Source organism: Haematobia irritans, chromosome 1 (assembly GCF_050003625.1).
Source record: "Haematobia irritans isolate KBUSLIRL chromosome 1, ASM5000362v1, whole genome shotgun sequence".
In the NCBI taxonomy this organism is placed as follows: Eukaryota; Metazoa; Arthropoda; class Insecta; order Diptera; family Muscidae; genus Haematobia; species Haematobia irritans.
The window spans coordinates 175,279,360-175,351,448 of record NC_134397.1 but is presented as its reverse complement, the minus strand read 5'-3'; the positions used below and the strand labels follow the sequence as shown (position 1 = coordinate 175,351,448).

General features: G+C 34.0%; 1 protein-coding gene across 1 annotated transcript; it reads left to right on the top strand.

Annotated features, from left to right (window-relative positions):
* Positions 1-11,859: 11,859 nt before the first annotated feature.
* LOC142233278 (uncharacterized) lies at positions 11,860-58,153 on the top strand. Its single transcript, XM_075304138.1, has 5 exons — positions 11,860-12,894; positions 13,252-14,668; positions 54,306-54,360; positions 54,590-54,710; positions 57,935-58,153. The coding sequence occupies exons 1-5, from the start codon at positions 11,860-11,862 to the stop codon at positions 58,151-58,153; spliced, it is 2,847 nt and encodes a 948-aa protein (XP_075160253.1).
* Positions 58,154-72,089: the final 13,936 nt, after the last annotated feature.

Sequence of the window (72,089 nt, the reverse complement as noted above, 5' to 3'; positions counted from 1 at the left end):
TATGTTTTCAATTTAAAAATGTAAAAATGTTCAATCATTATTATACCCTTCACCACTACTGTGGTACAGGGTATAATAAGTTTGTGCATTTGTATGTAACGCCAAGAAGGAAAAGTCTGAGACCCATCGTTTAGTATACCGATCGTCTTAGAATTAAATTCTGAGTCGATTTAGCGATGTCCGTCTGTCTGTCTGTCTGTCCGTCTGTCTCTCTGTTGGTGTATTTTTGTGTGCAAAGTACAGCTCGCAGTTTTAGTCTGATTGTCCTAAAATTTGGTATAGGGCCCTGTTTCGGCTCAAAGACGATCCCTATCGGTTCAGATTTAGATATAGCTGCCATATATATTTTTCACCGATCTGGTCATAATTGGCGTGTATATCAACCGATCTTCCTCAAATTCCGTACATCCGAATATTTTATGAGTCTCGAAAAACTTGCCAAATATCAGCCAAATCGGTTCAGATTTAGATATAGCTCCCATATATAGCTTTCGCCCGATTTACACTTATTTTCCCACAGAGGCCAATTTTTTGCTCCGATTTAGTTGAAATTTTGCATAGGGAGTAGAATTAGCATTGTAACTATGCGTGCCAAATTTGGTTGAAATCGGTTCAGATTTAGATATAGCTCCCATATATAGCTTTCGCCCGATATGAACTTATATGGCCCCAGAAGCCAGAGTTTTACCCCACTTTGCTTAACATTTTGCACAAGAAGAACGTGAATTTCATCGTGAGCGTGAATTTTTCGTGAACGTGAATTTTTTCGTGAACGTGAATGTCATCGTGAGTGTGATGTTTTCGTGAATGTGAATTTCTTCGTGAACGTGAATTTCTTCGTGAGCGTGAATTTTGTCGTGAGCGTGAATTGTTCGTGAATGTGAATTTTTTCGTGAACGTGAATTTTGTCGTGAGCGTGATTTTGAAAAAAATTTACTCACGCACATTCACGAACAGAATTTGATGTTCACGCACGATCACGCACGACACATTTTTGTTCAGTCCCATTCACGCACATTCACGTGATTTGGTCAAAATTTCATTCACGAATCACGTGACTCACGCGTGAATCACGCGTGTCACGAAAATTTCGTGTCACGCGCACACCTCTAGTTCCCTTCAAGAGAGATACAACGATTATAACGACCTTCCAATTTTTATACCCACCACCATAGAATGGTGACGGGGGTATAATAAGTTTGTCATTCCGTTTGTAACACATCGAAATATCGATTTCCGACTATATAAAGTATTTTTGATCAGGGAGAAATTCTAAGACGATATAACGATGTCCGTCTGTCTGTCTGTCTGTCTGGCTGTCTGTCTGTTGTAATCACGCTACAGTCTTCAATAATGAAGCAATCGTGCTGAAATTTTGCACAAACTCGTCTTTTGTCTGCAGGCAGGTCAAGTTCGAAGATGGGCTATATCGGTCCAGGTTTTGATATAGCCCCCATATAAACCGACCTCCCGATTTGGGGTCTTGGGCTTATAGAAATCGTAGTTTTTATCCAATTTGCCTGCAATTGGAAATCTAGAGGTATTGTAGGACCACAAATACGTGTGCCAAAAATTGTGAGTATCGATCCATATTTTGGTATAGCCCCCATATAGACCGATCTCCCGATTTTACTTCTTGGGCTTATAGAAACTGCAGTTTTTATCCAATTTGCCTGAAATTTGAAATCTAGAGGTATTTTATGACCGTAAAGAGGTGTGCTAAAAATTGTGAGTATCGGTCCATGTTTTGGTATAGCCCCCATATAGACCGATCTCCCGATTTTACTTCTTGGGCTTATAGAAACCGCAGTTTTTATTCAATTTATTTGAAATTGGAAATCTAGAGGTATTGTAGGACCACAAATACGTGTGCCAAAAATTGTGAGTATCGATCCATATTTTGGTATAGCCCCCATATAGACCGATCTACCGATTTTACTTCTTGGGCTTATAGAAATCGTAGTTTTTATCCAATTCGCCTGAAATTTGAAATCTAGAGGTATTTTATGACCATAAAGAGGTGTGCCAAAAATGGTGAGTATCGGTCCATGTTTTGGTATGGTGCCCATATAAACCGACCTCCCGATTTGGGGTCTTGGGCTTATAGAAACCGTACTTTTTATCCAATTTGCCTGAAATTGGAAATCTAGATGTATTTTAGGACCATAAATAGGTGCGCCGAAAATGATGAGTATCGGTCCATATTTTGGTATAGCCCCCACATAGACCGATTTCCCGATTTTACTTCTTGGGCTTCTAGAATCCAAAGTTTTTATCCAATTTGCCTGAAATTGGAAATTTAGAGGTATTTTCGGGCCATAAAGAGGTGTGCCGAAAACGGTGAGTATCGGTTTATATATTTGTATAGCTCCCATAAGAACGATTTCCAGATTTAACTCCTTGGGTTTCGAGAAACCGAAGTTTTTATCTGATTTGCCTGAAATTGTAAATATTCTGGTATTTTAGGCTCACAAAAACGTGTATCGGATTAAGTTTTTATCGGTCCATTTGGTAATGCCTCCATATAGACCGACTTCACTTCTTGAGGGTGTAGAAGGCCAATTGATCATGAAAATTGCTTGAAACTCAATGTAAAATTTCCAAATTTTACTTCTCTGGTGAAAATCTACAGATTTAAGATTTCAAATCAAGACGTTATTTTATAATTTTCTTGCACACTTACAAGAGATGTTAATAATTCCTCTAAAACTCAAACAAAAATGGTTTTTATAAATGCAGAATCTGATATAGTCCTCATAGGTGAAATCTTTAAATTTATCTTCCGGAAGTGTCCTCAAGCCCTCCTGAAATTTCAAAGGAAACCCTAATATTTGGTTCATGGTGGTGGGTATTTAAGATTCGGCCCGGCCGAACTTACTGCTGTATATACTTGTTTGATACCATTTTGGTAGTACTTCTTCGGTTTTGCCTCAAAATAGCCCTCAGTTTCGGCGATCACCTCTTCATTGCAGTCAAATTTTTTTCCCTGCGAGCATCCTTTTGAAGTCTGAGAAAAAGAAAAAGTAGCTGGGGACCAGATCTGGGGAATACGGTGGGTGGGGAAGCAATTCGAAGCCCAATTCATGAATTTTTGCCATCGTTCTCAATGACTTGTGGCACGGTGCATTGTTTTGGTGGAAGAACACTTTTTTCTTCTTCATATGGGGCCGTTTTGCCGCAATTTCGACCTTCAAACGCTCCAATAACGCCATATACTAGTCACTGTTGATAGTTTTTCCATTCTCAAGCTAATCGATAAAAAATTATTCCATGCGCATCCCAAAAAACAGAGGCCATTACTTTGCCAGCGGACATTTGAGTCTTTCCACGCTTCGGAGACGGTTCACCGGTCGATGTCCACTCAGCCGACTGTTGATTGGACTCAGGAGTGTAGTGATGGAGCCATATTTCATCCATTGTCACATATCGACGGAAAAACTCGGGTGTATTACGAGTTAACAGCTGCAAACACCGCTCAGAATCATCAACACGTTGTTGTTTTTGGTCAAATGTGAGCTCGCGCGGCACCCATTTTGCACAGAGCTTCCGCATATCCAAATATTGATTAATGATATGACCAACACGTTCCTTTGATATCTTTAAGGCCACTGCTATTTCGATCAACTTCATTTGACGGCCATTCAAAATCATTTTGTGGATTTTTTTATGTTTTCGTCGGTAACCACCTCTTTCGGGCGTCCACTGCGTACACCGTCCTCCGTGCTCATTTCACCACGCTTGAATTTTGCATACCAATCAAGTATTTTTGATTTCCCTGGGGCAGAGTCCGGAAACTCATTATCAAGTCAAGTTTTTGCTTCCACTGTATTTTTTCCCTTCAGAAAACAGAATTTTATCAAAACACGAAATTCCTTTTTTCCATTTTTTTCACAATAACAAAAGTTGCTTCACAAAAACCGCTCTATCTCACAAACTAATTGACTCATAGACATCAAATTTTGACACGAATCATTTAAAGGTTAGTACTATATAAAAATAATATGCATTTAATACTAGCGACGCCATCTATGTGTCAGACCGTGGACTTATCAGCCAACCTGTTACTTATAGTTTTCCACCACACTCCTCCATTTATTTGAGATTTTCGTGTTCTCATATTATAACCCTTTTAAAGTTAAAGTGTAATGTTATTTTAATGCAGTATCGTTATTGGCATTGGATTTCATGTCACATCACACAACACGCCGGTTGATGGAAATTGAAAACCGCAATAGCAAATATTAATTTCCATAAATAAACGTCAAATTAACGCTTTTGACATATTTTGGGGATGGTTATAAATAATTGCGGTATAATATCTCAAAGCTAATGTATTCAATACAATGCAATGTGCGAATAGTAAATGGAGAATGTGTATCTTTGAATACAAAAAAAGGTATAGGTAATGCTAGATTATTCTCTATTGTTATTATATTTACTACTAGTGAGTAAAGTAGAAAGTCGGGCGGGGCCGACTATATCATACGCTAAACCACCCCTACTGAATTAGTAAACATAAGCACCTGTGCCAAATTTCAGAACGATAGCTATATTATTGAAGGCTTTTATGTGATTACCAGAGACTAACAGTGGGATATCGTTAGATCACCGTAGATATTCTCCCTGATCTACAGTATATATATATACTTCATATTGTCGAAAATCATTATCTCCATTTGTTATAAATCGAATGGCAAACTTATAATATCTTCATCGCCATCCTATGATGGTTGATAAAAAAAAACTTAGAATACCTTTAGAAGAAGGACACTCTACTCTTCTCTATGCACAAAATGAATTCCTTTACTACTGCTTGAATGTAACCCATAACCCTTAAGTTGTGGTTAAAATGCAGTCATATTGCCTCTGGTTTGCTTGGTTGATTGTAAGGAAACCCTGAGTTGATTGGATGGTGGTTAAGACCATTTATCATCGGATTTGTTTCATGGGTGACTTGTAATAAGAGTAGGAAGCCTAAAATTACCAAAACGAAGAAGTGGTCATATTATGTGTATCACACTTTAGTTGCCTCCAGAAAACTAAAGAACATTTTAGATTCTTTGTTGCAGCATTGTGGGTAGTTAAAAATACAATGTAGTTCGTTTTTAAATCGTAACAAATGTGAATAATATTCGATTGGGTGTAACCAAAACCATGGAGACGGTGAGATGAAATGAAAATGTTATGATTGTATAGTAGAATGTTAACTATATATCTTTAATCAAATCTAAGTATTTATTTCGATTTATATATGTGTAATTGAATTTAGAGTCTGGAAGATGTTGCTGCTTAGCTGTTAGATAAATTATTGTAGGTTTGTATAGATTTGCCTGATAGTTTAATTTACTGAAGTAACAGAAACACTTGTAAAAGCTTTGAACTGAACTCATATTTATGCCACTACTCATAATGAACTAATATGTCTAGAAGTGGGAAATAGTCTGGCAGATCCATTGGGTTCGCCGAGTTGTATTGATGACTTTTGAAAGGGGTATTGATGACAAAAAAATTGGAGACGAGTTTTAAGAACGTAGAATAAACAAGTATGTTTTTAATATGTACCAACGTAAAATTTATGTGTTTCGGGGAAAATTTGTTCGAATTGGCCATCTTTAGCACGAATTTTGACTTTCAAAAGCCATCACACATTGGTATTGTTCAATACCAATCGTACTCTCCAAAATGATCCAAGCGCAAAATTACCAACGTATGGAGATCATGGTAGTCACAGTTGATAGAACTCTAACAAAAATGGTAGATTTTTTAATGTTTGGTAGATTGATAGAAATCTTGAAGTTTTAGTAGATTTTGCAGAGTACCCCTCCCCAACTAAGAGGTACTATTCAAATTGTCTCTAGAAATAATATTTTGTCAAAATTTTCTATAGAGAATTTATGACAAAAATTTCTATAACAACAAAATTTTGACAAAATTTTCTTTACAAATAAAATTTTGCCAAAATTTTCTAAAGCAATAAAAAAATATCTGTTGAAATAAAATTTTAACAAAATTTTCTATAGCAAAAAAAAAAATTAATTTTCTATAGCAATAAAATATTGACAAAATTGTATATAGCATTAAAATTTTGACAAGTTTCTATACAAAAAAAAAATGACAAAATTTTATATAGAAATAAAAATTTGACAAAATTTTCTATAGAAATAAAATTTTGAAAAACATTTTCTATACAAATACAATTTAGACAACATTTTCTATAAAAATAAAATTTTGATAAAACATAAAAAAATTGACAAGATTTTCTATAGAAATAAAAATTTGTCAAAGTTTTCTATAAAAATAAAATTTTGACAAAATATTCTATAAAAATAAAATTTTGATAAAACATAAAAAAATTAACAAGATTTTCAATAGAAATAAAATTTTGACAACATTTTTTATAGAAATAAAAAGTAAGCAAAATTTTCCATGCAAATAAAATTTCGAAAAAAAAATCTATAAAAACAAAATGTTGACAAAATTTTCTATAGAAATAAATTTTTGAGAAAATTTTCTATAAATATAAAATTTTGAGAAAAAAAAATCTATAGAAGTAAAATTTTTAAAAAATTTTCTATAGAAATAAAAATTTGGTAAAATTTTCTATACAAATAAAATTTCGAAAAAAAAATCTATAAAAACAAAATTTTGACACAATTTTCTAGAGAAATAAATTTTCGACAAAATTTTCTATAAAAATAAAATTTTTATTGATGTTTTTGATCTCAGCTTAAAGCCATGCATTGACTAAACTACAAGTGTAGCTTAACCAACAGAGGAAAAGTATGCTTGTCAAATTTATTTGGGCAAAGCCCTATAGACTGCAAGATGGTTGGATGTACAGCTGTTTCGGAATTACCACATTCCTCATCAGCATCCTCTACTTGCAGCAAAACTATCAACCAATTATCAGAATAAATTCGGGTAATTCACTCAACCCAAAGTGAACTACACTTGAACCTCCCGAAAAAGGGTTTGATAGTCGGCTACTGCCTAAACAAATTTGCCAGCATATCTCTTTTCCTTTGCCAAACTCAAATCATCAATTTGAATGTATTTGGCTGGGATTGTTTTTGAGCGTGATTCCTCTATCTTCATTCGTTTTGTTTGTTATTGTTGGCTTCTCTTCAATCGTTATTGTTGTTTTTGATCTCAGCTTAAAGCCATGCATTGACTAAACTACAAGTGTAGCTTAACCAAGAGAGGAAAAGTATGCTTGTCAAATTTATTTGGGCAAAGCCCTATAGACTGCAAGTTGGTTGGATGTACAGCTGTTTCGGAATTACCACATTCCTCATCAGCATTCTCTACTTGCAGCAAAACTATCAACCAATTATCAGAATAAATTCGGGTAATTCACTCAACCCAAAGTGAACTACACTTGAACCTCCCGAAAAAGGGTTTGATAGTCGGCTACTGCCTAAACAAAAAATATTCTGATAATTGGTTGATAGTTTTGCTGCAAGTAGAGGATGCTGATGAGGAATGTGGTAATTCCGAAACAGCTGTACATCCAACCATCTTGCAGTCTATAGGGCTTTGCCCAAATAAATTTGACAAGCATACTTTTCCTCTGTTGGTTAAGCTACACTTGTAGTTTAGTCAATGCACGGCTTTAAGCTGAGATCAAAAACAACAATAACGATTAAAGAGAAGCCAACAATAACAAACAAAACGAATAAAATTTTGGAAAAAAAATTTATAAAAATAAAATTTTGACAAAATTTTCTATAGAAATAAACTTTTTAACAAAGTTTTGTATGAAGTAAAAACTTAACAAAAATTATGACAAAATTCCCTATAGAAATAAAATGTTGAGAAATTTTGCTATAGGAATAGCATTTTAAAACATTTTCTATTGAACTAAATTTTTTTTTTTAAAAATTCTATAGAAATAAAATTTTGATATTTTCTGTAAACATAAATTTTGACAAAATTTTCTGTAGAAAAGAAAATGTTCTAAAAAATATTTTTTTTTTGAAAATTTAAAATTTTTGTTTTAGTCCATACTATCAAATTATCCCTTACTGCCTTTTGTGTGGTAGTAATTTTCTCTTGTTGATGAAAACTATAAATATTTAAAACTTCTACACATTTACAATTTAAGGGATGATCAAAAAATAATAAATAAACATCTAAAATAATAAAACATTTATTTTAACGACACCTTTTTTATGCCCACCACCATAGAATGGTGACAAGGGTGTAATAAGTTTGTCATACCGTTTGTAACACATCGAAATATCGATTTCTGACTATGTAAAGTATATATATTCTTGAACAGGGAGAAATTCTAAGACGATATAACCATATCCGTCTGTCTGTCTGTTGTAATCACGCTACAGTCCTCAATAATAAAGCAATAGTCCTGAAATTTTGCACAAACTCGTCTTTTGTCTGCAAGCAGGTCAGGTTCGAAGCTGAGCTATATCGGTCCAGGTTTTGATATAGTCCCCATATAAACCGACCTCCCGATTTGGGGTCTTGGGCCTATAGAACCCGTACAATTTGCCTGAAATTTGAAATTTAGAGGTATTTTAGGACCATTATGAGGTGTGCCAAAAATGGTTAGTACCGGTCCATGTTTTGATATAGCCCCAATATGGACCGATATCCCGATTTTACTTCCACGGCTTCTAGAAGCCGTAGCTTTTATCAAATTTGCCTAAAATTGGAAATCTAGAGGTGTTTTTGGATCATAAAGAGGTGTGCCAAAAATGGTGAGTATCGGTCCACCTTTTGGTATAGCCCCCATAAAGACCGGTCTCCGGATTTGACTTCGTGGGCTTCTAGAATCCGTAGTTTTTATCCAATTTGCCTGAAATTGGAAATCTAGAGGCATTTTAGGACTATAAAGAGGTGTGCCAAAAGTGGTGAGTATCGATGCATGTTTTGGTATAGCCTCCATATAGACCGATCTCCCAATTTTATTTCTTGGGCTTCCAGAATCCGTAGTTTTTATCCAATTTGCCTGAAATTGGAAATCGAGAGGTATTTCAGAACCATAAGGTGGAGTGCCAAAAATGGTGAATATCGGTCCATGTTTTAATATATCCCCCATATACTCACAAAAACGTGTATCGTATTTAATTTTTATCGGTACATTTGATAAGGCCTACATACAGATCGATTTAACTTCTTGAGGGTACAAAAGGCGCACTGATCATGAAAATTGCTTGAAAATGAATGTAAAATTTCAAAAAAAAAAAAAAATGGTGAATATCGGTCCATGTTTTAATATAGCCCCCATATACTCACAAAAACGTGTATCGTATTTAATTTTTATCGGTACATTTGATAAGGCCTACATATAGATCGATTTAACTTCTTGAGGGTACAAAAGGCGCACTGATCATGAAAATTGCTTGAAAACGAATGTAAAATTTCCAGATGTTACTTCTCGTAATCATTTAAATAATGGGGGTGAAAATTTATAGATTCTAGATTTCAAATCAAGGCGTTATTTCATCATTTTCTTGCACACTTACAAGAGATGTTAATGATTCCTATAAAACTCAAACAAAAATGATTCTTATAAATAAGAATCTGATATAGTCTTCATAGTTAAAATCTTTAAATTTGTCTTGGAGAAGTGTACTAATTGAACTGCTCTGCTTGAGAAAATATCTATCAGCAAACCCCTCTGACATTTCAAAGGAAATTATAATATTTGATTCATGGTGGTGGGTATTTAAGATTCGGCGCGGCCGAACTTACTGCTGTATATACTTGTTCATGTTCAAGTTGCATCCGTTCTCGTGATACCTTCAATTCACGAATACGTGTTTGTCGTTTGGGTGCAGGATATATATTGTCTTATAGAATCTTGTTTCTCCTGAAAATACGATAAACACTATTCCTGACCGACAATTGCAGTAAGCTAAAAATTAAGTACTTTGTAAACTTCATACCACGAGACGAGAGTATTACGCTTATTTTCAATGTATCGGTTTAATATGCTGGTATCATAAAGAATACATATATGCATAATATTGTCAGATGTTTAGGTTATTTTACCTTTGAATTAAAATCTCTTCAGGGTCGTAAAAAATAATCCAAAAATAAAACAAAAGATTTCTTAATAGCCATTTGAAGTAATTAATATCTGCTGCAACTGCTAAAGACCAATCTCAAAATAAATCGTTTTCTTCCAATTCACGGTTAAAGTTCAATGATTCTTTGGCAAGCTGCACCTTATTTATTCTCATTATTATTTCTTGTGCAATTGATTATAGCTGAAATAGGGTATGCCTTTTTCACATCAAGGCCTTTACATGCAGAGAAGAAACATGATTGTCACAATCATATTCGAAGAGCAAAATAATATGATAGGAGCTATTTTTGCGGCGACCATGTAACATTTTAACCTGCAACCATGTTGGCTCACTGAACATGGTTCTAAGAAAAATGTAATTGTCCTCATCTAAAAAGTTATTATATTGATAAAAAGAATTTTGTTGGAATGAAAAGACAATGGTCACGATTTAAAATGTTATAGTATAGTAAAAATGTTTTTCTCCTAGTTAAAAGAACATAGTCACAATCTAAAATGTTTTGATCTTTATGAAAAAACTTTTTTCATCGTCGAAAAAAGGACGCCACTTGAGAAAAGAAAACACAAAATTAACTTTATTTATTTGTTTTTATTTATTTATAAACGAATTCATTGTTTATTTGTATTTATAATGCCGTTCAAGCAAACATCATATATTTTACACGGAAAATCCGTATTCTCCGTCCATTCCAAGAAACAATCAACACACGACGCGCAAAATGAAAATCATGTGTACGTGCTCAATGTTTTTATAAAATTCTTTTCGCTGCAAAATGGTTAAAAAATTAAATGGTCACGAAAAGAATGTAAATGGTCTTTATGGCCATGCAATGGTTCTAGACCTGTCTATACTTAACCTGTTAAAATACTTTTTTCCCTGTAAAAAAGTAAAAAAATTGAATGGTCATGTACATGATTTTCCCGACCATTTAATGGTCTCAAATTCTATCATTTAAATGATAGAACATGTTTGAGGTATTTGAGAACCATTCAAATGCTTATAGCCACCATGCATTTTTCTCCGCTCGAAAACTATTTTTACAAAGATAAAATACATGGTTTTCGCGGAAATTACATGCTCTAGATAAGCATTAAATGGATGCGGCAACCATGTCCAAACATGGTTTTTCTGTGCGTGTATGATGTGGTTGGTGCCAAAGAATTGCGCAATGTAAAATTAGAACAAGAAGATGGAAGATCTTTGTACTGAACCTATATCAGATTAAATATCTTTAAACATAATTTTTCATTTTTCACGAAAGCATAATTAATACTTTATGACGCTTAAAATTCTACAGTGGAACATTAGGGGATACTATAACAATTACTCTAATTTACAATTACTACTATCAAGACAAGATCCTGATATTATTTGCCTACAGGAGACAAAGTGCAAACGGAGTATTACTCCGTTTGTACCGAAATCGTATGCTGGGTATTTTTCGAATACTCACGATGCCGCTAAGAGCGGGGTTGCAATTCTGATTAAGAGGAACATACCTCACACAACCATTAGCTCCCGATCGGGTGCATGTTCACTTGGTCTTCAAATAGACTTAAATATGAAATTTAGTATTTTTTTTCTTTATTTACCACCTAATGAGTCTATCATTATTTCGGATCTTATCGACCTCACATCAGATATTAATACTCCTCTAATCATCCTTGGAGATCTGAACGCATGGAGCCCTTTGTGGGGGTCTTCCAAATCCAACAAAAGGGGGGAAATAATTGAGTCCTTCATAAACTGCACTGATCTATCAGTCTTGAACGACGGATCTCCCACTCATATTAGTACACATGGCACAATGACTCATATTGATGTCTCCTTGGTATCAATAGCCCTCTTTCCAAAGTGCCGTTGGTCCATAATAAAGGACCTACACAATAGTGATCATTTTCCCATTCTCACCACAGTCGACTACGGTTGTAAGGATTCCTGGGGCTTCCGACCCAAATTCTTAACTGACAAGGCTGATTGGGAAAGATTTTCCCTTAATATCATAAGATACTCCAAGAATTTACCTGCCACGGACAATGTTAATAGAGAAAGTGCCCAAATCAGGAGAATAATACGAATGTCCGCTAATGAGAGTATTCCACAGACAAAGAGAAAAGTCCTAAACAAAAATGTCCCATGGTGGTCTAGGGAGATGGAGATATTAAGGGAAAATAAGCAAAAGGCCTGGAGAAATTTTCGTCGCGATATGAATACATATAATCTTATTGAATATAGAAGACGAAACGCAGTGTTTAACAGGGCTAAAAAGGTTGCAAAATTAGAGGCGTTTAGAAAATTTACAGAGTCGATAAATCCTTCTTTATCAACTAGCTTTATGTGGCATAAAATTCGTTGTCTAACTGGTAATTTTTCCCCTCAAACTATACGATCCATAGATATAAACAGTACCTCCCTATCAGATTCTTTTGATATCTCTTCAGCATTCGCACATTATTGGTCCTCAAATTCTAGTGACTCGAATTTTTCCACTTTATTCTGCAATACAAAGGATCAAATATTGCTGCTTCCCCAATATAGAGGCACTTGCTCCTCTAAGACCAAACGCTTGGAAGAGCCGTTTTCTTTTCAGGAACTCTCGAGTTGCCTTAATTCTGTAAAGGGAAAAAGCGCAGGGTTAGACAGAATATCATATCCGATTATCAAGATGACCCCATTCTCTTTTAAGAGTCGCATTCTGGATCATTTCAATGATATTTTCAAGTGCGGAGTCATACCCCAATTTTTTAAGACGGCTACCGTGGTTCCCATTGTGAAACCCAACAAGCCAATCAATCAACTAGACTCATACAGACCAATATCTCTATTACCTTGTATCAGTAAGGTATTAGAAAGAATCGTGTCCAAGAGATTAATGTGGTTCATCAAGAGGTATAACCTACTATCCCCATATCAGGTGGGTTTTCAACCAGGATTAGGTACGACTGATGCTTTGTTATATATTGACCATCTCATATGCAAGAACCGCTCGAAGAGAAATCATACGTCTGTACTGTCGGTAGATTTTGTTAAAGCCTTCGACAGAATTGGCATTCACATTGTACTTCAGAAACTATCTGAATGGAAACTTGGTCCTAGAATGTACAATTTCATTAAATCCTTCTTAACCAACAGAAAATTTTCTGTTAGGGTTAACAACATTTTCTCTGATATAGTTTCACTACACAATGGGATTCCTCAGGGTTCCCCACTATCAGTCACTTTGTTTATCATAGCATTTGACGACTTAAGTAGAATACTAACCCAGAACAAACGTATTGAACACTGTCTATATGCAGATGATTTATATATCATTGTCAAAAATAAATCGAATATCTCTATCCAGGACGTACTTATCAACACCCTTAGTGTTATAGACGAATGGTCTAAAGTATCGGGAGCAAACATATCATTCGATAAAACCAAACATCTGCATATATGCAACAAACGGAACTGTAGACCTATTAATATTACTTATAACAATAACTACATTGAGAATTGCGATACATGTAAAATATTAGGAGTACATTTTGATCATAAGTATAATTTTAAGAATCATTGTATTAGTCTTAAGAAGAGTTTACAACCCCGGCTAAATATTATCAAATACTTATCGTCGCCTCGTAGTTATGTGCATACAAATAATCTTCTCAAAATCGCCCAAGCTATAATTCTGTCAAAAATAGACTATGGACTTATACTCTACAATGTTGCCCCAAAAACCGCTATGTCTGCAATCGAAAGCACTATGCATAATGCAATCAGATCCAGCCTACGTGCTTTTAGAACAACTCCAGTACAAAACTTATTAGCTGAGAGTGGATTCGAGTCACTACCCGAACGTTCATATAAACTGAAATGCCGACTTTCATACAAAACAATTTGCATACAACCCAACATCTTATCAAAGGAATTATTATTACTGGGTAAACGTAAGACTAATCTACGATGTCCTTCTGCCCTTTTCAGTATATTCAAAATATCCAAAAATTTGGGTCTGACCAAGTTCAAAACACATACTCATAAATACCCGCCATGGGCTTTAGATACAAAACTATTTGATGCCTCTCTAACAAATCTGAATAAGAACAATACCAACCCAACAATTTTTCGTTCCTTATCTAATGAAATATTTACAAATTATAAAATGGATGGTTGGGATATAGTCTTCACTGACGGTTCCAAAACCACTACGAACACCTCCTTCGCTGTTGTATCGGAAAATGGTGACATTCTATCAACAGGATTAGTCCATGAGGACTCCTCCATATATGATGCCGAAGCTCTCGCAATTCAAAAAGCATTGGAAATATGCAGTAAAAGACGGGGTAAAACTTTAATATGTTCAGACAGCCGATCTGTTTTTAATGCGTGTTCTAATTGCTGGAATAAGCACGAATTTATTGTCCAAATCCAACAACTTATGCTTGATATGAAAAACAGAGTAAAACTCATGTGGATCCCCAGCCATGTTGGCATAGCTGGGAATGAAAAAGCCGATTGCATAGCAAAAGAAATTCCCAGTTATTTCCCCACTTACAGTTTTATACCTGCCAATAAAAATTTTCTGATAAAATTGGCGCTAACATCTGCCAAACAAAATACAGACAGCCATTGGGGTACATACAACCACCTATATAAAACAATAAATCCTAACAGAACGCCTCTGAATTTACCCCCCAATACATCCTATCAAGCTAATAAATGTTTTACTCGTCTTCGACTCACGCACAGCAAACTCACGCATGGACATATTTTATCCCGAGATTCCCCACCGTTATGCGACTACTGCAAACAAACCAACCTCACTGCCAAACATTTTCTATCAGAATGCACATCACTTAAAACAATCTTTCGGAACATGTTACAAACCGACGATTTAGCAACTATCTTACAGCACCCCACCCAGGATAATATAAATAATATATACGCTCTTCTTAAATCTCTTAACTTACAAAACAAAATATAATGTACGCAAAACAAACAATAATTTTTATAATTTACTAACCCTTTTTTCTTTTATCTCATTTATATCACCTATATTGATTAGTCATAAGCCGATAGCTTTAGCTGCTAGTGCTTAAATTTTCTTTTTATTTATTGTAATTTTAATTATAATAAATATAGAAATAAATAAATAAATAAATAAAGAACAAGGGAGTGTATGTCAGCCTGAAGTTAAATCACAGAGATTTCGGCAGCAGTTAAACCATCCAGGTCTTTACCTATAACTCGATTACTTATTTTTTTTTATGGGAATAAAAGGTACAGCATTCTCGAAATTAATATTATGAATTTAACAATAACTTAGAAATGGCACTACCATTTGGCCAAAATACAATGAGGGAAAAAGTAGTGTAATGCCAAGGCAACATTTTTTTTTGCGAAACGAAATCGCACTAAGATTACAGGCTGCTGTTGAATCACTAATGGTTTGCTGTCCAGTGCAGTCGTTGAGACTTTTACAAGCTATTAAAACATTCAAAGGTTGATTTGCAAATCAGCGAATGCGATCAATCTGTAGGATTTTGACATGCGTTCGAATCCCTGATATTTCGGTCTGCACCTGAAACACTGAGTTTTCGTCTCGCAAAACACTTAGTGAGATCTACATCTGCATATCATTCACTGAGAATAAAATCCAAAATTTATAGAGGATGAACAATTTTATATAAAAAAAAACATTTTAACAAAATGTTCTATAGAAATAAAATTTTGACCAAATTTTCTATAGAAATAAAATTTTCTACAGACGCAAAATTTTGACAAAATTTTCTACAGACGTAAAATTTTAACAAAATTTTCTATAGAAATAAAATTTTGACAAATTTTCTACAGAAATAAAATTTTGACAAAATTTTCTATAGAAATAAAATTTTGAGAAAATTTGCTTTAGAAATAAAATTTTGACAAAATTTTCTATATAAATAAAATTTTAACAAAATTTTCTACAGACGTAAAATTTTGACAAAATTTTCTACAGACGTAAAATTTTAACAAAATTTTCTATAGAAATAAAATTTTGACAAAATTTTCTACAGAAATAAAATTTTGACAAAATTTTCTATAGAAATAAAATTTTGAGAAAATTTGCTTTAGAAATAAAATTTTGACAAAATTTTCTATAAAAATTCATATTTGACAAAAAAATGTATAGAAATAAAATTTTGTTATAATTTTCGATGGAAATAATATTTTGACAAAATTTTCCACAGATATAAAATTTTGAGAAAATTTGCTATAGAAATAGAAATTGTGCAAAATTTTCTTTATAAATAAAATTTTGACAAAATTTTCTATAGAAATAAAATTTGGTAATGGTTTGACAAATAGAAGTACAACTTTAACAAAATTTCTTATAGAAATAAAATTTTTACAAAATTTAAATTTAATAAATTTAAATTTTAACAATAAGATAATAAAACATTACTTTCGAAGACACATTTTTTACATAATAACAAGGAAAATTTAATCAAAAAGTTGAAGTAAAATTTTTTTATACCCTCCACAATAGGATGCGGGTATATTAACTTTGTCATTCCGTTTGTAACACATCGAAATATTGCTCTACGACCCCATAAAGTATATATATTCTGGGTCGTGGTGAAATTCTGAGTCGATCTGAGCATGTCCGTCCGTCTGTTGATATCACGCTAACTTCCGAACGAAATAAGCTATCGACTTGAAACTTGGCACAAGTAGTTGTTATTGATGTAGGTCGGATGGTATTGCAAATGGGCCATATCGGTTCACTTTTACGTATAGCCCCCATATAAACGAACCCCCGATTTGGCTTTCGGAGCCTCTAAGAGAAGCAAATTTCATCCCATCCGGCTGAAATTTGGTACATTGTGTTAGTATATGGTCTTTAACAACCATGCAAAAATTGGTCTACATCGGTCAATAATTATATATAGCCCCCATATAAACCGATCCCCCGATTTGGATTGCGGAGCCTCTAAGAGAAGCAAATTTCATCCGATCCGGCTGAAATTTGGTACATGGTGTTAGTATATGGCCTCAAACACCCATACAAAAATTGGTCGAAATCGGTCCATAATTATATATAGCCCCCATATAAACCGATCCCCAGATTTGACCTCCGGAGCCCCTTGGAAGAGCACAATTCATCCGATTCGGTTGAAATTTGGTACGTGATGTTAGTATATGGTATCCAACAATCATGCATGAATTGGTTCATATTAGTCCATAATTATATATAGCCCCCATATAAACCGATCCCCAGATTTGACCTCCGGTGCCTTTTGGAGAAGCAAAATTCATCCGATCTGATTGAAATTTGGTTCGCAATTTTACTATATGATATTTAACAACCATGCCAAAAGTGGTCCATATCAGTCCATAATCATATATAGCCCCCATATAAACCGATCCTGAGATTTGGTTTTGGAACCTCTTGGATGAGCAAATTTCATCCGAGTCAGTTGAAATTTGGTACATTGTGCTAGTATATGGCCGTTAACAACCATGCCTAACTAGGTCCATATCGGTCTATAGTTATATATAGCCCTCAGATAAATCGATCCCCAATCACACAAAAATTGGTCCATATCAAGTTCATAATTGTATATAGCCCCCATATAAGCGACGCCCATATTTCAATTCTGGCTCCCTACGTACCGTGCATAAGTCCATATCGATTCGTTATTATGTGTTGACTTACATAAATTTTTGTCTAATATATACCACGTGTGGACTAACTCACAATTTAGAAAACGATTTAAGATACCACAACCCAAGTAATTCGATTGTGTATAACAGTCTGTCGTAGAAGTTTGTACGCAATCCATGGTGGAGGTTACATAAGATTCGGCCTGGCCGAACTTACGGCTGTTTATACTTGTTTATAAATAAAATGGTACTGTTTTATATTTCCTTGGAAATATATATAAAATTTTGTTTTTATTCCGATTTTAAGTGAAATTACTTCAAGAAACTTTATATTATATTCTGTCTAATATATATCCATCTTAACTTGAACTACGATAAAAAAAGATCACACATGAAAATTAATAGAAGGCCTGGACTACCACAGACCTGTATAAGTTACTTCTGTATTCAATTGCAATATCCTCTAATTGAAAAAAAAAATCAATTAATATATTTTAAAGATTGTTATTTTTTTTTTAAATTTTCTGTTGAGGTTTTGGGGGATGTTCACCAATAAACGGCATTAAGAAATACGATGGCAATAGCATTGTAGAATGGACCATAAAATTCTCTTAAGCTGTATTGTTTTCTTTTTCTTTTTGACTTCTACTTAAAGCGACCAAGATGAGGAGGCGATGGACTGAACAGACAAAAAAGTCACGAATTTGTTACTGTTCTGGTGTTGAATGCGATTTTTTGTTTCTTTAGTTTGGGCATGATGCTCTATTCCATATAGGATTTTTAGATGAACCTTCCGTTTACTGCTCCAGCATGTATGGACAGATATAACCCCAACAAAAATTTTAAGTCTTTGTTCAATTGATTCACTCGAAACCACACAGAACCAAATATAGAGTGGCATAGAATAGAAAAGTAGTGAATGGTGGTCGCACCAAACTGCAACCAACTGAATAAAGGGGGAAGGAAATACAGTTTTAATATCTCAAATCACGACATTCACAAGCGCCATCATGTCCTACATGCTACTTAACAACATGTTTTCAATTTTTAATACCTTTGTGTTGCATTCAACACAGAATTGGGAACCCAAAAAAAAAAATATCCCTAAGAAATGAAGCAGCCCAAAATTCAGCAGCATAACCAGGCTGCTGCCACCAACAACCATTGCCACCATCACAAAGCGACAACACAATAATAGAGTCACTAGAAGGAGATTGCCAAGGAAAAACTTTGAAGTTCTTTCGGGCAATGCTAACTTGAACTTCAGTAGCTTAAATATGTACGATTACAATAAGATATGAATGTAGTATATGGACGGACCCAGAGTGGATAGATGAGTTAATTTTTTGTTTCATATACGAGGTTGGTATTATTTTCGATTTTTTGTTGTGGCGACTATGTAATATTTTCTCCGCTACCATGTTCGCGCAGTGAACATGATTTTAAGATCAAAGAAAATCTAGTTACAAGATACAGACATGTACTCAAAATATAAGAGAACAAATGTCAAAGAATGGAGTGCCATGAGAAAATGTATATACGTCCGTACCAAACTTTATGTACCCTCCACTATGGACTGCGTTCAAAGTTCTACTAAAGAAAGTCATCCTAATCGAGTTACTTGGATTGTGATACCAATTTTCGATGGTAAGGAATAGTTTTATTTTCCGAAGCATATTTTTTAGGGACGTTAACTTAGTAAACCGTACCCTTAGACCTGAAAACAAACTTGACACATTCGAACTCTTTTAAAGAGAAGGGCAAGGAGAAGTCGGCCACAAAAATTGAGGAGAGGGTGTTCTTTTGCTACAATTCTTTTAATTATACCCTCCACCATATGATTATATTAACTTTGTCATTCCGTTTGCAACATTACGAAATATTGCTCTACGACCCCATAATGTATATATATTCTGGATCGTGGTGAAATTCTGAGTCGATCTGAGCATGTCCGTCCGTCTGTTGAAATCACGCTAACTTCCGAACGAAACAAGCTATCGACTTGAAACTTGGCACAAGTAATTGTTATTGAGTTAGGTCGGATGTTATTGGTCCACTTTTACGTATAGCCCCCATATAAACGGACCCTCAGATTTGGCTTGCGGAGCCTCTAAGAGAAGTACATTTCATCCGATCCGGCTAAAATTTGGTACATGGTGTTGGTATAGGGTCTCTAACAACCACGCAAAAATTGGTCCACATCAGTCCATAATTATATGTAGCCCCCATATAAACTGATCCCCAGATTTGGCTTGCGAAGCCTCTAAGAGAAGCATATTTCATGTGATCCGGCTACAATTTGGTACATGGTGTTGGTATATGGTCTCTAACAACCGTGCAAAAATTGGTTCACATCGGTCCTAATTATATAAAGCCCCCAAATAAACCGATCCCCAGATTTGGCTTGCGGAGCCTCTAAGAGAAACTTATTTCTCCGATCCGGCTAAAATGTGGAACACGGTATTGGTATATAGTCTATAACAACCACACAAAAATTGGTCCACATCGGTCCATAATTATATATAGCCCCCATATAACCCATCCCCAGATTTGGCTTGTGGAGCCTCAAAGATAAGCAAATTTCCTCCGATCCTGCTGAAATTTGGTACATGATGTTGGTATATGGTCTTTAACAAACATGCAAAAATTTGTCCACATCGGTTCATAATTATATATAGCCCCCATATAAAACGATCCCCAGATTTGACCTCCGGAGCCTCTAAGAGAAGCAAATTTCATCCGATTCGGTTGAAATTTGGAACATGGTGTTAGTATATGGTCTCTAACCGTGCGAGAATTAGTCCATGTCAATCCATAACTATATCTGTCCCCCATATAAACCGATCCCCTGGTTTGGTTTGCGAAGCCTCTAAGAGAAGCATATTTCATGTGATCCGGCTAAAATTTGAAACATGGTGTTGGTGTATGGTCTCTAACAACCATGAAAAAATTGGTCCACATCGGTCCATAATTATATATAGCCCCCATATAAACCGATCCCCCGATTTGGCTTGTGGAGGTTCTAAGAGAATCAAATTTCATCCGATCCGGCTGAAATTTGGTACATGGTGTTAGTATATTGTCTCTAACAATCATAGAGAAATTGGTCCACATCGGTTCATAATTATATATAGCCCCCATATAAAACGTTTTCCAGATTTGACCTCCGGAGCCTCTTGGAGGAGCAAAATTCATCCGATCCGGTTCAAATTTGGAACGTGGTGTTAGTATAAGGCCGCTAATAACCATACCAAAATTGGTCCATATCGGTCTTTAGTTATATATAGCCGATCTCCAATCACATAAAAATTGGTCCATATCATGGTTGCCACTCGAGCCAAAAATAATTTAACAAAATTTTATTTCTATAGAAAATTTTGTCAAAATTTTATAGAAAATTTTGTCAAACTTTTATTTCTATAGAAAATTTTGTCAAAATTTTATTTCTATAGAAAATTTTGTTAAAATTTTATTCGGTTCATAATCATGGTTGGCACTCGACACAAAAATAATCTACCAAAATTTTATTTCTATAGAAAATTTTGTTAAAATTTTATTTCTATAGGAAATTTTGTCAAAATTTTATTTCTATAGAAAATTTTGTCAAAATTTTATTTCTATAAAAAATTTTGTCAACATTTTATTTCTATAGAAAATTTTGTTAAAATTTTATTTCTATAGAAAATTTTGTCAAAATTTTATTTCTATAGAAAATTTTGTTAAAATTTTATTCGGTTCATAATCATGGTTGGCCCTCGACCCAAAAATAATCTACCAAAATTTTATTTCTATAGAAAATTTTGTTAAAATTTTATTTCTATAGGAAATTTTGTCAAAATTTTATTTCTATAGAAAATTTTGTCAAAATTTTATTTCTATAAAAAATTTTGTCAACATTTTATTTCTATAGAAAATTTTGTTAAAATTTTATTTCTATAGAAAAATTTGTCAAAATTTTATTTCTATAGAAAATTTTGTCAAAATTTTATTTCTATAGAAAATTTTGTCAAAATTTTATTTCTATAGAAAATTTTGTTAAAATTTTATTCGGTTCATAATCATGGTTGGCACTCGAGCCAAAAATAATCTACCAAAATTTTATTTCTATAGAAAATTTTGTCAAAATTTTATTTCTATAGAAAATTTTGTCAAAATTTTATTTCTATAGAAAATGTTATCAAAATTTTATTTCTATAAAAAATTTGGTCAAAATTTTATTTCTATAGAAAATTTTGTCAAAATTTTATTTCTGCAGAAAACTTTGTCAAAATTTTATTTCTATAGAAAATTTTGTCAAAATTTTATTTCTATAGACAATTTTGTCAAAATTTTATTTCTGTAGAAAATTTTGTTAAAATTTTTCTTGTATAGAAAGTTTTGTCAAACTGAATTATGTACGTCGGCCCTTTTATGTTTAATATATATTTACCCCGTATGGACAAACTTACAATTGAGAACGCGGTGTTAAGAAGTTTTAAGATACCTTGCCATCGGCAATTGTTACCGCAACCCAAGTAATTCTATTGTGGATGACAGTATTTAGTACAAGTTTCTATACAATCCATGGTGGAAGGTACATAAGATTCGGCCTGGCCGAACTTACGGCCGTATATACTTGTTTAATTTAATATATACCACGTATGGACTTACTTACAATTTAGAAGACCGTGTTAGGAGGTTTTAAGATAACATGCCATCGGCAAGCGTTACCGCAACCCAAGTAATTCGATTGTGGATGGCAGCATTTAGAAGAAGTTTCTACGCAATCCATGGTGGAGGGTATGTCAAATAAGATTCGGCCGAACTTACGGCCGTATATACTTGTTACGATTTGTATTCACGTCGCTCCTACTCCATCCTCTACATTTCTTGTGAATTTCAAGCGTTTTTTTTATCAAGGGAAGGTAATCTTCTTACAACATATCGGAAAATTAAGCATCATATTTGAACTACATAAAGAGAATCCCAATATATCGGAAAAATTAAAAGTAGTTAAAAAAATGTTGGGCACGGAGAATATGCCTTTCCTGAACATATACCGGAAAATGAAGCATCCTCCACGTTGCCTGTCGATTTCAATGTTCGAAAAATCGGAGTAAAGGGAACCCACTGCTCTCCTTCGCTCCTCCCCGACCAGATATCGGAAAATCCCGTTTGGTAACATAACAACGCTTTGTAGAAATCTCAAAATGTGGAGTAAAACTTAGTTCAATTTTCGTGCGTGGTAGTTCATCTTCCTATAAAACAGTTCACTTTTCGTACTTTTCGGTGTAGAGAGCCAAAATTGAAATATGGGGGTCGCTTTTATAGGGGGCTATATACAATTATGAACCGATATGGGCCAATGTTTGCATGGTTGTTAGAGACCATATACTAACATCACGTACCAAATTTCAACGGGATCGGATGAAATTTGCTCCTCTAAGAGGCTTCGCAAGCCAAATCTGGGGATCGGTTTATATGGGGGCTATACGTAAAAGTGATCCAATATGGCCATTTGCAGTACCATCCGACCCACATCAATAACAACTACTTATGCCAAGTTTCAAGTCGATAACTTGTTTCGTTCGGATGAGATTTCAACAGACGGACGGACGGCCGTCACAATTTTATTTCTATAGAAAATTTTGTCAAAATTTTATTTCTATAGAAAATTTTGTTAAAATTTTATTCGGTTCATAATCATGGTTGGCACTCGAGCCAAAAATAATCTACCAAAATTTTATTTCTATAGAAAATTTTGTCAAAATTTTATTTCTATAGAAAATTTTGTCAAAATTTTATTTCTATAGAAAATTTTGTCAAAATTTTATTTCTATAGAAAATGTTATCAAAATTTTATTTCTATAAAAAATTTGGTCAAAATTTTATTTCTATAGAAAATTTTGTCAAAATTTTATTTCTGCAGAAAACTTTGTCAAAATTTTATTTCTATAGAAAATTTTGTCAAAATTTTATTTCTATAGACAATTTTGTCAAAATTTTATTTCTGTAGAAAATTTTGTTAAAATTTTTCTTGTATAGAAAGTTTTGTCAAACTGAATTATGTACGTCGGCCCTTTTATGTTTAAAATATATTTACCCCGTATGGACAAACTTACAATTGAGAACGCGGTGTTAAGAAGTTTTAAGATACCTTGCCACCCAAGTAATTCTATTGTGGATGAGAGTATTTAGTACAAGTTTCTATACAATCCATGGTGGAGGGTACATAAGATTCGGCCTGGCCGAACTTACGGCCGTATATACTTGTTTAATTTAATATATACCACGTATGGACTTACTTACAATTTAGAAGACGGTGTTAGGAGGTTTTAAGATACCTTGCCATCGGCAAGCGTTACCGCAACCCAAGTAATTCGATTGTGGATGGCAGCATTTAGAAGAAGTTTCTACGTAATCCATGGTGGAGGGTATGTTAAATAAGATTCGGCCTGGCCGAACTTACGGCCGTATATACTTGTTACGATTTGTATTCACGTCGCTCCTACTCCATCCTCTACATTTCTTGTGAATTTCAAGCGTTTTTTTTATCAAGGGAAGGTAATTTTCTCTTCAACGTATCGGAAAATTAAGCATCATATTTGAACTACATAAAGAGAATCCCAATATATCGGACAAATTAAAAGTAGTTAAAAAAATGTTGGGCACGGAGAATATGCCTTTCCTGAACATATACCGGAGAATGAAGCATCCTCCACGTTGCCTGTCAATTTCAATATTCGAAAAATCGGAGTAGAGGGAACCCACTGCTCTCCTTCGCTCCTCCCCGACCAGATACCGGAAAATCCCGTTTGATATGTTAACAACGCTTTGTAGAAATCTCAAAATGTGGAGTAAAACTTAGTTCAGTTTTCGTGCGTGGTAGTTCATTCTTCCTATAAAACAGTTCACTTTTTTCGGTGTAGAGAGCCAAAATTGAAACATGGGGGTCACTTTTATGGGGGCCATTTACAATTATGAACCGATATACAATTATGAACATCACGTATCAAATTTCAACCGGATCGGATGAAATTTGCTCCTCTAAGAGGCTCCGCAAGCCAAATCTGGGGATCGGTTTATATGGGGGCTATACGTAAAAGTGGTCCAATATGGCCATATGCAGTACCATCCGACCCACATCAATAACAACTACTTATGCCAAGTTTGAAGTCGATAGCTTTTTCGGTCGGAAGTGACGTCAACAGACGGACGGACGGGCGGCCGGACGGCCATGCTTAGATCGACTCAGAATTTCACCACGACCTAGAATGTATATACTTTCTGGGGTCTTAGAGCAATCTTTCGATGTGTTACAAACGGAATGACAAATGTTATATACCTCCCATCCTATGGTGGATGGTATAAAAAAATCTTTGGAATCGGACATGCTTTACTCAATGTATTTATTGAGAAATATATTGCTTTGAATTTGCTACAAAAGAATTTATAATTTCTTACCACCAAGGCTTATAAACTGGTACAGAAACTACGATCCCTCAGATCTTCTTTCAGATAAAAAAATTTTACAAAATTTCACCACCATAACTCTTCTATTGAATGTAGTAACTTGCTCTTAATGAACATTTTACGATTCTTAAAATTTGCAACATTTTCCAAACCCACCATCGTTATCAAATTTCATGGTACTCCCTTTGTATTGTTTGGTACCAACAAAAATAAAACATCACCATCTAGCCATACAAGAACCATAAACTCCTTTCGTATGGATGTCGTGAAAGGGTATATTCCCCAGTTTTTTTTTTCGTTCTATATGCGTCTGAATCGTTACTTCATTTTTAGGAGAATTTGTCTACTGAAAGTGCATTAAATAAATAAACCAAATTCATTTAATGGAAAGCTCGAAGACGATTCTATTCTTCCTGCATGGAACAAAGATAGGAACAAAGATTATTGCACCATAAATACAATATATGAGAGTTTACTTGTCGACTATCAGCATCCATGCAATGTGAAGGGCAATATGAGATTGCTTTATTCACCAAGAAAAAAAGGAGTTCGCTCGAATTCCGCTATTATTTCACTTGTTCCCTATTAGAGAATGAGCGCACCCACACAGACTTTGTCGACCCCAAAGCAGAAAAATTAAAAAAATGCAAAAATATAAAGATTCCTTCATTATGACGAAAACCATATGGAAGTGAATTCTGTGCAAATAAAACCAGGTATTATCACTTTGCGGTAAGTGAAGAAAACTTATGCCAACGACATATATATATATATATATATATATATAATAACAAAATTTAGAGTTTTTGGTGTAATATTATAGCGTATAAAAAGAAATAAAATTAAATGGTAACCATAATGTTATACTCTGTATATAAGTGCATATAGTACATATGACTTTTGTAGGATAAAATTTTACGTACATGTGTATCAAATGTTACATTTTATATCTTACGCTTAGTAAGTTATGAAATGTATTAAATCTTACCACAGTGTCAATCTAAATTATTAATTAGGAAATTATTTAAAGAATCTTGTTCGAATTTTTCTCAAACAAAGTACAGAAATAGTTGTTTACAAAATTCGTATTTTCCATAAAAAGTTCAATTTAAATATTGCACTTAAAATGCGTCCACCATGTATTCCACTAAAGACATTTTCGCCATTTCTAACGATACGACATACGAAACTTTCTTTAACAAGTGAAAAAAAAAAAAAAACAAGTATATACGTCCGTAAGTTCGGCCAGGCCGAAGCTTGTGTACCCTCCACCATAGATTGCGTAGAAACTTCTACTGAAGACTGTCATCCACAATCGAATTACTTGGGTTGAGGTAACACTTGCCGATGGCAAGGTATCTTAAAACTTCCTAACACCGTAATATATACCACATAGTCCATACGTGGTATATATTAAACTAAAAACGGCCGATTAAATACGTATATAATTAAGTTTAAAGTTTCTATAGAAATAAAATTTTGACAACATTTTCTATTGAAGTAAAATTTTGAAAAAAATTCTATAGAAATAAAATTTGGAAAAAAAAATTTCTATAGAAATAAAATGTTGACAAACTTTTCTATAGATATAAAATGTTGACAAAATTTTCTATAGAAAAAAAAAATTTGACAAAATTTTCTATAGAAATAAAATTTTGACAAAAGTTTCTATAGAAATAAAATTCTATAGAAATAACATGTTGACAATGTTTTCTATAAAAATAAAATTTTGGTAGATTATTTTTGGCTGGAGTGGCAACCACACGCAGAGAAGGAACATGATTGTCACAATCATATTCGAAGAGCAAAATAATATGATAGGAGCTATTTTTGCGGCGACCATGTAACATTTTAACCTGCAACCATGTTGGCTCAGTGAACATGGTTCTAAGAAAAATATAATTGTCCTCATCTAAAATGTTATTATATTGATAAAAAGAATTTTGTTCGAATGAAAAGACAATGATCACGATTTAAAATGTTATGGTATTCATTAAAAATGCTTTTCTCCTAGTTAAAAGAACATGGCCACAACCTAAAATGTTTTGATCTTTATGAAAAAACTTTTTTCATCGTCGAAAAAAGGACGCCACTTGAGAAAAGAAAACACAAAATTAACTTTATTTGTTTGTTTTTGTTTATTTATAAACTAATTCATTGTTTATTTGTATTAATAATGCCGTTCAAGCAAACTTCATATATTTTTACACACTCTATTTTATTTCAACAATAAGTAATTATTCCATATTTACATCGTGCTCATCAAATGTACAAACGCAGACATCATGTAACTGCAAATAAAAATAAATGATACCATATAGCAAAATGCAGAACAAAAAACAGGTACATATTTTCAATTACACTTTCCTTTTTTGTGGTCACATAAAACCACGTGCCACTTCTGAATAAATAAATTAATACAAAACACAAAAAATCCGTATTCTCCGTCCATTCCAAGCAACAATCAACACACGACTGACGCGCAAAATGAAAATCGTGTGTACCTGGTCAATGTTTTTATAAAATTCTTTTCTCTGCAAAAAAGTTAAAAAATTAAATGGTCCCGAAAAAAATGTAAATGGTCTTTATGGCCATGTAATGGTTCTAGACTTGTCTATACTCAACCTATAAAAATACTTTTTTCCCTGTAAAAAAGTAAAAAAATGGAATGGTCAGGAACATGATTTTCCCGACCATTTAGTGGTTTCAAATTCTATCATTTAAATGATAAAACATGTTTGAGGCATTTGAGAACCATTTAAATGCTTATTGCCAACATATATTTTTCACCGCTCGAAAACTATTTTTACAAAGACAAAATACATGGTTTTCGCGGCAATTACATGCTCTAAATAAGCATTAAATGGATGCGGCAACCATGTCCAAACATGGTTTTTCTGTGCGTGCATGATTATGAACCGATATCATATGCTGACACCTCGTACCAAATTTCAACCGGATCGGATGAAATATGATTCTCTTAGAGGCTCCGCAAGCCAAATCTGGGGATCGATTTATATGTGGGCTATATATAATTAAGGACCGATATGGACCAATTCCTGCATGGTTGTTGGATACTATATACTAACACCACGTGCCAAATTTCAACCGGTTCGGATGAATTTTGCTCCTCTAAGATGCTCCGGATCGGCTTATATGGGGGCTAAATATAATTATGGACCGATATGGACCAATTTTGGCATGGTTATTAGAGACAATATACTAACACCACGTACCAAATTTCAATCGGATCGGATGAAATTTGCTTCTCTTAGAGCAATCGCAAGCCAAATTTGAAGGTCCGTTTATAGGGAGCCACCGTGGTGCAATGGTTAGCATGCCCGCCTTGCATACACAAGGTCGTGGGTTCGATTCCTGCTACGACCGAACACCAAAAAGTTTTTCAGCGGTGGATCCACCTCAGTAATGCTGGTGACATTTCTGAGGGTTTCAAAGCTTCTCTAAGTGGTTTCACTAGAATGTGGAACGTCGTTCGGACTCGGCTATAAAAAGGAGGTCCCTTGTCATTGAGTTTAACATGGAATCGGGCAGCACTCAGTGATAAGAGAGAAGTTCACCACTGTGGTATCACAATGGACTGAATAGTCTAAGTGAGCCTGCTACATCGGGCTGCCACATAACCTAACCTAAACTATGGGGGCTATACGTAAAAGTGGACCGATATGGACCAATTTTTGCATGGTTGTTAGAGACCATATACTAACATCATGTACCAAATTTCAGCCGGACTAACATCATGTACCAAATTTCAGCCAAATTTGGGGGTCCGTTTATATGGGGGCTATACGTAAAAGTGGACCGATATAGCCCATTTGCAATACCATCTGACCTACATCAATAACAACTACTTGTGCCAAGTTTCAAGTCGATAGCTTGTTTCGTTCGGAAGTTAGCTTGATTTCAACAGACGGACGGACGGACCTGCTCAGATCGACTCTGAATTTCACCACGAACCACCACCCCCATCCTATGGTGGAGGGTATAAAAAAACAAGTTCGACCGACAAAAAAAGTAGTGAAAATGTTCTTTTTGGATCCGGAAGTGGTGCAAAATTGGCGCAAAAGCTATGAATTTAACATGGGCTTGACATAGGACGCGTGTCCTATTGCACTGAATTTGCATCACTTCTTAATGTGTGATCCAAATACAGTATTTTGGATGTGGATTAAATAATTTTGTGCTATCTTGCAAAATAAATAATTTTTATATGTATACCCTTCACCACTACTGTGGTACAGGGTATAATAAGTTTGTGCATTTGTATGTAACGCCAAGAGGGAAAAGTCTGAGACCCATCGTTTAGTATACCGATCGGCTTAGAATTAAATTCTGAGTCGATTTAGCGATGTCCGCCTTTCCGTCTGTCTATCTGTCCGTCCGTCTGTCTATATGTAATTTTGTGTGCAAAGTACAGCTCGCAGTTTAAGTCCGATCGTCCTGAAATTTTGCCACAGAGTTTTACATTGGCTCAAAGACAATCGCTATTGATTTTGAAAAAAATCGGTTCAGATTTAGATATAGCTGTCATATATATTTATCACCGATCTGGTCATAATTGACGTATTTAACATATCAACGTATTTTCTCAAAATTTCGGGCAGCCAAATATTTTGGGGCTTTCGTCAGATATGCAAAATATCAGCCAAATCGGTTCAGATTTAAATATAGCTCCCATATATATCTTTCCTCCGATTTGCACTTATATGGCCTCAAAAGCCAGAGTTTTGCCCTGATTTGCTTCAAATTTTGCACAAGGAGTACGTTTAATAGTATCGTTTGTTAAGTGTGCCAAATTTGGTTGAAATCGGTTCAGATTCATATATAGCTCCCATATATATCTTTCGCCCGATTTACACCCATATGACCACGTAGGCCAAAATTATTCTTCCATTTACATTTTTGCTGAGATAGCAGTATTATTATTCTAACTATGCATGTCAAATTTGGTCAAAATCGGTTCATATTTAGATATAGCTCCCATATATGTACGTCAGAGAAGGGGAAGTAGGGTAGAATGTTTCACATTTTAGACCCATTTTCAATGGGAGTTTCCTCCAATTGACTTGATACAGAGAATACATTTAATATGCTGTTTTAGTGTGTCATCTTGATCTAATAAAATACCCACATTTTACACAAAATTCTGTGATGATTTCCCCATATCGTAGTCATATCCTACACACTGTAATGGCAAACTTACCACAGGATGGTCGATTTTTAAATAAAGCTCCGACTTGTGGAAATATCGCCCGAATTGGCCAAATAATATACCATAATCACAATTGACCACATATCTTGGCGAGATTTAATCAATATCATTGAAAAATCGCAACTGCTGAGAAGCAAAAATTGTAAATATTACTCAAATTATCCGATATCTCGAATACACATGTATAGCCTGATAAATCATAAATGCTCTTTTGTACAATTGCATCAAAATTGCTCTAGCTTTATATTTCCAATATTTATACCCTGCGCCACACTGTGGAACAGGGTATAATAAGTTTGTGCATTTGTATGTAACGCCAAGAAATAATTGCCATAGACCCTTCTTTTAGTATACCGATCGGATTAGAATTAAATTCTGAGTCGATTTAGCGATGTCCGTCTGTCTGTCTGTCTGTCTGTCCGTCCGTCTGTCTGTATATGTATTTTTGTGCACAAAGTACAGCTCGCAATTGAAGTCCGATCGTCCTCAAATTTGGCATAGGGCCGTCTCTTGGGGCAGAGACAATCGCTATTGGTTTTGGAAAAAATCGGTTCAGATTTAGATATAGCTGCCATATATATTTATCCCCGATTTGGTCATAGTTAGCGTGTTTATCAATCGATTTTCTTGAAATACCGTACATCCAAATATTTTATCAATCTCGAAAATCTTGCAAAATATCAGCCAAATCGGTTCAGATTTAGATATAGCTCCCATATATATCTTTCGTCCGATTTAGACTCATATGACCTCAGAGGCCAAAGTTTAATACCGATCTTCGTGAAATTTTGCACAGAGGGTAGAATTGACATTCTACCAATGCTTGGTAAATTTGATTGAAATCGGTTCAAATTTAGATATAGCTCCCATATATACCTTTCGTCCGATTTGAACTTATATGGCCAAAAAAGCCAGAGTTTTGCCGTGATTTGCTTCAAATTTTGAACAAGGGATACGTTTAATAGTATTGTTAAGTGTGGCAAATTTTCTTAAAATCGGTTCAGATTTAGATATAGCTCACATATATATCTTTCGCCCGATTTGGACTTAAATGGTCTCAAAAGCCAGAGTTTTGCCCTGACTTACTTCAAATTTTGCACAAGCGGTACTTTTAACGATACTATTGTATGTGCCAAATATGGTCAAAATCGATTCAGATTTAGATATAGCTCCCATATATATCTTTCGTCCGATTTGAACTTATATGGCCTCAAAATCCAGGGTTTTGTCGTGATTTGCTTCAAATTTCGCACAAAGAGTACGTTTAGTAGTATCGGTAATTGTGCCAAATTTGGTTGAAATCGGTTCAGATTTAGATATGGTTCCCATATATATCTCCCGTCCGATTGGCACTCATATGACGAGGAGGGCCAAAGTTATACTCCCATTTACGTGAAATTTCGCATAGATAGCAGAATTATTATTCTAACTATACATGTCAAATTTAGTCAAAATCGGTTCAGATTGTATATAGCTCCCATATATACGTACACCAGAGTTGGGAAAATATGGTAGACTGTTTCATATTTTAGACCCATTTTCAATGGGATTTTCCTCCAATTGACTGGATAGTTTCTACAGAGAATACAAATATGGCCAAAATTCTCACACTTTACAAAAAACTCTGTGATGATTTCCCCATATCTTAGCCATATCCTACACACTGCAATGCCAAATTTTCCACAGAACGGATGAGTTTTAAATAAGGCTCCAAGTAGCCCGACTAGACCAAATAATATATCACAACCCACACTTGACCACATATCTTGGCGAGATCTAACCAATATCCTTGTAAAATCGCCACTGCTGAGTAGCAAAAATTGTAAATATTACTCTAATTGTCCTATATCTCGAATACATATGTATCGCCTGAAAAATCATAAATCTCTTTTGTACAATTGCATTAAAATTTCTCTCGCATCATATTTCCCATATTTATACCTTGCGCCACACTGTGAAACAGGGTATTATAAGTTAGTGCATATGTTTGTAACACCCAGAAGGAGACAAGATAGACACATGGTGTCTTTGGCAATAATGCTTAAGGTGGGCCCCTGAGTCGATAGAACCATGTCCGTCTGTCCGTCTGTCTGTCTGTGAACACATTTTTGTGATCAAAGTCTAGGTCGCAATTTAAGTCCAATCGCCTTCAAATTTGGCACATGTTCCTAATTTGGGTCAGAATAGAACCTTATTGATTTTGGAAGAAATCGGTTCAGATTTAGATATAGCTCCCATATATATCTTTCGCGCGATATGGACTAATATGGTCCTAAAAGCCAGAGTTTTGGCCCAATTTGGTTGAAATTTTGCACAGGGAGTAGATTTAGCATTTTAGCTGTGCGTGCCAAATTTGATTGAAATCGGTTCAGATTTAGATATAGCTTCCATATATATTTTTCGCCCGATATGGACTTATATGGCCCCAGAAGCCAGAGTTTTGGCCAAATTTGGTTGAAATTTTGCACTAGGAGTACAATTAGTAATATAGTCATGTGTGCCAAATTTGATTGAAATCGGTGCAGATTTAAATATAGCTCCCATATATATGTTTTTCTGATTTCGACAAAAATGTCAAAATACCAACATTTTCCTTGTTAAATCGCCACTGCTTAGTCGAAAAGTTGTAAAAATGACTCTAATTTTCCTAAACTTCTAATACATATATATCGAGCGATAAATCATAGATAAACTTTTGCGAAGTTTCCTTAAAATTGCTTCAGATTTAAATGTTTCGCTAGGTGTTCCACCCTAGCGAATTAAATTTTGAGTCTATAGATTTTGTAGAAGTCTATCAAATTCTGTCCAGATCGAGTGATATTTAAATGTATGTATTTGGGACAAACCTTTATTTATAGCCACAGCTAACCACGGTGGCTCCCACCGTTGTGCAACCCACGACTTTGTGTATGCCCGCCTTGCATACACAAGTTCGTGGGTTCGATTTCTGCTTCGACCGAACACCAAAAAGTTTTTCAGCGGTGGATTATCCCACCTCAGTAATGCTGGTGACATTTCTGAGGGTTTCAAAGCTTCTCTAGGTGGTTTCACTGCAATGTGGAACGCCGTTCGGACTCGGCTATAAAAAGGAGGTCCATTGTCATTGAGCTTAACATGGAATCGGGCAGCACTCAGTGATAAGAGAGAATTTCACCAATGTGGTATCACAATGGACTGAATTGTCTAAGTGAGCCTGATACATCGGGCTGCCACCTAACCTAACCTTTATTTATAGCCCCCAACACATTTTACGGATATCGTAAATTTAGATCTACAAAGTGGTGCAGGGTATAATATAGTCGGCCTCGCCCGACTTTAGACTTTCCTTACTTGTTTTGTACTAACATTGTGCTTCATCCCAGGGTATTAGCCAATTTAATTTTTAATTCTAGCGATTTTGTAGAAGTACAAAAAATTTTCTCCAAATCGTTTCAGATATAAATATTTGTATACGGGAATGTAAACCTTGATAATAACTCCAAACAAATTTGAAGGAGTTGAGATGGCAACACAAATTTTTATCTACATAATGGTGAAGGGTATAATATAGTCGGCCCCGCCCGACTTTAATATTTATTTACTTGTTTCAAATTTTTTAGTGAATATATAGCCCGTAAATAAACCGATCCTCATATATGTCTTTTTGGCCTCCTCGAAGACCGAATTTCATCTCATCCGCAATATTAGAACATATCTTCTAACAATCATCAAATTGAAACAACAAATTGATACATATCGGTCATTGAACTTTATGCCCACGCTTAGTTAATAAAATGTTTGAGACATTCTTAAAAAAAAGGAAAATTTCATTAGATTGTTGAAGATTGAAGAAAAAAAATAATAAAAGTTAACTACAAAAAATAATTTTTGCAATAAAAATAAGTTCAATTTTGGGTTAGTTTAACTACGGAAATTTATTTCAGTGTATGTTTAAACTTTCTTCGATTAAAAACTCGGATAGGTTTCTTATGCCTCGAAAAAAAAACCATCCGATTTATTGAGCTGAATCATTTCCACTTTCCTTTAATATTCCTACTCGTACTCTATTACACTACGTCAACTCTATTACCATTGCCTATCAAAAGGCGAATATTCAGTCCTCTTAGTCATAGTCGTTATGCAAAATTTTTTAACTTCACATGAAGACACATACAAGTTCCAGCACTAGCATGTCGGATGGCTTTCATGTTAACATTTTAATTTCTTTTCGTTTCTTGCTTTGGAGACAAAAACCAAGTACTTCTTCTTTATCTTCAACAAGAAATAGTTTCATCTTTTGGGAGTGCCATTATTAACACGTCACATGTGCCGTCAATTTGTGGCTGCCAGGCTGGATGGTTGCTCACTTTGAGCGCTAAGAGATTTCGAATGTAAGGAATGGAGAAATGGAAAAAAAATTCACATTGGTCGGGGAATACCCGTCAGCAAGGCATTTCCGATAGAACTCTGACATCATTTTAAAATTGCTCACGTTAGCAAAACATCATGAAAGGAACAGGCCACATAAAACGTTCCCACTTTGCAATATTCAAAGTGATTAAGTCAAAGTGCCAAGGACTCGGTACTTCTCCAGATATTCAAAGTCAGAGTTAACAATTCGCACAAGATTTTTATGCGCTTTACGTGTGACTTTGGTGAATGAAGGAAGGAATGAATGAATGCATGAATAACCCACTGAGTAGGTGGGTAGGTGGAAGATGGTATTACAGACATCAATCGAATTTTTTACGTTGTTTTCGACACCAACACAAGAATTGCTGGAACACATCAGTTGCATGAATGCTTGGTTTGGCTAATGTTATGAAATATATTCTGTTAGGAAATTTGACACATCATTCCATGAAAAAGAAAAATCATGGCAAACCAAAAGGAAATCTATGTAATCGTTTTTGGTTGACTCATTTTCCGGTATCAAATGTCGCTACACTTTGGAAGATAGGGAGTTGTAAAGTTACTATACTCGTACTGTAGAAGTATAACTTTGTTTGGAAGGTAATTTATGGATGGAGAATCTATTTGAGATTATGCTTTAATATCGTAGAGTTTAAGATTATCGTCAAAATCGTTTAGGATGTGAGTAATACAGCATGTCTACCCAGCAAGGAAAGAGCTTCCAAAAAAGTAGTTTGGATCCCCAATTTGTGATCCAGAAGTAGTGCAAACTTGAATCATCTCCAATGAATTTTACATGGACTTGTCATAGGACGGAAGTACTCCATTTTTGGATCCTTTGCACTGTTTTAAAAATTGTGTTGGAAGTTCGTTTGGATGAAGGTATTTAAAAAAAAAACTAAAACAAAATCCAATTTCACTTTTTATACCCTCCATCATAGGATGGGGGTATATTAACTTTGTCATTCCGTTTGTAACACATCGAAATATTGCTCTAAGACCCCATAAAGTATATATATTCTGGGTCGTGGTGAAGTTCTGAGTCGATCTAAGCATGTCCGTCCGTCCGTCTGTTGAAATCACGCTAACTTCCGAACGAAACAAGCTATCGACTTGAAACTTGGCACAAGTAGTTGTTATCGATGTAGGTCGGATGGTATTGAAAATGGGCCATATCGGTCCACTTTTACGTATAGCCCCCATATAAAGGGACCCTCAGATTTGGCTTGTGGAGCCTCTAACAGAAGCATATTTCATCCGATCCGGCTGAAATTTGGAACATGGTGTTGGTATATGGTCTCTAACAACCATGCAAAAATTGGTTCACATCGGTCCATAATTATATATAGCCCCCATATAAACCGATCCCCAGATTTGGCTTGCGGAGCCTCAAAGAGAAGAAAATTTCATCCGATCCGGCTGAAATTTGGTACATGGTGTTGGGATATGGTCTCTAACAATCATGCGAGAACTGGTCCACATCGGTCCATAATTATATATAGCCCCCATATAAACCGATCCCCAGATTTGGCTTGCGGAGCATCAAAGAGAAGCAAATTTCATCCGATCCGGCTGAAATTTGGTACATGATGTTGGTATATGGTCCCTAACAACCATGCAAAAATTGGTCCACATCGGTCCATAATTATATATAGACCCCGTATAAACCGATCTCCAGATTTGGCTTGCGAAGCCTCAAAGAGGAGCAAATTGCATCCAATCCGGTTGTAATTTGGAACATGGTGTTAGTATATGATCTTTAACAACCATGCCAGAATTGGTCCATATCGGTCCATAATTATATATAGCCCCCATATAAAACATTCTCCAGATTTGACCTCCGGAGCCTCTTGGAGGAGCAACATTCATCCGATCCGGTTCAAATTAGGCACGTGGTGTTAGCACATGGTCGCTAACAACTATACCAAAATTGGTCCATATCGGTTCATAATCATGGTTGCCACTAGAGCTACAAATAATCTACCAAAATTTTATTTCTACAGAAAATTTTGTCAAAAATTTTATTTCTATAGAAAATTTTGTCAAAATTTTATTTCTAGAGAAAATTTTGTTAAAATTTTATTCGGTTCATAATCATGGTTGCCACTCGAGCCAAAAATAATCTACCAAGATTTTATTTCTATAGAAAATTTTGTCAAAAGTTTATTTCTATCGAAAATTTTGTTAAAATTTTATTTCTGTTGAAATTTTTGTCAAAATTTGCTTTCTATAGAAAATTTTGTCAAAATTTTTATTTCTATAGAAAATTTTGTGAAAATTTTATTTCTATAGAAAATTTTGTTAAAATTTTATTTCTGTAGAAAATTTTGTCAAAATTTTATGTCTACTTTGTCAAACTGAATTATATACGTATTGGATCGATCTTTTTATACCCACCACCATAGAATGGTGACGGGGTATAATAAGTTTGTCATTCCGTTTGTAACGCATCGAAATATCGATTTCCGACTATATAAAGTATATATATATTCTTGATCAGGGAGAAATTCTAAGACGATATAAGCATGTCCGTCTGTCCGTCTGTCTGTCTGTCTGTCTGTCTGTCTGTCTGGCTGTCTGTTGTAATCACGCTACAGCATTCAATAATGGAGCTATCGTCCTGAAATTTGGCACAGAATCGTCTTTTGTCTGCGCGCAGGTCAAGTTCGAAGATGGGCTATATCGGGCCATGTTTTGGTATAGCCCCCATATAAACCGACCTCCCGATTTGGGGTCTTTCGCTTATAGAAACCGTAGTTTTCATCCAATTTGCGCGAAATTGAAAATCTAGAGATATTTTGGGACCTTGAAGAGGTGTGCCAAAAATGGTGAGTGTCGGTCCATGTTTTGGTATAGCCCCCATATAAACCGACCTCCCGATTTGGGGTCTTTCGCTTATAGAAACCGTAGTTTTCATCCAATTTGCGCGAAATTGAAAATCTAGAGGTATTTTGGGACCTTGAAGAGGTGTGCCAAAAATGGTGAGTGTCGGTCCATGTTTTGGTATAGCCCCCATATAAACCGACCTCCCGATTTGGGGTCTTTCGCTTATAGAAACCGTAGTTTTCATCCAATTTGCGCGAAATTGAAAATCCAGAGGTATTTTAGGACCATAAAGAGGTGTGCCGAAAATGGTGAGTTTCGGTCCATATTTTCGTATAGCCTCCATATAGACCGATTTCCCGATTTTACTTCTTGGGCTTCTAGAATCCGAAGTTTTTATCCTATTTGCCTGAAATTGGAAATCTAGAGGTATTTTCGGGTCATAAAGAGGTATGCCGAAAACGGTGAGTATCGGTCCATATTTTAGTATAAGAACGATCTCCCGATTTAACTCCTTGGGTTTCTAGAAACCGTAGTTTTTATTGATTTGCCTTAAATTGTAAATATTCTGGTATTTTAGGCTCACAAAAACGTGTATCGGATTAAGTTTTTATCGGTCCATTTGGTAATGCCATATATAGTAATGCTACATATAGACCGACTTCACTTCTTGAGGGTGTAGAAAGCGCACTTATCATGAAAATTGCTTGAAACTCAATGTAAAATTTCCAGATTTTACTTCTACAGATTTAAGATTTCAAATCAAGACGTTATTTTATAATTTTCTTGCACACTTACAAGAGATGTTAATGATTCCTCTAAAACTCAACCAAAAATGGTTCTTATAAATCCAGAATCTGATATAGTCCACATAGGTGAAATCTTTAAATTTATCTTCGGGAAGTGTCCTCAAGTCCTCAAGCCCTCCTGAAATTTCAAAGGAACCCCTAATATTTGGTTCATGGTGGTGGGTATTTAAGATTCGGCCCGGCCGAACTTACTGCTGTATATACTTGTTTGATTTAATATATACCACGTATGGACTTACATACAATTTAGAAGATGGTGTTAGGAGGTTTTAAGATACCTAGCCATCGGCAAGCTTTACCGCAACTTAAGTAATTCGATTGTGGATGGCAGTGTTTAGATGAAGTTTGTACGCAATCCATGATGGAGGGTACATAAGATTCGGCCTGGCCGAACTTACGGCCGTATATACTTGTTATCAGTATTTTTATACCCTCCACCATTCGATGGGGGCTTATTAACTTTGTCATTCCGTTTGTAACACATCGAAATATTGGTCTCTGACCACATAAAGTATATATTCTGGGTCGTGGTGAAATTCTGAATCGATCTAGCTGTGTCCGTCCGTCCATCTGTCCGGCTGTCCGTCAGTCTGCGGAAATCGCGCTAACTTCCGAACGAAACAAGCTTCACTCGGATATAAAAAGAACGTCCCTTGTCATTGAGCTTAACCTGGACTGGGGCAACACTCAGAGATAAGAGTGAAGTTCACCACTATCATATCACAATAGACTGAATAGTGTGAGCCTGAAATATCGGGCTGCCAATAAATCTAAACTAACCTGAACTGAGTTCATTAGCCAATCAGTATTGGCCGAATCAAATATAAATATGATGTACAACTGATCAATCAGTGGACACAATTCCGCCACCATTAATAAAATATATAGAATTTCAGGTGGATCTGACCCTACTCTGTCCACCAAAGCGTGGACCCCCAAATCAGGAGATCGGTCTATATGGGGGCTAAAGCACAACATTTACCGATTCACATCATATTCGCCACACCTATTTATGTACCCAAAATGCCACTAGATTTTGAATTTAAAGCAAATCGGATAAAAATTGGAATGTCTAGACGCTCCACATTTCGGTCTATATAGGGGGAAATACCAAAACATGGCCCCATACACATTATTTTCGGCACACTTATGTGTGGACCTAAAATACCTCTAGATTTCCAATCGGATAAAAATTGCGGTATCTAGAAGCTCAAGAAACCAAACGAGAAGATCGGGATATTGGAGGCTTACCGCAGGATGGACCGATACACACCATCTTCGGCATACTCGTTTATGGACCTAAAATATCTCTTGATTTCCAATTACAGGTACATCGGATAAAAATTACCGTGTTTAAAGTCAATACGGAAGATCTTACTATATGGGGGCTATACCAAACTATGGACCGATACACACCATATTGGCACAAAGCAGATGAACAATTCGGTATCTAGAAACCCATAAAAAATCAAATCGGAAGATCGGGTTAAATAGGGGCTATACCAAAACGCGGATCAAATCACGCCGGCACACTCACCCAAAATACCTCTAGATGTTCAATTTCAGACAAATCGAATAAAATGCTCAAGACAACAAATTGGGGGATCAGTTTGGACTGATATAGCCCATCTTCGAACTTGACCTGTCTGCAGACAGAGCACCAATTTATGCAAAATGTTAGCTCTTACCATCACGATGTTGCTATCTTCTCGTGGCATAAAGCGTAGTTTCATGACGTCTTCAACTTGACGACCCATCACTGATTGCCTTGACACAACACCAAATAGGTCCGGAAATGCATCCAATAGGTCCGGAAATGCACCCATTCTACGAACTCTCCGACATTGAATAGTTTTGCATTTGGCTGCAAAGAGGCACATGAGTTTTAGGCTCCATATAGCCGACTGCGGTCGAATTTAAGTTTCTCTCATTTTGCTTTTACTCTATATATTATTGATATTTAGTTTAAAATAATTTCTATTTCAGATTTTGAAAAATTTTTTTTTTATGTTTTCATGAAACTTCAAACATTCAATCACCAAATAGTCCTGTTAAAACCAAAAATGCAATCAACAACTGAAACTCGTCAAGCACCCGCTTAATTGCTGTGTGCTTCGATTTGAAGATTATTGACGACCAATTGATTTGTAAAGATAGGAAGGCCAGAGTGCCTGTCTGGTTTCGCTTTTAAATACGTTTTCAAGTGACTCTTGCTTTTCATCGTTTGGCGGCAACGTAAACATGGTGACCATAGAACAACGACACAATGAAATGTTTGCAACATTTGTCATGTGACAAAAAAAAAACTGTATTTGATTTTCAATTTCCTGCAAAATTTGTCAAAGAAATTTGGGCATATCTGAATTATCATTTGGTTTGTAACACAAAGATAATAGTAAAAATCTCCTAAAAACTAATTCTAATTACAATAGGATGAAATTTATTCCCCCATGAGGCTCAAGATCTGATATTTTGGGAAAATAAAATTTTGACAAAATTTTCCATGAAACTATGTCAAAATTTTCTACGAAAATAAACTTTTGTCAAAATTTTCCATAAAAAACCAGTTTTGACAAATTTTTTTATAGAAATAAAATTTTGACAAAATTTTCTATAGAAATAAAACGTTGATAACATTTTCTGCGGAATTAAAATTTTTACAAAATTTTCTACGGAAACAAAATTGTGTCAAAATTTTCTATAGAAAAAAAGTTTTGGCAAAAATTTTTATAGAAATTAAGTTTTGACAATATTTTCCAAAGAACCAAAATTTTGACAAAATTTTCTATAAAAATGAAAATTGACAAAATTTTCTATAAAAATGAAAATTGACAAAATTTTCTATAGAAATGAAATTTAACAAAAATTTTCTATAAAAATTAAATTGGACAAAATTTTATATAGAAATAAAATTTTCTATAGAAATAAAATCTTGACAAAATTTTCTATAGAAATAAAACGTTGATAACATTTTCTGCGGAATTAAAATTTTGACAAAATTTGCTACGGGAATAAAATTTTGACAAAATCTTCCACAGAAATAAAATTAGGACACAATTTTCTATAGAAATCGAATTTTGCGTAAATTTATTTTTTATAGAGTAAAATTTAAAAAATCTAAAACTTAAATTTTTGTTGAAATAAAATTTTGACAACATTTTCTATAAAAATAAAATATTTACAACATTTTCTATAGAAATAAAATTTTGACAAAATTTTCTATAGAAATTAAATATTAACCAAATTTTTACACATTTTCCTTCAGAAATAAAATTCTGACAAAATTATCTGCAGAAATAAAATTATGACAATTTTTTTTATAGAATTTATTTCTATGTTGACAAATTTTTGTGTTAGAATAAAATTAAAAAAAAATTGTATAGAAATTTTCTACAGAAGTAAAATTTTGACATTTTCTATAGAAAAATAAAATTTGACAAAAGTCTCTATATAAATAAAAATTTTACAACAAAAAAACTGTATTTGATTTTCAATTTCCTGCAAAATTTGTCAATGAAATTTGGGCATATCTGAATTATCATTTGGTTTGTAACACAAAGACAATAGTAAAAATCTCCTAAAAACTAATCCTAATTACAATACTCGTAAGATGAAATTTGTTTCCCCATGAGGCTCAAGATGTGAAATTTTGGGAAAATAAAATTTTGACAAAAATTTCCATGAAACTATGACAAAATTTTCTACGAAAATAAAATTTTGTCAAAATTTTCAATAAAAAACAAGTTTTGACAAATTTTTTTTATAGAAATTAAATTTTGACAAAATTTTCTAAAGAACCAAAATTTTCTATAAAAATGAAAATCGACAAAATTTTTTATAAAAATTAAGTTGGGCAATATTTTATATAGAAATAAAATTTGGACAAAATTTTTTATAGAAATAAAATTTTGACAAAAATTTTCTATAGGAATAAAATTTTGACAAAATTTTCTATAGAAATAAAACGTTGATAACATTTTCTGCGGAATTAAAATTTTTACAAAATTTTCTACGGAAACAAAATTGTGTCAAAATTTTCTATAGAAAAAAAGTTTTGACAAAAATTTTTATAGAAATTAAATTTTGACAAAATTTTCTATAAAAATGAAAATTGACAAAATTTTCTATAGAAATGAAGTATGACAAAATTTTCTATAGAAATGAAATTTAACAAAAATTTTCTATAAAAATTAAATTGGACAAAATTTTATATAGAAATAAAATTTTCTATAGAAATAAAATTTTGACAAATAGAATTTTGACAAAATTTTCTATAGAAATAAAACGTTCATAACATTTTCTGCGGAATTAAAATTTTGACAAAATTTTCTACGGGAATAAAATTTTGACAAAATCTTCCATACAAATAAAATTAGGAGAGAATTTTTTATAGAAATCGAATTTTGCCTAAATTTATTTTTTATAGAAATAAAATTTAAAAATTTTAAAACTTAAATTTTTGTTGAAATAAAAATTATACCAAATTTTCTATAAAAGTAAAATAAACATTTTCTATAGAAATAAAATTTTGACAAAATTTTTTTATAGAAATGAAACGTTGATAACATTTTCTGCGGAATTAAAATTTCGAAAAAAATTCTACGGAAATAAAATTTTGACAAAATCTTCTACAGAAATAAAATTGGGACAGAATTTTCTATAAAAATCTAATTTTGTCAAAATTTATTTTCTATAGAAATAAAAAAATTTAAAAAAAATTTTTTGTTCAAATAAAAATTGTACAAATTTTTATGTAGAAGTAAGATTTCGACAAAATTTTCTATAAAAATAAAATAAACATTTTCTATATAAATAACATTTTGACCAAATTTTCTATAGGAATTAAATATTAACCAAATTTTTACACATTTTCGTTCAGAAATAAAATTCTGACAAAATTATCTGCAGAAATAAAATTATGACAAAATTTTTTATAGAATTTATTTCTATGTTGACAAATTTTTGTGTTAGAATAAAATTAAAAAAAAATGTATAGAAATTTTCTACAGAAGTAAAATTTTGACATTTTCTATAGAAAAATAAAATTTGACAAAAGTCTCTATATAAATAAAAATTTTACAACATTTTCTGGAAATTCAATATTGTTAAACTTTATAATTTTCGTCTTAGATCATGTCTATTGTGTGTCAGTTATCCCTTTTTGAGAAATAATAACTTTTTCTTAACGGTTAAAACATTTAAAATTCAATACATTTGCAATTCAAGATATATTTATACACCCAAAAACTTGTCGGTAACAGGAGGGATCATAAGATATAATATAACAACAAGTGAGTAAAGTAGAAAGTCGGGCGGGTCCGACTATATCATACCCTAAACCACCCCTACTTAATTAGTAAACATAAGCATTTATGGGGTATCATTAGTACAGGTTTTGGAGTATCATTGGTATAGGTTTTGTGGAACATTAAGGGGGGTACATGTTTACGGGAGTCTTGTCACAATCTGAGCAGAAATGTCTAATATTATGAGCTATAGTTTATTTTGCACCAAAAGAGTTAGTATGCCACTAATATTGAGTCCATTATTAAAAAAGAGGAAATCAGTCAATTAGTTGTGGGTAATAAATCCAAATTTGCAAAAATCGGAAAATATTATTATGGAAGAGCTACATGTAAGTCTAAATACGATCAGCTAGTACATCAAAATTTGAAATATGAATAACATAGGTTAATAAATAAGAGTATTATGGCCAAATATGACAAAAAATGGAGCGATGCATATAAATCGGACCTATATCTAAATCTGAACCAATTTGTATAATATTTTGCAGGTATGATTGATACCACAGGAGGTTACCTTGTGTAAAATTTGAGTATGATCAGTTAATAAATGAGGCCTTATGGTCAAAAATAAAGTTATTAGGGGCACATTTTTCAAAATCGGGCGATACATATATATGGGAGCTATATCTAAATTTCAACCGATTTCGATGAAATTTTGCACATACAGTTAGTGCTATAGAAGATTACATTTAGCCAACCTTGGTTACGATCGGTTGATAAATATGGGTTTTACGGCCAAATTTGGCAAAATCGGGCGATACATATATATGGGAACTATATATAAATCTGAACCGATTTCGATGAAATTTCGCATATACAGTTAGAGCTATAGAATATTAGATTTAGCCAACTTTGAGTAAGATAGGTTGATAAATAAGAGTTTTACGGCCAAATTTGACCAAATCGGGCGATACATATATATGGGAGCTATATCTAAATCTGAACCGATTTCGATGAAATTGCCCGCATACAGTTAGAGGTATAGAAGATTACATTTAGCCAACTTTGAGTACTACCGGTTGATAAATAAGGGATTTACGGCCAAATTTGGCAAAATCGGGCGATACATATATATGGGAGCTAAATCTAAATCTGAACCGATTTTGATTATTTTTAGCACATATTGTCAGTACCATAAAAGATTAGAGTAAGCCAAGTTTGAGTAACATCGCTTAATAAATAAGGCTTTTATGGCCAAATTTGGGAAAATCGGGCGATACATATATATGAGAGCTATATCTAAATCTGAACCGATTTCAAAGAAATTTTGCAGACTTAAAGGGTGATGAAAAAGTTTACTATGTGCAAAATTTGATGACGATCGGTTTGTAAAAAAGCGCAACGTGAGTCCATTTGTCGAAATCGGGCGATACATATATATGGGAGCTATATCTAAATTTGGATCCGATTTCTTCCAAATTCAATAGCGTTCGTCCCTGTGCCTAAAAAACACCCTGTACCAAATTTCATCCAAATCGGTTAATAATTGCGACCGGAATCCTGTGAACAACAAATACATGGACAGACGGACGGACGGACACCAAGCGCTAGATCGAGGTGATTCTGAGTCGATCGGTATATATTTTATGGGGTCTAAAATCAATATTTCTGGTAGGCACATTGTTTGGCCGATCAAACTTATTATACCCTGACCACTATGTGGTTTGGGGTATAAAAAGCCTTGATTTTAAATTTTAAATCCGTAAACTTTTAGCGGCATTATTTAAATGATAACGAGGAGTAAAATCTGGAAATTTTACTTTTAGTTTCAAGCAATTGATATGATTCTGCTATACCCTCAAGAAGTGAAATCGGTCGATCGATAAATGTCTTACCTCAGTAATGCTGGTGACATTTCTGAGGGTTTCAAAGCTTCTCTAAATGGTTTCACTGCAATGTGGTACGCCGTTCGTACTCGGCTATAAAAAGGAGGTCCCCTGTCATTGAGCTTAACATGGAATCGGGCAGCACTCAGTGATAAGAGAGAAGTTCACCAATGTGGTATCAAAATGGACTGAATAGTCTAAGTGAGCCTGATACATCGGGCTGCCACCTAACCTAACCTACATAACGGACCGGTACAAATAAATGCGATAAAAATTTTTGAGGGTCAAAAATACCAGTATATTTATATTTTCAAGCAAACTGGATTAAAAAATACAGATTCTAGCAGCCTAAGAACTACATCCGGGAGGTAGGTCTATATGGGGGCTATACCAAATTATGGACCAATACTCAAAATTTTCGGCACACCTCTTAATGTTCCTCAAATACAGACAAATTGGGTAAAAGCTACGAAATCTAAAATCGGGCAATCAGTCTGCACACCTATTTGTGGTCCTAAAATACATCTCGATTTCCAATTTTAGGCGAATAAAAACTACGGTTTCTAGAAGCTCAAGACCCCAAATCGAGGGATCGCTTTATATGGGAGATATATCAAAACTGGAACCGATACTCTCCATTTTCGACACAGCTATTTGTGATCTTAAAATACGTCTAGATTTTCAATTTCAAGCAAATCGGATAGAAAATACAGTTTCTAGAAGACCAAGAAATAAAATCTGGAGATCGGTCAATAGGGGGGCTATACCAAAACATGGACTGATACTCAATATTTTTGGTACAACTCTTTATGGTCCTAAAATACCTCTAGATTTCCACATTCAGGCAAATTGGATAAAAACTATGGTTTCTATAAGCACGAGAAGTAAAATCTGGAGATCGGTTTATATGGGGGCTATACCAAAACATGGACCGATACTCACCATTTTTGGTACAACTCTTTATGGTCCTAAAATACCTCTAGATTTCTAATTTCAGGCAAATTGGATAAAAACTACGGTTTCTATAAGCACGGGAAGTAAAATCTGGAGATCGGTCTATATGGGGGCTATACCAAAACATGGACCGATACTCATCATTTTTGGTACAACTGTTTATGGTCCTAAAATACCTCTAGATTTCCCATTTCAGGCGAATTGGATAAATAGTACGGTTTCTATAAGCACGGGAAGTAAAATCTGGAGATCGGTCTATATGGGGGCTATACCAAAACATGGACCGATACTCATCATTTTTGGTACAACTGTTTATGGTCCTAAAATACCTCTAGATTTCCAATTTCAGGCGAATTGGATAAATACTACGGTTTCTATAAACTCAAGACCCCAAATCGGGAGGTCGGTTTATATGGCGACTATACCAAAACCTGGACCGATATAGCCCATCTTGGAACTTGACCTGCCTGCAGACAAAGACGAATTTGTGCCAAATTTCAGCACGACTGCTTCATTATTGAGGACGGTAGCGTGATTACAACAGACAGATAGACAGACAGACAGACACACGGATGAAAAAGACTGTTTTTCATATGTTTGGCTATAAACATTATATGTTTGGAACACAGATTTTTAAACACAATATTTTTGAGTGCAAGCATATAATGTTCATAAACTAGCATAACATGTTTGGGACATATATGTTAATATGTTAGAACATATTATGTTTGGGACATAAAATGTTTGTAAATATAATATGCTTGGATGCAAACATATATTAATTTAGAAATAGCCTATAAACATATATGTGTTTAGTAGCTTGGAGCGCTATTTAACAGGGAGCGATATTGAATTAAGTTGGTGGTTGTTGCTTGTTATTACAAAATTAACATTTTATTTTTCCTTGGGCAATTGATCAGCTACTTCTTTGATCCTTACAAACTGTGTGGTCCGCTGTTCGAATCCCCGTCCGGCAAAAGGTAAAATTAAAATAAAAAAATCATAAAATTGAATAATTTCTTCTACAATGTTTGTATTACATAAAAAGGTGCTAAGAACTAAAAAATGTCGTGGAAGTGAGAAAGATGTGGGGGAATATACAATTAGGCAGAAACAAAATTTTGAGCATTCAGGTCGAAAACCTATGTTGTTAGCACCTATATTACCTGTTTATTTTCATAATTCATTATGATTGTAAATATATAAATAAATAAATAAAATTTTGAGCACAATATTGTTTGGGAGAATTTTTTTAAGCATATATTGGGTGCAAAATGCTTCCAAACATATTATATGTTCACATAATAACATATTGTTTTTTGGAAGACAACATTATTGAATTTGGATGCAAAAATACAAAATGTTTGGAACTTAGACTACCCAAACATATATTGTTTAGACCAATATGCTTTCAAACATATTATATATTGGAAGAGATCAAACATATAAATGTTTGGGCAATACCCAAAAATATATATGCTTGAAGCAAAATATGTTTGGGAGTATATGTTACAGAAGCGATTTTTTGTGAGCGTGCAGACAGCCAGACAGACATGGTTATATCGTCTTAGAATTTCTCCCTGATCAAGAATATATATACTTTATATAGTCGGAAATCGGTATTTCGATGTGTTACAAACGGAATGACAAACTTATTATACCCCCGTCACCATTCTATGGTGGTGGGCATAAAAATATTTTTGAAAAACTAACTATTTCATTGATAGGCTAAGAAGTTTCCGAACTGCCCCTCGTACATATAATACTGCAAGCATATGCCAAAAGGCATACCCAGCGAAAACTGAGTACGTAGGCTGCTTACCAAAAGTATTTTTGTCATATCCCCAGCAATACTGTATGCTTTGTAATAATGACTTACCATCCCCCAATGGTTTCATTTACCCAACATTAGATTTTGATGAATAATACTAGATAGCCAAAACATTTGTTGTATTTTTCAACTGCTGGTATACTTGCTCGGAAATACTTCCCTCCAATGATATATCCGTGTAAAAATAAAATTGTGCGAGTACGAGCAACTGGTTACTTAATTTGGTGCAGGTACTAGGTGATTTTGCTTGGTAATTAAGGATAGAACAGAGTTGTATCCTTCACTACAAAACCTTCGGAAATTGGAAAATAGAAAAAAATTGTCCCTGTACAGAAAGATAGCACACCTATTTTTATAGAATATGTTGGACAGTTGGAATTTTCTTTACTAGAATCTTCTTTATAGAAATTTAATACTCTCTTCGGGTAATAAGATGAACCAGTATCTCGAAGACAACATATACGACCATATCATTCCCAGGACCAAGAATTTGTGGAAGATTCGGCATCATTCTGGCAGTACAGTATTTTACTGAAAGGGGCAATGATAAGTTTCATATTTCACCTTCGCTTTTTCCCTCTTTGCAGTGTTTAATGTATGACATTTACTTGAATTTTTGGGATATGCTTTAATTGTAATAGAAAGTATACCTAACATTCGGCTCTGCCCGATCCTAGAAACATTTGCAACTTTTCTTATTTTTCAAACCTATTCAACTGTCTCAATAATAATTGTGGCATTTGAAAGGGAATTTCGTTTTTACGTGGCGGTTTTATTTTGGGTTTGGCTCTTGAAATTTCAACACATTTGTTTCGAGAACCAACCATGTTGTTTGACTCTGTGGTATTTCTATGGTCAATGGTATTTGCCAACTCTATGGTCTATTCATGACCCATGTCCCACATCACATCACATCCACTTCCAGACAGACAACACTTAAATTGTTGAACAAAAAAGAGAAAAAGGTTTGCGAAACCATTAAAATTCAATTAGAGTTTGGTGAATTAAAAGTGTCGCTGATTCCCCGATTTTTTTGTTTCTTCCTTTTTATTTTGTCGGTTGCTGAAAACCGAAATTGATGTGCTGAATAACTTGCAACATGTCTAGACGAAATTTTGCCTCTTAGGGAATGGCATGAGATTCCAAAAAATATCGATTTGTAATGAAATGGAAATATCTTGTTGCCCCTTGAGTCCCATTCGCCAAGCTCTCATAATTAATTGCTACCTCGAAAATGAAAACAAAGTGAATGTCAAGCCGGAAATCAAATATTTTGAGTATACGTCGAGGGAACAAAAGAATTTTTGGAGAGTTTTTTTTTTTTGTTTGTTTGTTTGCATTTATAGAGAAAAAGTCTCAATATTCGCTTTTTCTTTATGATTTTTTGTAGCACAGTGAGTTGTGGAATAGTAGAAGCACATTAAGAAGGTTTTGAGTTTTTTAAATGTCTACAATGGGTAGAGAATTAACATACATATATTAGAGACTACTTAAAATCCTGTCACTCTGGTATTAGAATTATTACGTTAGACAAAGTGGTAATCCATTATTTTAGGTTCATTTAGACTAGTCTGTCCATTGTGATACCACAGTGGTGAACTTTTCTCTGAGTGCTGACCGATTCCATGCTTATATTAATAATAAAGGGTGATAGGGTCAATATAAACTTGACGTATTTCTTTCAATTTTGCATTTAAAAAACCTGAACACCCCTCATTTTGAACGTGTGTGTGTAGAATGTTGCTCCTATTTTTATTTTGGAATTCACTCTTCAGTTGTCAAAATGCCGTCCAAGCAAGAAGAGCAGCGTTTAAAAATTTTGCTCGCGAAAATCCGAGCTACTCGCACGCAAAGCTGGCAAAATCGCTAAAAGTTGCCAACTCAACCGTTACAAATGTAATTAAAGCGTTTGGGGAACGTTTGTCGACAGCCAGGAAGTCTGGATTGGGGGGAAATCGAAAACCGGAAGCCGCTGAGACGACAAAGAGAGTTGCCGGTAGTTTCAAGCGAAACCCTAACCTCTCTCTCCGAGATGCCGCAAATAAGCTGGGTGTATCGTCTACAACCGTGCATCGAGCCGGACTATCGACTTACAAGAACGTAGTGACTCCAAATCGCGATGATAAACAAAATACGACGGCCAAAGCGCGATCCCGGAGGCTGTACACGACGATGCTGCCGAAGTTTGACTGCGTGGTAATGGACGACGAAACCTACATCAAAGCCGACTACAAGCAGCTTCCGGGACAGGAGTTTTATACGGCAAAAGGAAGGGGAAAGGTAGCAGATATTTTCAAGCACATAAGACTGTCAAAGTTCGCAAAGAAATATCTGGTTTGGCAAGCCATCTGTACCTGTGGCTTGAAAAGCAGCATTTTTATAGCTTCCGGGACTGTCAACCAAGAAATTTACGTGAACGAGTGTTTGAATAAACGTCTGGTGCCTTTCCTGAAGAAACACGGTTGTTCCGTACTGTTTTGGCCGGATTTGGCATCTTGCCATTACGGTAAAAAGGCCATGGAGTGGTACGCCGCCAACAACGTGCAGGTGGTTCCCAAGAACAAGAACCCTCCCAACACGCCAGAGCTCCACCCAATTGAGAAATTTGGGCTATTGTCAAGCGGAACCTAAAGAAGACCAAAAAAACTGCTAAGGACGAGCAGCAGTTCAAGGCAAACTGGCTTTCTGCGGCGAAGAAGGTGGACAAGGTGGCTGTACAAAATCTGATGGCAGGTGTCAAGCGTGAGGCCCGACAATTCGGATTTGGAAAAGCGAAAGCCTAACTGAATATTTTTCCTGAATTTTATACTAATTGAACTTGAAAAAGAAATTTAATTTGATTTTTTAAATAAACGATTTCACCGATTTACACGCGTTTACACGCGTTTTCCCTTGACCAAATTTTGACCGTATCACCCTTTATATAATTAAGACCGGTATGGACCAATTTTTGCATGGTTATCAGAAACCATATACTAAGACGACGTACCAAATTTCAACGGGATCGGGTGAATTGTGCTCTTCCAAGGGGCTCCGGATTTCAAATCTGGGGATCGGTTTATGTGAGGGCTACATACAATTTTGTACCGATGTGAACCAATTTTTGCATGGTTGTTAGAGACCATATACTAACACCATGTACCAAATTTCAGGCGGATCGGATGAAATTTGCTTCTCTTAGAGGCTCCGCAAGCCAGATCGGGGGATCGGTTTATATGGGGGCTCTATATAATTATGGACCGATGTGGACCAATTTCTGCATAGTTGTTAGGGACCATATACTTACACCATGCACCAAATTTCAGCCGGATCGGATTAAATTTGCTTCTCTTAGAGGCTCCGCAAGCCAAATCTGGGAATCGGTTTATATGGGACCTATATATAATTATGGACCGATTTGGATCAATTTTTGCATGGTTGTGAGAGACCATATACGAACACCATGTACCAAATTTCAACCGGATCGAATGAATTTTGCTCCTCTAAGAGGCTCCGCAAGCCAAATCTGAGCGTCGGTTTATATGGGGGCTATACGTAAAAATTGTCCGATATGGCCCATTTGCAATACCATCTGACCTATATTAATAACAACTACTTGTGCCAAGTTTCAAGTCGATGGCTTGTTTCGTTCGGAAGTTAGCGTAATTTCAACAGACGGACGGACATGCTTAGATCGACTCAGAATTTCACCACGACCCAGAATATATACTTTATGGGGTCTTAGAGCAATATTTCGATGTGTTACAAACGGAATGACAAAGTTAATATACCCCCCATCCTATGGTGGAGGGTATAAAAAGAGAAAATCGCTAAATCAGTGTGGGTAATAAATACAAATTTGTAAAAATCGAGCAATATTCTTATGTAAGAGCTACAAGTACGTATAAGTACGATTGGTTAGTACATCAAAATTTGAAATTTGAGTAACATTGGTTAATAAATAAGAGTACTATGGCCAAATTTGGGAAAATCGAGCGAGGCATATATATGGAAGCTATATCTAAATCTGAACCAATTTGCATAATATTTTGCGGGTTTGATTAATACCACAAAAGGTAACCTTGTGCAATATTTGAGTAACGAAATGAGGACTGTATGGTCAAACACGATATGAGGCCTGTATGGTCAAACATAAGGTTATTAGGGGCGAATTTTTCAAAATCGGGCGATACATATATGGGAGCTATATCTAAATTTGAACCGATTTCGATGAAATTTTGCACATATAGTTAGTACTATAGAGGACTGGATCTAGCCAACTTTTAGTAAGATCGGTTAATAAATAAGCGTTTTATGGCCAAATTTGCGAAAATCGGGCTATACATATATATGGAAGCTATATATAAATCTGAACCGATTTCGATGATTTTTTGCACATATTTAGTGCTATACCTGACCACTATGTGGTTTAGGGTATAAAAAGAGGAAATCGGTCAATTAGTTGTGGGTAATAAATCCAAATTTCTGCAAATAGGGCAATAGATTTATGTAAGAGCCACATGCAAGTCTAAATACGATTAAAATTTGAATAACATAGGTTAGTAAATAAGAGTATTATGGCCAAATATGACAAAATTGAGCGATGCATATATATGGGACCTATATCTAAATGTGAACCAATTTGTATAATATTTTGCAGGTATGATTGATACCACAGAAGGCCACTTTGTGTAAAATTTGAGTACGATCAGTTAATAAATGAGGCCTCTATGGTCAAAAATAAGGTTATTAGAGGCAAATGTTTCAAAATCGGGCGATACATATATATGGGAGCTATATCTAAATTTGAACCGATTTCGATGAAATTTTTCACATACAGTTAGTACTATAGAAGATTTCATTTAGCCAACCTTGGTTACGATCGGTTGATAAAAAAGGGTTGTACGGCCAAATTTGGCAAAATCGGGCGATACATATATATATGGGAGCTATATCTAAATCTGAACCGATTTCGATGAAATTACGCACATACAGTTAGAGGTATAGAAGATTATATTTAGCCAACTTTGAGTACTATCGGTTGATAAATAAGGGTTTTACGGCCCAATTTGGCAAAATCTGGCGATACATATATATGGGAGCTATATCTAAATCTGAACCGATTTCGATTATTTTTGACACATATTGTCAGTACCATAAAAGATTAGAGTAAGCCAAGTTTGAGTAAGATCGCTTAATAAATAAGGTTTTTATGACCAAATTTGGGAAAATCGGGCGATACATATATATGGGAGCTATATCTAAATCTGAACCGATTTCGATGAAATTTTGCAGACTTAAAGGGTGATGAAAAAGTTTACTATGTGCAAAGTTTGGTGACGATCGGTTTGTAAAAAAGCGCAACGTGACTCCATTTGTCGAAATCGGGCGATACATATATATATGGGAGCTATATCTAAATGTGATTCAATAGCGTTCGTCCTTGGACCCAAAAAACACACTGTACCAAAATTCATCCAAAATTCATAATTGCGACCGGAATCCTGTGAACAACAAATACATGGACAGACGGACGGACACCAAGCGCTAGATCGACTCAGGAGGTGATTCTGAGTCGAGTAAAATCAATATTTCTGGTAGGCACATTTTTTGGCCGATCAAACTTATTATACCCTGACCACTATGTGGTTTAGGGTATACAAATTAAAAAATATGAAGCTTTATTTTATTGCATTATATACCTGCCATCCTGAAAATATACGAAATCACAGAAAATCTATAGATATGACCCAAGCGAATCATAGTCACATTTACCAATTGTCACATATAGATCGTCCATAGCTTAACTGGAGATTAAATGATAGCCGTCAATGTGCTACCTCATTGCACTGTCTGTGGTGCCAACAAGTCCTTCACAGGGGGGAAATCCAATTTAAAATCTGTTTTATTTGCCTTTAAAGAAATATTCCTGGACCGTTGTGTGATGGCATTGTCTATGCTTTTGTATATGAATTTTGGTCGTTTTTTTTTATTTTCTTAAATATTTTTATGTCTCTGATAGGATTTTTATCGCAAACAATATGGGAATGTCCTGGGATAACTCCGTTGGTTGGATGGTTGGTTGCTTCTACAGCTGTTTGTCTGTCTAGCTGGCTTTGTTTGTTTGTCTGTTCTGGTTTTGCAAAATCCAAAAGCTCATCCCAGTATGAAAATTCTATTGAGATGCTATGTCTTTTGTTATGGTTTGTTAATAAATTACAGACATAATCTTAATTTATCTGTTTGTTGGTTGCTATAGCAAAGCAAAATAAAAAAAAATATACTCTCCTCTCTCACTCTCAACAGGACTATGGGAGAAAGAGCACTTGGCATTACAGTGAGGGATGGGGTGGAGAAGACAGCGAAGAAAACAAATGGAAAAATTGCAAATGTCAAAGACGTTGTCAATGAAGCCATCCTTAAGGGAGTGGGAGGGACTGAACCATAAGACATTTAAATTTAATTCCTTCATCTCCAATTGCTTGCCTAAAGCAACGATGGAGGGGTAATGGGGGTTATAGCCTCCATACGTATTAGCAAATTGAATTGAATTTATTCTCTGTTAATCATACGTGCCATTGTACATACACAACTGGAAGGGATAGGGAAATAGGAAATAGACATTTGCTTTTAGTCCTCGAAGAAGAAGAAGAAGAACAGGGTCATTCAATATCATTCTCATCATCAGTAGAATCATTGTTGTTGTTTTCGTTATTATTATTTTTATTATTTGTAATTATTGTTATTAACAAAAACAATAAAATCCTTATCCACATTTGTGCCATGATAGGATTTTAATAACAAACAATTAAATTTAATTGATACTAAAAATTTTGTAGCTCAAATTACACACGCACTGAAAGCGATAGAGATGGAAATTTAATTCGCTAGCTAGCAATGTTGGGAAGCTAGCAAGCAACCAACCCTCCTCTCTTCAAAATTCGGTGTGTTTTTTATTTTCTATTCGCCCAAGGGGCCACGCCACATTGGCTTGAAATTAAAAATCCTCATTAACAGTAAAAATGTCAGCGTTCCTTTTTATACCCTCCACCATAGGATGGGGGTATATTAACTTTGTCATTCCGTTTGTAACACATCGAAATATTGCTCTAAGACCCCATAAATTATATATATTCTGGGTCGTGGTGAAATTCTGAGTCGATCTAAGCATGTCCGTCCGTCTGTTGAAATCACGCTAACTTCTGAACGAAACAAGCTATCGACTTGAAACTTGGCACGAGTAGTTGTTATCGATGTAGGTCGGATGGTATTGAAAATGGGCCATATCGGTCCACTTTTACGTATAGCCCTCATATAAAGGGACCCTGAGATTTGGCTTGTGGAGCCTCTAAAAGAAGCATATTTCATCCGATCCGGCTGAAATTTGGTATATGGTGTTGGTATATAGTCTCTAACAACCATGCAAAAATTGGTCCACATCGGTCATTAATTATATATAGCCCCCATATATACCGACCCCCAGATTTGGCTTGCGGAGCCTCAAAGAGAAGAAAATTTCATCCGATCCGGCTGAAATTTGGTACATGATGTTGGTATATGGTTGTTAGACCATGCAAAAATAGGTCCACATCGGTCCATAATTATATATAGTGCCCATATAAACCGATCCCCAGATTTGGGTTGCGGAGCCTCAAAGAGAAGCAAATTTTATCCGATCCGCCTGAAATTTGGTACATGATATTGGTATATGGTCTCTAACAACCGTGCTAAAATTGGTCCACATCGGTTCATAATTATATATAGCCCCCATATAAACCGATCCCCAGATTTGGCTAGTGGAGCCTCTAAGAGAAGCATATTTCATCCGATCCGGCTGAAATTTGGTACATGGTGTTGGTATATGGTCTCTAACAACCGTGCAAAAATTGGTCCACATCGGTCCATAATTATATATAGTGCCCATATAAACCGATCCCCAGATTTGGGTTGCGGAGCCTTAAAGAGAAGCAAATTTTATCCGATCCGCCTGAAATTTGGTACATGATATTGGTATATGGTCTCTAACAACCGTGCAAAAATTGGTCCACATCGGTTCATAATTATATATAGCCCCCATATAAACCGATCCCCAGATTTGGCTTGCGAAGTCTCCAAGAGAAGCAAATTTCATCCAATCCGGTTGTAATTTGGAACATGGTCCATATCGGTCCATAATTATATATAGCCCCCATATAAAACGTTTTCCAGATTTGACCTCAGGAGCCTCTTGGAGGAGCAAAATTCATCCGATCCGGTTCAAAGTAGGAACGTGGTGTTAGTATATGGTCGCTAACAACCATACCAAAATTGGTCCAATCACACAAAAATTGGTCCATATCGGTTTATAATCATGGTTGCCACTAGAGCCAAAACTAATCTACCAAAATTTTATTTCTATAGAAAATGTTGTCAAAATTTTATTTCTAGAGAAAATTTTGTTAAAATTTTATTCGGTTCATAATAAAATTTTCATCATTGTCAAAATTTTATTTCTATAGAAAATTTTGTCAAAATTTTATTTCTATAGAAAATTTTGTTCAAATTTTATTCGGTTCATAATCATAGTGCCACTCGAGTCAAAAATAATCGACCAAGATTTTATTTCTATAGAAAATTTTGTCAAAAGTTTATTTCTATAGAAAATTTTGTTAAAATTTTATTTCTGTAGAAATTTTTGTCAAAATTTTCTTTCTATAGAAAATTTTGTCAAAATTTTTATTTCTATAGAAAATTTTGTGAAAATTTTATTTCTAAAGAAAATTTTGTTAAAATTTTATTTCTGTACAAAATTTTGTCAACATTTTATGTCTACTTTGTCAAACTGAATTATATACGTATTGGATCGATCTTTTTTTGATTTAATATATACCACGTATGGACATACAATTTAGAAGATGGTGTTAGGAGGTTTTAAGATACCTTGGTGTTAGGAGGTTTTAAGATACCTTGCCATCGGCAAGCGTTACCGCAACTTAAGTAATTCGATTGTGGATGGCAGTGTTTAGAAGAAGTTTCTACGCAATCCATGATGGAGGGTACATAAGCTTCGGCCTGGCCGAACTTACGGCCGTATATACTTGTTTTTACTTTATTTCACATTATCATTATTACAAACATCGAAGAGTAAATCTAGACATTTTTTCAAATTGCCTTTAAAAATTAGATTAACACAACACAAATGCAAAAGAGGGTGCTCGAGATGCGAGGAGAATGGTAATGGTAGATTTCATAAATGAATTTAGAATAGGTTTTGAAGGTCTGCAAAAGGACAATTTCAATGCCCTACATAACTGCTATTACAAGTCTTTAATTGCAACACAAAAGGAAATTAAGATTTCGATGTACTCGAAAGGATTTCAATTTTCCGTGTATATTTGCCCATATAAAGGGTGGTTAAATTGTAAGGGCCGATGTTGAATGTGAACCACACCTAAACGCCAAGTTTCTTTTTCCGAATTTTATTTGACTTTTCTCTATGTCAGACTTACTCAATTTGAACCATGGAGAGATACATAATCCAACAACGTGTTAAAGTTATCCAGACTTATTATGAAAATGGGCGTTCAAATCAAAATGCACTTCGTGATTTTTTTTGGTCAATTTGATCGTCCAAATGTGCGAACAATCGCAAAAATCGCGGAAAAATTCGAGCAAGCCGTAGAAGATGTGAGGACACCAGTGCATGCTCGTACAGCTCGTACTGCAGAAAATATTGCTGCTGTTCGCGACAGTGTGGCTGAAGAGCCGTCCATCTCAACTCGTCGTCGTGCCCAACAATTGCACCTCTCACGCTCGTCATTGATGAATATTATGTTATGCATAATATTCATCAATGACACCCTTATAATGTGCAATTGGCTCAATAACTAAAGCCTCTTGACCATTCCAAACGTCGTGAATGGGCAGAATGGTTCCAAGAAATGGCAACAGTGGATGATCAATTTTCGAAGAAAATCATCTTCAGTGATGAGCAGGGATCCGGAGCGGTCCATTTTTTCGCTCCGCTCCGCTCCCGCTCCGGAGAAAAAAAAACCGCTCCGCTCCGAGAAAAAAAATCGCTCCGCTCCTCTTCGAGAAAATTATAGTACAAACATTGCATTATTTGTTCAATTGAGTTTTATTTTATTTAGAAAAATCGGGCGGTACATATATGGGAGCTATAGCTAAATCTGAACCGATTTCGATGATTTTTTGCACATATAGTTAGTGCTATAGAAGATTACATTTAGCCAACTTTGAGTAAGATCGGTTGATAAATAAGGGTTTTATGACCTAATTTGGCAAAATGGGCGATACACATATATGGGACCTATATCTAAATCTGAACCGATTTCGATGAAATTTTCAGACTTAAAGGGTGATACAGAAGATTATTTTGTGCTAAATTTGACGACGATCGGTTAGTAAAAAAGTGCAACGTGATCCCATTTGTCGAAATCGGGCAATACATATATATGGGAGCTATATCTAAATTTGATCCGATTTCTTCCAAATTCAATAGCGTTCGTCCTTGTGCCTAAAAAAAACTCCCTGTACCAAACTTCATCAAAATCAGTTAATAATTGCGAACGGAATCCTGTGAACAACAAATACATGGACAGACGGACGGATGGACGGACGGACACCAAGCGCTAGATCGACTCAGGAGGTGATTCTGAGTCGATCGGTATATATTTTATGGGGCCTAAAATCAATATTTCTGATAGGTACATTTTTTGGCAGATCAAACTTATTACACCTTAACCACTATGTGGTTTAGGGTATAATGACTTTAAAACAATGTGTTGAAACATTTTATTAATTTTGAAGATTTTTTCAGAAATATTAAATCCATTTTGACTTCATTAAAACGAAATTTTCATTCATGTTAGGATACACATTTTTATGTCGAATCACTTAGCTATAAGGACAAACAGACTTCATTGAAAAGTTTAGAGACTTTTAGACAAGGAAAAAACTTTATTTCAGAGAAATACGTCTTCTATTCTAAGCAAAATTCGTATTCGTATTTTAAGCATGTGAAATATTTGGCCTCCCGACAATATTCTTTGCGGTGCACAATCTACTATTTAATATGTGATAGAAACCAGATTTATGAAAATGGGCCAAAATGGACCAAATTCTGTTTGGTCCGACCATCGGACCAAATTTAAAAATTAGAAATCTTTTGGACCAATTTTGGTTCGATCGGACCAAAACGGCAATGCTGATTGGAATTGAAAGTCATACTCAGAGTAGAAGTAACTACTCTCCGAAAGTTTTTTTGTTTTGCAACAGACATAGAGAAGAGGTTTTGTTATATTTGTAATGTGTGTGTATGTTTATGTTTCTGTTTGCAACAACCTCCATCGAAATCAGTCCGTGGTATACCTACGAATATTCTTACTCAGATCTAGTGTTACCTAATTTCGCTTTTTTCCCCTTTATTGTAAAAATATATTTTCGAACAGCGTTTTTAAGAAATGTTCGTTCTCAAAAAAAGTAGATAAGTCATTATTTTTCAATGTGAGAAAAAAATTAAAATAAATGTATATGCGCACATTTTTCAACCAAAATTGAAACTATCCATAATTTTAATTAAATTCTCGAGAACTAATATCAGAAGTAAGAGAATGCTAGGTTAGGTTAGGTTAGGTTATGTGGCAGCCCTATGTATCGGGCTCACTTAGACTATTCAGTCCATTGTGATACCACATTGGTGAACTTCTCTATTATCACTGAGTGCTGCCCGATTCCATGTTAAGCTCAATGACAAGGGACCTCCTTTTTATAGCCGAGTCCGCACGGCGTTCCACATTGCAGTGAAACCACTTAGAGAAGCTTTGAAACCCTCAGAAATGTCACCAGCATTACTGAGGTGGGATAATCCACCGCTGAAAAACTATTTGGTGTTCGGTCGAAGCAGGAATCGAACCCACGACCTTGTGTATGCAAGGCGGGCATGCTAACCATTGCACCACGGTGGCTCCTAAGAGAATGCTAGGATATAGTACAATAGTAAGCAAATGTGAATGTCCTTACACTGAAAAAAAAAAAGAAATTTTCTTAATTATTAAAGTCACGTTGACCTTACCTCAAAAAATTTATCTTTCATGTTATGATACACATTTTTAAGTAAAATCACTTAATTATAAGGACATTACAACTTCATTCAAAAGTTTATTGACTTTTGGACGAGGAAAAAAAACTTTATTTTAGAGAAATGCGTCGTCCATGTTAAGCAAAATTTGCATTCTTATTCTAAGGACATGATATCTTTGACTTCACGATAATATTTTTTTCAGTGTAGAAAACTAAAACATTAAATATAAATAAGATCGTTTAATTGCATTTATTTGACGTTCATTACAAACATCTTAGTAGTAATACGGGATGAAATAGATCGAAAGTACTGTTGTTACTTTTACAACACATACTAGAGATATATTTTGACATTTGCCGTTTTTGAAAACAATTACTAAAAAAACACTTTGTGTTTTCCCCAATGTACGTACGTACAAAAATACATATCGTACATTTTAAACGTTTACTCACACTACGCTAAGTACTAGCTATATTTGAAATTACCTACACAGTGTAACTTCAAAGTTACACATTTCATTCAAGTAATATTTTATTCGGAGCGGAGCGGTTTTTCATTTGGAAACCGCTCCGCTCCCGCTCCGCTCCGGATTTTAGAAATGCCGCTCCCGCTCCGGCAAAAAAAGGGCTTGCTCCGCTCCGCTCCGGATCCCTTGTGATGAGGCACATTTTCACCTCAGTGGATTCGTGAATAAACAGAATTGCCGCTTTTGGACGAATGAGAATCCAAGAGTGATTGTCTAAAAACCAATGCACACACAAAGAGTGCTTGTTTGGTGCGGTTTATGGGCTGGCGGCATCATCTGCATGAATGGTGTTTTATTTTATTATGATATATTGGTATCACTCAATTATGTATGGGATAAAGTAACGGCCAAATGGGCGCCACGACCTCGGTGGCACACCTTCATCCGATGGTCCAAATTTTCGACGACGCTGAGGCATAATGGGGGTTCTATGCCGTTAATGTGCCGAATTATCTCATCCTTGAGCTCTTGAATTGTTGCTGGCTTATCGACGTGCACCTTCTCTTTCAAATAACCCCAAAGAAAAAAGTCCAACGGTGTCAAATCACATGATCTTGGCGGCCAGATGACATTGCCATTACGTGAGATAACACGGCCATTGAATTTGTTGCGCAAAAGAGCCATTGTTTCTTTAGCTGTGTGGCAAGTGGCACCGTCCTGCTGAAACCACATATCGTCCACATCCATATCTTCCAATTCGGGCCATAAAAAGTTCGTTATCACATCACGATAGCGAACATCGTTCACAGTAACTGCCTGACGGCCTCATTTTGGAAAAAATACGGCCCGATGATGCCGCCAGCCCATAAACTGCACCAAACAGTCACTCTTTATGGATGCATTGGTTTTTCGACAATCACTCTTTGATTCTCATTCGCCCAAATGCGGCAATTCTATTTATTGACGAATCCACTGAGGTGAAAATGTGCCTTATCACTGAAGATGATTTTCTTCGAAAATTGATCATCCACTGTTGCCATTTCGTGGAACCATTTAACACGTTGTTGGATTGTGTATCTCTCCATGGTTCAAATTGAGTAGGTACGAAATAGGTTAGGTTAGGTGGCAGCCCGATGTATCAGGCTCACTTAGACTATTCAGTCCATTGTGATACCACATTGGTGAACTTCTCTCTTATCACTGAGTGCTGTCTGATTCCATGTTAAGCTCAATGACAAGGGACCTCCTTTTTATTCACATTGCAGTGAAACCACTTAGAGAAGCTTTGAAACTTCTCTAAATGGTTTCAAGTCTGAAATAGAGAAATGTCAAATAAAATTCGGAAAAAATTGGCGCTTAAGTGTGGTTCACATTCAACATCGGCCCTTACAATTCAACCACCTTTTATATCACTGGACTGGTCCGATCGTGGCCGAACATCGCATTTTTCTTAGTTTTGACACAGTTTTGCTTTCCTACGATGCCCCCTTCTCTTTGTATCCATTCGATGTATGGGATCGAAGCACCGTAGCGTAGAATTTCTCTCGGATCAAGAATATATACACTTCATATAATCGGAAATGGATATTTCGATGTGTTACACACGGGCTGAGACAGAGACTTTCTCGAATATACGGGTGAAGGAAACGCATCACAAGAGAAAATATTTGGAAAAAATATGGTCTCAACACATTTCCAAGGGATGAAATATGACTATGCCAAAAATAAAAATAGACTATGCCAAAAAAAAAAAAAACAAAATCATATAAAAAGCGACAACACCCCCATCCAAACAGGAACAGGAAGCTGAGAAAATGCATATGGCTCCAATGCAGGAATTAGAACAAGGATGGCTTAAAGTTAAATGTTGGTGGCGGGTTTATTTGTCTCTTTTTTCTCATCTCCTAATAGACTTTTGCCTTCAAACTTCATATAATCGGAAATGGATATTTCGATGTGTTACACACGGGCTGACAAACAAAAGAAATTATAAAATATAGCGCTTTATTTTGTTACATTAAATATCAGCTACCCTGCTACCTTACTATGTCGTTAGCTTAAATTATGTTCAACTCTATGCCGCTCCTATTAATTTTCATTTCTGAAGGGCTCTGTCATTATTACGGCCATAGTCAAAAGCCCTCTCCTAATAATTGAGAAGTTATTGCCCTTTCTACTTTTAGGCTGAGGCATTATTTGCTCTACAATAACTAGTGGCTAATTTATGAGACCGACATCATCATCAGTGTCCAATAACAAATATCTCCCTGACCACTTGAAGCCATTCAGCTAGCAATGAATAAATAAATAGAAAAAATTCTGTTTTTTTTTTTTTTTGTTTTATTTGTTGTCACCCCAACCATTATTGCAATTGCAAGGACCTATATGCAAATAAGCAATTCATGCAATTTTATTTCCTCAAAAGACCAATGACATTAAACCAAGTGCCAACACTGAGGTTGTCAGCCGACTGTCCGTCCGTCCGACCGTCCGTCCGTCCGCCTGTCCCATCCTATGTTCATGGATCTTTCTCGGTCGGTGGGTCGGCTAGAAAGTCAGTCAATAATGGAATACAATCAAAGATTCTATAGAAGAGATACGATACCATGAACCACGATGAAATGCATACAGGAACACAAAAAAAAAAATACTGCTGACTTTGATAGAGTTCATCCTTTTCAAATCTGTGTGAGATGAGAAGCGGATGGGGAAAGCATATAAATAACCATACCCATATACTTGAGCCTTGTCAGTATTTGCATAACACTATTGACACACAGTCTAAAAACTTTTGCTGCCAGAATGCAATGAAAAAAATAAAAAATACAAATACCCACACAGAGACTTTCTCGAATATACGGGTGAAGGAAACGCATCACAAGAGAAAATATTTGGAAAAAATATGGTCTCAACACATTTCCAAAGGATGAAATATGATGTTTTAGTAGAAAATAGACTATGCAAAAAAAAAAAAAAAAAACAAAATCATATAAAAAGCGACAACACCCCCATCCAAACAGGAACAGGAAGCTGAGAAAATGCATATGGCTCCAATGCAGGAATTAGAACAAGGATGGATTAAAGTTGGATGTTGGTGGCGGGTTTATTTGTCTCTTTTTTCTGTCTCATCTCCTAATAGACTTTTGCCTTCAAAGAGCAATAAAAATAAATCAAACAAAACAAGAATGATGAGAGTTGTCGTTTTTGGTGTTGTTGTTGTATTTTATTTTTATTAGAGGAAGTGGCAAATGTATTTATGCTATGGAAGGAGTATCAAGTATATCCCCTGTATCCTGTTTTCAAAGTGCTTTTAAATTAAACTGAATGAGTGCTACATCGTGGTGTGGGTGTCCTTTTTTGTTAAGTACATACATATGTCCCCAAGAAGGTGTTTATTTATTTATTTGGAAATTTAAAAATAAATCCTTCAATACCAGAATATCACTCAATTCATCTTAAAATATCCACAAACATTCAATATCCCATTCATACTTTCTTCGCTCAATTCATTTACCTATCCCCTGAGATGCCATTTTTGCAGGGGGTTCATTCATTTCCTTTATTTGAAATTTTTTATGACTGGCTGTCATGAACATTCCTCTGAAACAGCCATTTGTTTTCTACGAATGTGAATATCAAACCTTTACATTTCGTTTTTTTTTCTATTACAAATCAAATTGCTTGGAAAAATATGAGCATCGTCTGGTTTTGATGTTTATCCTTTAAGAGGCACTCGAAAATTTTAAAGCTTATAACAGAATTTATTGGTGAAATCGCAAATGACATGAAAGGATTAGAGACAGATTGCCAATATTGTCACGAAGAAAGGAATATGTAAAAGTGATCATATGTTGAGGCGAGAATTTTGATTTCAACACGGTGTTTGCACGCAAACAAGTAGGGAAGATCTATATATGGACGAGGAAATCGTCTATGATGGAATAGAATTTAACAATAGAAACATTGTTTCTATGTGCTTACTTTTAATTTACATCCAAAAATTCTATTTTAAATTCAATTAAAATTAAACTCGTTTATCAAGAAAAACATGCTAACAAATGATTCTCTAGGAATAAAATTTTGACAAAAGTTTCTCTAGGAATATAATTTTGACAAAATTTTCTTTAGGAATTCAATTTTGATAAAAGTTTGTCTAGAATAAAATTTTGACAAACGATTCCCAGAATAAAACTTTGACAAAATTTTCTCTAGGAATAAAAACACTTCTCTAGGAATAGTAAAGTTTCGTAGAATAAAATTTTGACAATATTTTCTCTAGGAATAAAATTTTGACAAATTTTTTCTCTAGCCACCGTGGTGCAATGGTTAGAATGCCCGCCTTGTCTACACAAGGTCGTGGGTTCGATTCCTGCTTCGACCGAGCACCAAAAAGTTTTTCAGCGGTGGATTATCCCACCTCAGTAATGTTGGTGACATTTCTGAGTGTTTCAAAGCTTCTCTAAGTGGTTTCACTGCAATGTGGAACGCTGTTCGGACTCGGCTATAAAAAGGAGGTCCATTGTCACTGAGCTTAACATGGAATCGGGCAGCACTCAGTGATAAGAGAGAAGTTCACCAATGTGGTATCACAATGGACTGAATAGTCTAAGTGAGCCTGATACATCGGGCTGCCACTTAACCTAACCTAACCTTCTCTAGAAATAAATTTTGTCAAACGTTTCTCTAAGCATAGAAATATTTTGACAAAATTGTCTATAAAAAAAAAATTTGACAAAATTTTCAATAAAAAAAATCACAAAAATTTCTATAGAAATAAAATTTTGACTAAATTTTCTATAGAAATAAAATTTTGACTAAATTTTCTATAGAAATAATATTTTGACAAAATTTTGTATAGAAATAAAATTTTGACAAAATTTTCTATAGCAATAAAATTTTGTCAAAATTTTCTAACGAAATAATATTTGACAAAATTTTCTATAGAAAAAAGAATTTTGACAAAATTTTCTGAAGAAAAAAAAAATTGACAAAATGTTCTATAGAAATGAAATTTTGACCAAATATTCCCTACGAATAAAATTTTCACAAAAATTTCTATGGAAATAAAATTTTTTAAAAATTTTTTATAGAAATAAAATTGTGAATAAATTTTCTATAGAAATAAAATTTTGACAAACTTCTCAATAGAAATAGGAAAACAAAATTTTCTCTAGGAAAACAAATTTTTACAAATTTTTTTTTAGAAATAAAATTTTGTTAAAACTTAAGACAAAATATTCCCTGGGAATAAAATGTTGACAAAATTTCCTACAGAAATAAAATTTTAAAAAATTTTTTTATAAAAATAAAATTTTGACTAAATTTTCTACAGAAATATAATTTTGACAAAATTTTGTATAGACACAAAATTTAGACTTAATTTTCTATGGAAGAAAAAATTGACAAAGTTTTCTATAAAAATAATATTTTGACAAAATTTTCTATAGAAATAAAATTTTGACAAAATTTTTTATAGAAATATAATTTTGACAAAATTTTCTATAGAAACAAAATTTTGATTAAATTTTCTATAGAAATAAAATTTTGACTAAGTTTTCAATAGAAAAAAAAATTGACAAACTTTGCTATAGAAATATAATTTTGACAAAATTTTGCATAGAAATAAAACTTTGACAAAATTTTCTATAAAAAAAATTTGACAAAATTTTCTATAGAAAAACAATTGACAAAATTTTCTATAGAAATAAATTTTTGACTAAATTTTCTATAGAAATAAAATTTTGACAAAATATTCCCTATGAATAAAATGCTAAAAAAAATATCTATAGAAATAAATTTTTAACAAAATTTACTAGAAAAATAAAATTTTGACAAAATATTCCTTGGGAATAAAATGTTGACAAAATTTTCTGTAGAAATAAAATTTTGAAAAATTTTCTATAGAAATAAAATGTTTAACTAAATTTTCTATACAAATAAAATTTTGACAAAATTTTCTATAGAAATACAATTTTGACAACATTTTCTATAGAAATACAATTTTGACAACATTTTCTATAGAAATAAAATTTTGACAAAATATTCCCTATGAACAAAATTAAAAAAAAAAAAAATATCTATAGAAATAAATTTTTAACAAAATTTACTATAGAAATAGAATTTTAGCAAATAAAATAAATTTTGAAATAGAAATAAAATAAAAAAAATTTAGAATTAGAAATAAAATTTTGAAAAATTTTCTATAGAAATAAACTTTTGAAAAATTTTCTATAGAAATAAAATTTTTAAATAAATTTTCTACACAAATAAAATTTTGACAAAATATTTAGAGAAATAAAATTTTGACAAAATTTTCTATAGAAATACAATTTCGACAACATATTCTATGGAAATAAAATTTTGCCAAAATTTTCTATAGAAATAAAATTTTGACAAAAAACCTCTCGAGGAATAAAACTGTGACAAAATTTTCTCTAGGAAAAAAATTTTTAAAAATTTTCTCTAGGAAAACAAATTTTTACAAAAATTTTTTTAGAAATAAAATTTTGTTAAAATTTAAGACAAAATATTGCCTGGGAATAAAATGTTGACAAAATTTCTATAGAAATAAAATTTAAAAAATTTTTTTATAAAAATAAAATTTTGACTAAATTTTCTATAGAAATATAATTGTGACAAAATTTTGTACAGAAATAAAATTTAGACTAAATTTTCTATGGAAAAAAATTGACAAAATTTTCTATAAAAATAATATTTTGACAAACTTTTCTATAGAAATGAAATTTTGACAAAATTTTTTATAGAAATATAATTTTGACAAAATTTTCTATAGAAATAAAATTTTGACTAAATTTTCTATAGAAATAAAATTTAGACAAAGTTTTCAATAGAAAAAAAAAAATTGACAAAATTGTCTTTAGAAATAAAATTTTGACAAAATTTGCTATAAACATATAATTTTGACAATATTTTCTGTAAAAAAAAATTTTGACAAAATTTTCTATAGAAATAAAAGTTTGACTAAATTTTCTATAGAAAAAAAATTGACAAAATTTTCTATAGAAATAAAATTTTTAAAAATTTGTTTATAGAAATAAAATTTTGTCAAAATTTTCTATAGAAATAATATTTTGACAAAATTTTCTATAGAAATAAAGATTTGACAAAAGCCTCTCGAGGAACAAAACTGCGACAAAATTTTTTCTAAAAAAATAGTTTTTACAAAATTTTCTTCAGGAAAAAAATAGGAAAAACATTTTTAAAAATGTTCTCTAAAAATAAAATTTTGTTAAAACTTTTTCTAGGCATAACATTTTGATAAAACTAACTCTAGAAATAAAGTTTTGTCAAAACTTTCGTTAGGAATAAAATGTTGGCAAAACTATTTCTAATAATAACATTTTGTTAAAACTTTTGCTAGGAATAATATTTTGATAAAACTATCTCTAGAAATAAAGTTTTGTCAAAATTTTCGCTAGGATTAACATTTTGGCAAAACTATTTCTAGGAATAACAAGTATATACAGCACTAAGTTCGGCCGGGCCGAATCTTAAATACCCACCACCATGAACCAAATAGTAGGGTTTCCTTTGAAATTTCAGGAGGGCTTGAGGACACTTCCCGAAGATAAATTTAAAGATTTCACCTATGAGGACTATATCAGATTCTGGATTTATAAGAACCATTTTTGTTTGAGTTTTAGAGGAATCATTAACATCTCTTGTAAGTGTACAAGAAAATTATAAAATAACGTCTTGATTTGAAATCTTAAATCTGTAGAAGTAAAATCTGGAAATTTTACATTGAGTTTCAAGCAATTTTCATGATCAGTGCGCCTTCTACACCCTCAAGAAGTGAAGTCGGTCTATATGGAGGCATTACCAAATGGACCGATAAAAACTTAATCCGATACACGTTTTTGTGAGCCTAAAATACCAGAATATTTACAATTTCTGGAAAATCAGATAAAAACTACGGTTTCTACACTGAAAAAAATATTGTCGTGAGGACAAAGATTTCATGTCTTTAAAATACGAATACAAATACGAAGACGTATTTCTCTAAAATAAAGTTATTTTCCTTCTTCAAAAGTCAGTAAACTTTTCATTGAAGTCGTATTGTCCTTATAATTAAGTGATTTGACTTAAAAATGGGTATCATAACATGAAAGAAAAAATTTATAAGGCTAAGGTCAACTTGACTTTAATAATTCAGAAAAATTCTTTAAATTTAATGAAATTGTCTTTAAATTTGTTGTCTTTTTGCATCTTGACTACAAAGCAAAAAAATCGTTCAAATATAGGACATGTTTTTCTAAACTTTATTTTAAAGAAGTTTTTTACTTCAAACATAGCATAATTTCTACTGGAAGTCGAGTCTTAATTTGGAAAAAAAAGTTGTCCTTAACTCGTTTTTAAAGGACTTTGATAGCATATGAAGAAGAAAGCTGAGAAAGCGAAAAATTAAAATTTGCTTCCTAGAAGCAAGTACACAAAACCTAAATTTAAAAGAGAATTGTGTCTTAAAAGTATCCTTACTTGTATTCTCCGCTTCTTTGGCTCGGAATCAATACCAAATTTTTTAAAGTAAAGACAAAATCTTTGGAACCTAGTATGCTTTTTTTTCAGTGTAGAAACTCAAGGAGTTAAATCGGGAGATCGTTCTTATGGGGGCTATACTAAAATATGGACAGATTCTCATCGTTTTTGGCACACCTCTTTATGACCCGAAAATACCTCTAGATTTCCAATTTCAGGCAAATAGTAAAATCGGGAAATCGGTCTATATGGGGGCTATACCAAAATATGTACTCACGTTTTTCAGCACTTTATGGTCCTAAAATACCTCTAGGTTTCCAATTGCAGACAAATTGGATAAAAACTACTGTTTCTATAAGCCCAAGACCCCAAATCGGGAGGTCGTTTTATATGGGGACCATCAAAACATAGACCGATACTCACAATTTTTGGCACACGTATTTGTGGTCCTACAATACCTCTAGATTTCCAGTTTCAGGTAAATTGAATATAAACTGCGGTTTCTATAAGCCCAAGAAGTAAAATCGGGAGATCGGTCTATATGGGGGCTATACCAAAACATGGACCGATACTCACCATTTTTGGCACACGTATCTGTGGTCCTACAATACCACTAGATTTCGAATTTCAGGTAAATTGAATAAAAACTGCGGTTTCTATAAGCCCAAGAAATTAAATCGGGAGATCGGTTTATATGGGGGCTATATCAAAACATGGACCGATACTCACCATTTTTGGCACACCTCTTTATGGTCATAAAATACCTCTAGATTTCAAATTTCAGGCAAATTGGATAAAAACTACGATTTCTATAAGCCCAAGACCACAAATCGGGAGGTCGGTTTATATGGGGACTATATCAAACCCTGGACCGATATAGCCCATCTTCGAACTTGACCTGCCTGCAGACAAAAGACGAGTTTGTGCAAAATTTCAGCACCATAGCTTCATCATTGAAGACTGTAGCGTGATTACAACATACAGACGTACATCGTTATATCGTCTTAGAATTTCTCCCTGATCAAGAATATATATACTTAATATAGTCGGAAATCGATATTTCAATGTGCTACAAACGGAATGACAAACTTATTATACACCCGTCACGATTCTATGGTGGTGGGTATAAAAATGTTGACAAATTTTCTCTAGTAGTAAAATTTTTACGAAATTTTAACAAAATCTTCTATAATAATAAAATGTTTACGAAATGTTTTATGAAAGTTCCTATATAAAAGAAAATTTTCTATAGAAATAAAAGTTTGATAAGTTTCCCTATAAAAAAAATAAACTTGGACTAAATTTTCTAGAAATTCAATATGAAGCCAATTTCTTTAATAATTTTAATTCTCATTTCAGGTCGTACTATCAAAGTTCAGTATGGGTAAGTTCTTCCTTTTTTAGAAGTTTGAAATTGACAAAGGAAAAAAGAAATGTTTGTACAAAGATTAATTTCGTCAAAAGCCGACTATTATAAACCATTTTTGGGAGGGTTCAAGTGTGGTTCACTTTGGGTTTGGTGAACTATCAGAATTCGTTCTGATAATTGGTTGATAGTTTTACTGCAAGTAGAGGATGCTTATGAGCAGCGTTGCCAATTTAGCTTTTTTCCCGCTAGATTTGGCTTTTTTTGAAGACGTTTAGCGGGGAAAAAATGCATTTAGCTTTTAGCTTTTTTCTGGCTTTTTTTCATGACCCTTTTAGCTATTTTTGGCTTTTTTTATTTTCGACATGTTTCTATTGAAATATGGATAAATCGGCGTTTTTATCTAAGCCTTGCTGCAAGAATAAGGGTTTCCACATATTTCAAAGCTCAGTTGAAACATTAATAATGATTCCAGCCATTATGCGGGCATTTTTGTAGCAAATACACCTTGTTGTAAAGTTTTTTCATTATATACATAAAAGTTATCGTAAAATTTAAATCTACTATTACCATACAAATTTGTTAGATAGACTGTCAGTAAATTATTGGGAATATTATCATTTGACTCGTTTATCCTTTTTATGTTATTATAATAATCTAAAGTTATTACGATATTACTAAATTAAAATAGTAGATGTGAATCGCTTTGTGCACTGAAAAAATATTGTCGTGAGGCCAAAGATTTCATCGCCTTAAAATACGAACGCGAATTTTGGTTATAATAGCATTTGTGAATTTCTTTTATATAAACTGTTTTCCTTGTCCAAAAGACGATAAAGTCGTTTTGTCCTTATAATTAAGTGATTCAACTTAAAAATGGGTATGTTTTCATGAAAGAAGGAAGAATTAATGAAATAGTCTTTAAATGTGAGGAGTTTTTGCATCTTAACCACAAACCAAAATAGCGTTCAAAAATAGAAGATGTTTTTCAACACTTTATTTTAAAAACATATATATACAATAATTTCTACTTGAAGTCGAGTCTGAATTTGGAAATTTAAGTTGGCGTTAGCACGTTTTTAAAGCACTTTGATAGCTCATGAAGAAAAGGAAAATGTTTTTACTGGGAAATGTAAACTATAGGTATTTTCTACAATTTAAATAAAAGTAATGTATTTCGAATTTTTCACAATTTCAAAAGCACACAAAAATTTTATTTAAAAAAATAACAAATCATTTTTTTACCAAATCCAAAGCATGCTTAGATCATTTAATATTTTAAAATAACAAGTAAATAAAATAGAGGTGTTGGGAAGGTAGCTCACACAAAACGAAGGACTTCCAGTAAAAAATTTGTGATAGTAATCAAAACGTATCGAATACGCAAACAGAG

Bases quoted from the DNA above. Each gene is read 5' to 3' on its own strand.
- LOC142233278 (XM_075304138.1), top strand. From the start codon at position 11,860: ATGACTCATATTGATGTCTCCTTGGTATCAATAGCCCTCTTTCCAAAG. The intron at 14,669-54,305 runs GTACATACAACC...TGTCTCTGATAG, and splicing joins AAATACAGACAGCCATTGGG to GATTTTTATCGCAAACAATA. The intron at 54,711-57,934 runs GTGGGAGGGACT...GAAAAATTCGAG, and splicing joins ATGAAGCCATCCTTAAGGGA to CAAGCCGTAGAAGATGTGAG.